Source organism: Neolamprologus brichardi, chromosome 20 (genome assembly GCF_056152115.1).
Source record: "Neolamprologus brichardi isolate AB-2024 chromosome 20, ASM5615211v1, whole genome shotgun sequence".
NCBI lineage: Eukaryota > Metazoa > Chordata > Actinopteri > Cichliformes > Cichlidae > Neolamprologus > Neolamprologus brichardi.
In genome coordinates this window covers 10,530,455-10,588,356 of record NC_142123.1, presented here as the reverse complement: position 1 = coordinate 10,588,356, position 57,902 = coordinate 10,530,455, and the positions used below count along the sequence as shown (strand labels likewise).

The 57,902-nt window shown below is 40.6% G+C and overlaps 4 protein-coding genes across 6 annotated transcripts; 3 read left to right on the top strand and 1 right to left on the bottom strand.

The window, feature by feature from the left end:
• The first annotated feature begins 4,155 nt into the window (after positions 1 to 4,155).
• chrna4b (cholinergic receptor, nicotinic, alpha 4b) lies at positions 4,156 to 17,087 on the top strand. Of its 2 annotated transcripts, XM_006785336.3 has the most exons (6): positions 4,156 to 4,505; positions 7,036 to 7,187; positions 8,474 to 8,518; positions 8,606 to 8,715; positions 10,645 to 12,076; positions 14,349 to 17,087. In XM_006785336.3, the coding sequence occupies exons 1-6, from the start codon at positions 4,454 to 4,456 to the stop codon at positions 14,472 to 14,474; spliced, it is 1,917 nt and encodes a 638-aa protein (XP_006785399.1). In that variant the 5' UTR covers positions 4,156 to 4,453; the 3' UTR covers positions 14,475 to 17,087. The 2 variants fall into 2 exon arrangements, with proteins under 2 accessions (XP_006785399.1, XP_035761544.1); XM_035905651.2 differs by having other exon boundaries at positions 8,474 to 8,715.
• Positions 17,088 to 19,325: 2,238 nt separating this feature from the next.
• Positions 19,326 to 25,940, bottom strand: zgpat (zinc finger, CCCH-type with G patch domain). The gene is made up of 7 exons (XM_006785337.3): positions 25,781 to 25,940; positions 24,745 to 25,403; positions 24,449 to 24,582; positions 24,191 to 24,358; positions 23,654 to 23,776; positions 22,062 to 22,473; positions 19,326 to 21,679 (listed from the first exon to the last, which is right to left on the bottom strand). Exons 2-7 carry the CDS (start codon positions 25,356 to 25,358, stop codon positions 21,541 to 21,543), a joined length of 1,590 nt encoding a protein of 529 aa, XP_006785400.2. The 5' UTR covers positions 25,359 to 25,403; positions 25,781 to 25,940; the 3' UTR covers positions 19,326 to 21,540.
• A 299-nt stretch (positions 25,941 to 26,239) lies between these two features.
• Positions 26,240 to 40,609, top strand: tti1 (TELO2 interacting protein 1). Of its 2 annotated transcripts, XM_087834124.1 has the most exons (14): positions 26,240 to 26,372; positions 26,896 to 27,653; positions 27,992 to 28,329; positions 28,426 to 28,690; positions 30,575 to 30,752; positions 30,944 to 31,236; positions 33,238 to 33,636; positions 33,784 to 33,943; positions 34,351 to 34,518; positions 34,683 to 34,831; positions 35,151 to 35,291; positions 35,814 to 36,018; positions 38,482 to 38,569; positions 40,126 to 40,609. In XM_087834124.1, exons 2-14 carry the CDS (start codon positions 26,928 to 26,930, stop codon positions 40,343 to 40,345), a joined length of 3,330 nt encoding a protein of 1,109 aa, XP_087690250.1. In that variant the 5' UTR covers positions 26,240 to 26,372; positions 26,896 to 26,927; the 3' UTR covers positions 40,346 to 40,609. The 2 variants fall into 2 exon arrangements, with proteins under 2 accessions (XP_087690250.1, XP_087690251.1); XM_087834125.1 differs by lacking the exon at positions 26,896 to 27,653 and having other exon boundaries at positions 26,242 to 26,372.
• Positions 40,610 to 54,380: 13,771 nt separating this feature from the next.
• LOC148096915 (uncharacterized) lies at positions 54,381 to 57,460 on the top strand. The gene has a single exon (XM_087833710.1). The coding sequence runs from the start codon at positions 54,483 to 54,485 to the stop codon at positions 57,051 to 57,053; it is 2,571 nt and encodes an 856-aa protein (XP_087689836.1). The 5' UTR covers positions 54,381 to 54,482; the 3' UTR covers positions 57,054 to 57,460.
• The last annotated feature ends 442 nt before the right edge of the window (positions 57,461 to 57,902 follow it).

Sequence of the window (57,902 nt, the reverse complement as noted above, 5' to 3'; positions counted from 1 at the left end):
AGAATTGAGTGGTTGCATTTGATGAAGGACTTAGCTTTTAGATTTAATCCTTTTGTTCAGTTTAAACAAGGTCTGCTGTATTTGCCAAGTTAGTCCAGTTCACTTTGGTGGAACTGAAAGCAATCAGTCAAATTGTGGTGAGGTCCAGTCAACTGCAAATGCAAAAAAATGCATTGCTATTTCAGATACAGTGAGGTAATGCCAGCATTACTACATATGTACAGTACTATGAAAAGGTACCTACCCCCTTCTTGATTTCTTTTTGCATATATGTCACTTAAACATTTCAAATCATCAAACAAATTTAAATATTAGACAAAGATAACCCCAAAAGCTTTCCAAACCTACCTGGCCCTATGTGTGGAAAAGAACCCAGAACAACATCTGAAGAACTGCAGGCGTCACTTGCCACAGTTAAAATAAGAGTTTAAGATTCAACAATAAGACAGAGACTGCACAGACGTGGCATCCAGAGAGAAAACTAGTCAAAGTCTGGACTTAAATCTGATTGGGATGCTTGGTTATGACTTTAAACAGGCGACCCATGCTGGAAAAACCTGAATTACAACAATTCTGCAAAGAAGAGTGAGCCAAAATCTTCCACCGTGTTGTGAAAAACTCATTGCTAATTAACACAGACGCTTGATTGCAGTTGCCAATGGTGGGACAAACAGTTATTAGTTTGGGGGGAAGTTACTTTCTCACATAGGTTTGGATCTTTTTTTAATAAGTAGGAACCTTTTTTCCCTTAGTAAATAAAATCATCAGTTCAAAACTTATTATAAATTTTGGAAACACAAAAGTGTTTTTGCATTCAGACAGATTGAGCCATATAAATGTAAAGTATTGTACTAATTTAATAAAAGAATGCTCTTCATGTGGAGTTTTTGTACAACAACCATGATCTGTGAATTGGTGTGCACATTTAATGCAACAGGCTCACTGAACATGGGAAAAGTGAGACATATTGTTGACACTGTGTTTAATATTCTTAAGAAAATTTCAGGATGCGCATCATCTATTTTGTAAATGCATGGCTCATTACATATGGAAATGCAATATTTTTTTAAAGAATGTACTTCTTTACAATTCAAGAAATGAGCAGTTTAGAGGGGTCTGTGTTTCATGTGGTTTATTATGGCTTTGTTTTAATGGTTCAGCCAACTTGAAATGAAATTAAGCTGTATGTGGCCCATGAACTAAAATGAGTCAGATACTCGTGGGGTAGAAGGAGATTTCCCAGACTGATGATTGATCAAAAGCTAAAAACAATTTGAAAACTGCAGGGTGCTACAATTGCAGTACTATTTGGTGAACTAAGATAAATCACTTAACAACTTCTGTGCCATCATGCAGAAATGTGCCCAGCACCCATTAAAATGTTTTGGCTCACTTGCATCTGGAGATTAGCATTGAGATCTTTTCTTTAACTGCATATTTTTCCCATCAGGTCTAATTTTTGAAAATCAAATAATACCTCATGTGTGCTGGTGATCCCTCAGCACCAACATAAGGATACCACTTATAAAAATGATGTTTCCTCAGTGAAGATTTTGGTAAAAGCAATGCAATTTGTTTATTGAACCAAATAATAATGTGTGCACAATTAAAATCAGCCACTATTGTCAACAGTGAATAAACTGCATGTTTGATGGCAGACGGTGCTTATTTACCACATATCAGTCAAGTTAGCAAACTTCAATTTAACACCATGAGTGATGCACTGTTTAGCTTGAATCAGCATCAGTAAAGCAACAGATCACATTTCAAGTCATGACATTTAAGCACCAAACTGTGATTTGAGCTTTAAATTATGCAAATTTCATTATGTTCTCTTCACCAAAGTGGCTGAATTATTTATTTTTCTTGGTAGCTCCAGAAAGCCTGGAACAGGATCCAAACAACCATGCTGGAAGGGTCTGTGAACCTCGGTGAGGTACAGTCAGCCTGTTAGTATGTGGCTATACAGTATCATACAGTCCATGCTTCTAATTCACCATGGTTGCATGCTAAATTAGCTCATTTGCATCTAACACAAAATACAGCTGAGTCTCCAGAGTGTTATTAGTTTTGCACATATCTGCTTGTAAATCATAGGATTGGACAAATTAAAATGTTGATCTGGTAATTGTGCTAGATGAAAAATCAAGGCGTCACAAAAACAATCACTCTTCATTATGAGAGGGAAAAGTATCGACTGCTCCAAATTGCATGGCACCCCATTTAATGGTTATCAAAACACATCACTTTAAAGCACAAATGTTAACCTTGTGGTACTGTCACCAGAGGAAAAGTCCAATGGACAAAGCTTAATATACAGGCTGGCAGACTGACACCGCAACACCCAGATTCCCAACCCTGACATGTGTTGCACATATACAAGCCAGCTAGGTTTTATCAAATGCCACATGGTTCAACTTTGGAAGTGACTATTGTTAAGGATAAACATTTGAAATACCTACTGTGCACTGCAGTTGAGATTGCAGCCACTCATCTTCCTAATTTAAAGGGACGCCACTAGGTCAGCACGTGTGTTTAGTTTGTGACCATCTGGAGCAGAGGTCAAAGTGTTTGTTTGGGGATCAGCAGAGGTGCTGCAATATCAGAACAAGATGAATTATTAAGGAGGTTGCAGGAAGAGGTGACCATACCGTATTCTCCTTTACCATTCGCAAAGCAAGAAGCACAGATGGTTCTTTTCATCTGATGAGATGGCCGCGGAGGGAGACTATATGTGTCTGTATGTGGGTGTGAGATAAACTAATATGCGACAGCCACCAGGCAATTGGCCTGTTTGTGCACCCTGCCCTTTTACTGTAAGTGAAATTTCCTCTTCCAGTGCTCCCTGCTGCTACATTGTCCCACTTACAAATTCCTGCCTGACTCCTGTCAGCAATCCAAATAAATAATCAGCTATCAAATCTCTCATGGCAAGAATGTGCATCTGTGCTCGTGGTGGCAAACTGGCGAGAGGAATCTCTTCATCTGTCACGTCACAGTTAGTCATCGCTGGATCAAGAGAACTTCGTCTTTGATTAGAAAAAATCAATGCGTGCTCTGCAGAGGCTCTTCTCTGTGGGCTCACAGAGAAGCATATCTGACAAAGACAACTAAAACAGCAAAATATATATTTGTTTGCACATCTTTTCTTTCACTCTGTCATATAACACTCAGGAAGAACTGTCAGAAAGTCAAAAATCAGCTTCTCCTTCACCCATCCTCATGTAATGATGACGCTTGCATTTTTTTTAAGGCTCTCCAGTTATTTTCTCATTCTCAGGTGACATTTTGACATTGCTGGAGAAAAATGAAAAAGATATTCAGCAACAGGAAATACACCTCAAGCAAATGTGACTGTCTCAATAGATGGCTAGCCTTGGCATTGAGCTCTGCTGACGTATAAAAGCTGAAAGGAGACTGGGGGGGGAAGTAAGATGCTATAGAGAAAGAGAAGTCTTCATCTGTGTGTGAGATGTCACATGAAAAATTGACAGCGTGTGAGGGTCAGGGGTGTTTAAAAGAAAAAGGAGAGGGGGAGAAAGGGTGGGTGGGGGGAGTACTCGTGGGAAACAGTGCAGAGGGGAGGTTGAAGAGTATCCAGAGGTCCTGTGACTCACTGGCACTTTTTAACACAGTGGACTTTGACAGGTAGCTGCATATACACTGTAACACAGCTCACATACAAATAACTGGTTAAGTAAACCACACAGCGCTGCTGCTGTATGTACCAGTAATCAAAAAGTCGACATCCACTACCCCATCCTCCTACCAATCCCACCCCACACTCCTTCTCACACTCTCCCTCACACACACACACACACACGCACGCACGCACGCACACACACACGCACACACACACAGAGAGAGAGAAAGAGACTGACAAAAAGTTCTGTTTTCAATGAAAAAAGTGAAGAAGAGAGAAAACTGGAACAGGGAGAAAAAGAAATATGTAAGTAGGAGGGAAAGATAGAATACAAAGAGAGAAATGAGGTGTGTGTGAGAGAGAGAGGGGGAGAGAAAGAGAGAGAGGGAGAGATGAGGTGAGGAGGCGGAGAGATGAGAGGCGAGGGAGGGAGTAATGTTGACAGGGAGGGTGGAGAAGAGAAGGATAAGCCAGCCACACTTGGATGAAGGATTCCAGTGGAAGGAGGAGGAGGGACTTTGAAGTGTTGGATAAGAAAAACTACACTATGTGTCTGTGGGTCCTTCATACTGCTATGACTGGACAAAAGAGAATGTGAAAAGATGGAGAGATGGAATCAGGAGGACTGCCGGACCCTGGGTTGACTCAGACTGACGTGACCTCTGCGTCTGGGTGTTTAACCTGATCTGAACCCCTTGACGACCTGCTGTCACGGGGCAGACTTTCCAGGTTTGATCACTTCTGCTATGACTGAAATCCAGCAGAAGTTGGAGGGAGTTCACTGATAGAGTTGGGTACTGCTGGATCACTATGGATTTCTACAAATGTTTGAGCTTACTTTTCTTCACTCTTCCTCCACAAGGTAAATAATTCCCCCGCGCTGTCATTAAAGCTGCATCATCTGTCATTTTATTTTTCAACATAGGGGATGCAAAGGATGTTAATGTGTTTTTCATTTTTGCTGAAGGCAGAAGTATATATTGAAAGAGGAGGGTTTTTTAGCTACTAATCATCTCAAATTAGATTTTTTTTCCACTCCTCTTTTTTCTGTTTAAAATATCACGCTGCTCAAGTTTATCAGCATCAACAAAGTTGGCTTACAAAGTAATTTACTGCATGACTCAAAAGAACTGCCTGTATTTGTGCCATTTCAATAGGTTTGCCCTAAATAGCAGGGCAATTCAGAGAATCAGATGGCCTTGCTTTTCTATTTAATATAAGCCTCTCTTCTTACCCCAGTCATCTATATTCAGTCCACCCCAGTCTCATTACTTATTAGACAGGCAATGATTTTTGCTGAGGGCTAATTTGGCACAATGAACAATACAACCATAAAAACACACGACCTTTGGGACAAAAAAAATTGTTTTCTGTAGTTTGCTACTGAAGGGTAGAAACTGCCTGTGTTGCTACGCGAGCTTTGTAGCCTGGTAACAAGCTTCATCTGCCTGGTTCAAGTGTAGTATTCACTTGAGTGAAAACTAATTTGCTTCTGATGCAATACTGTCCTATGAGACAGCATTGATCAGATGAGGACAGATTTGGACCCAGTAGCTCTGACACGTCCAAATAACTCATCAGGCTTTGCTGTAGCTTCAGAAAACTGTAAAATACAGCAATATAAGAAAAACTTCACGATGATGAGTGAAAGACACTGGCATCATCACAGTCTGCATCAGTCTTATTCATAGTGTATTGGAGAACACACCATGTAGAAGTAAACTCATCTAACAGTTGCCTACTTTTTCCTGCAAAGATTATTGCTCTAATCTGCATTTTTTTACCAAAGTCACAACACCCTGTGAGCTCTCCCATATAAACCCATTAGTCCCAAGGCTGATTTGAAATGTACTCGAGCCTCGGTTTAGTTTAATATTGGTCGCATTCAACAGATAATGCTCTAATTTGATGCGATAAAACAAACGCCACCTTTGACGGCCTCTCTCGTCTGAACGTGTAACAGCATTTCAAGGTTGTTGGGTGTCTGGAAATGTCAAACAGATCCAGGTGAAAACAGGAAGACAAGTCATGAAAGGAAAAAGAAACTATATCCATTTAATAAGATATCGATCCCAAGCTTTTAAAAGTAGTGGATGCCAGTTTTCAGTCAACTGAAAGACAGCCCATCAACTTTGATTGAGTGGGTAGGAGGACCCAAGAGGAAGGCCAGCAGCATGGCAACAACACCTGTATCGCTATTTTAAGGATACAAGTAAGGGGCGTTTGGAATAATATAGCCTTAGAAAAGTGGCAGTCACTAATGGAAGCCTATAGAAAGGTCCTCTCACGTCCTTTCTATAGGGGTCTGAGCCAAGCAAAAGTGTGTTTGGCGAATATATTAATGTTGTCCAGAAACCATAAGAATCTAGTTTGGAAGGGTCCTCTTTAGGATTATTTTTTTCATGTGATATTTGACAAAACAAATTAAAATGCATCACAATTCATATAGAGTAGGATATAATGTACAGTATAAGGTCCATAGAGAAAGAAAGACATTGAACTGTGTGGTACTGCGAGAGATGATAAAATATCAGTGAGGCCAGTTAAATCAATCACTGCCTCTGAAAGATTGCAAACACAATGAATTACCTGCACAGATGCAACAAGGTTTATAATGGAAAAGTGCCCAAGTGAATGTGAAAGGAAAGAACCAAAATGCAAAGGACGTCGTCCTGTCGAAGGCACAGGATGATCCCTTTGTCTTTAATTGTCCCCAGACCTCGCCGGGTCCTTCTCAGTGCCGAGGGATCTGATTGAGTTGCTTCATCAGGACGGCTGTTGAAAGGAAGAAAGGGAGAGGGAGAGAGTGGAGGGTGGGTGGAGGAGGGTGGTGAGGGAAACGTCTGGACAGATCGCTCCATCAGCACGTTTGTTCCTTCCTCTTATTCCTTTTATGCAAACCCCCCCCCCCCCCCCCCCCACCCCAAACCCTCCATCCTGATTTGTCCCGTCTCTCAGATCCCGTCTCATGTAACCATAGGCCAGCTGTATAATAGAGGTCACCCTACTTTTAGATTACACTTTGTATTCTTTGGTATCGTAGCATCAGCTCAATCCATTATTGATGAATGTATTGTGAATGGAAGCAAATATTTTCAACATTAATAGGATTCATATAAAGTTCTGCCCTGTATTTCATGAATATGTGAACAAAAATAGAAACAATTCAAAATTGTTATGAGAATATGCACGAGAGCCCTGCACAAAATCAACTGGTACAAATCACCATGGAGTTTAAAAAAAAAAAAAACATAGGAAAGAATATCCTATGCATTGCAGTTGCAGTTCTAAGTAAAGATCAATTGGTCTCGTTTAAATTACATAAACAGGACGGCACACGATTAATCTCAGCTTCTTGTTTTGTTGAATTTTTTTCTCATTTCTGGCCTCAGTGTGTTTCCAACTTGGACCCCGTGCCCACGCTGAAGAGAGGCTGCTCCAGAATCTGTTTGCAAATTACAATAAGCTCTCCCGACCTGTGAGGAACACTACAGATACAGTACTAGTCCACTTTGGACTATCTATCGCTCAGCTAATTGATGTGGTAAGTAATAGCTGACATCTTTGTTAAGTTTCCATCAACATCTACGACTGGACATTTAAATCTAGCTAACACTGTGCCCTTCAAAACTAACACAATCTGTGTGTTTCTTCTTTGAGGAGAAAAGAAACGACTGCGAGGCATTTCGATGTTATGGCTCCATAATGGGACTCTGATCTTTAAATAGCTTTTTTAAACTACCTGTAATTAAGTTACCATTTATATAAATATCTAAATACATATATCACTAAAGTTGTAAAGATTTAAAAAAAAAAAAAACCAAAAAAAAAAAACCTATCCTTGTAATTACAAACATCCTGGCTTGTTGAATGGGCATGAGGCATGTGTTTCATTATTATGAGTGTTATGTTGGGAGGAGATTCTGTCTTATGTGCTGTATATTGGTAATTACTAGCTGAAAGATACACCATGCAAGAGAGATAAATCAGCGGAAATGAAAGCACACCAACAGAAGACAATGCATTATTTTCCCAAATTAAATTCACTTGTCAAGTATGCTAACACAGACAGTAAATATTCAAATCTGTCTCCTGAGCAGCAATCCAGACACAGCTGCTCTAGACAAAAATAACGTCGTTATCCCCTCTCGTCATGTTGGTATCTTTGCATTCCAGACCTCCTGTGGTTTTAAGTGCAAGCTTTTAGTATGCATTTTACACAAATGTCACTGAGATTCTGTTGACTAAGGTAAAAATGGTTATATAATCACCCGACTGCCATGCAGAGCCATTTAAAAGTTACCCAATGCAAGACTGTGCTGCAGGGGATGACTTTCCAGGTTTATGACACACAATTAGTTGACAGTGCTTTTTCCACCTGCCTGCCGGTGAGAGTCAACTTTAGGTGAAGTTGTCTTCTCCTGCACAGTGCATTCACTGACTGCTGTGTCTTAGAAGTTCCCAGGGAAGAGCTGGAGAAAGCAGCTTGCCAGCAAAGAAGTGAAAGTGTTTTTTGTTTTGGTTGATTTGTTCTAGAAATGATTCATGAATGCGTGTGTGTGTGTGTGTGTGTGTGTGTGTGTGTGTGTGTGTAAGTGTGTGTGTACTTGTTTAGATGTCTTTGTGAGGACAGAAAACTGCCATACTACTATACTTGTGGAGACTAACACTCACTTATGGGGACAAAATGCCCATCCCCATGAGTTTGGGGGAGGACCATAAAAAAAGAGAGAAAGAAAAAACTCAATTCTATCTCAGTGGTAATAAAGCGCTGATGGATGTTGAATTCCTTGTAATCAGAGTAATCCTCTTTTCTGTTTTCCATAAAAGGATGAGAAGAACCAGATGATGACTACAAATGTCTGGGTTAAGCAAGTAAGAAAAGATGATAGAGAAAAGGCATGTGAAATACAATCCAATATAACGCTGCGGTGCATAAATATGATTAATGTTTTGCAACAGGAATGGAACGATTACAAACTCCGCTGGAACCCAGAGGATTATGAAAATGTCACCTCCATACGTATCCCCTCAGAGATTATCTGGAGACCCGACATTGTCCTCTACAACAAGTGAGGAAGGAAACACCTTTTTGTGCTATATGAAATTTAGATTCTTTTCAGGCCCACAGTGTGCTTCCTGTGCGTTTTAAATGTCAACATTTCAATGTAAAAATGATCACATGGCAAGTAATGCTCAGATTCTGATGGTTTAATTCCAACAGATGGCATGACTTGAGGGAAAACACGAAGAATCTGCTGTTGTGCCAAACATCTTGTCCTGTGCCAATGTCATAAAGTAATTTAGTTGAAATATATGTGAACAAGGTCACTCCTAATGGATGTGGTCACAAACAAAGCTCAGTATGACAGAAAGTAATATATTTGGCTGGGAATAAGAAGCTGAAATGTAGCTGGATGTATTTCAAAGATAAAATGCATCTAGTATGAGCACCTCAAGTAAACCTGGATTAATATTATTTCCAAAAGTTGGCTAATAGGAAAGAAAATTTCATGAAAGAATTTGCTAAATATCCAACTTTTAAGTTATTGAACAGTGATTGTTGTTTTCATGGTGAAATGACTGAACCTTTGTCACTTATGTCTTTTAATTAGTAAGGCAAAACATGGCGATCTCACTTGTGAAGTGCATTTGTGACACAATATCTCAAAGACTTTTGTAAACAGCATTGATTTAAACAGCAAAAGGTTACATTGTGAATAGCCTGCATGTCCATTCAGAGAAAATAAACATCAAAAGGGTTTTCTGATTACATAGGTTCAAGCTATTTCCTCTGTAGACTTGAGTGAATGGTTTGGAATGAGCTCTGCACCTTGACGTGTAGATTGCTGGTTCACACGATGAGGGTGGATGTAATAACTGGTATCAGGTGTGTAAAAGCAGGACTGTTGTGTACACAAAGGAGATTTCAGATCTGAGACAAAACTGTATCTTCAAGTTCTGTTTTCCTCTGGCACATGAAGACCTTATTCACGTCTCGAAAATTATATCATGTTAGCACTGAATTGTTCCATAAACGTCTCTAAACAGAAAATCATAAGCGGTGTGGAAAGTGGTAGCTGCTTGTGGACCCAAATGCATAAAGCAAGCATTAAGTGGAGGATTGATGAAAGGGAAACAGTCCAAAATAAGAACGGGAAAATGGAATAATGAGGAATAATTACACCAGGATAGGAAACACTAACAAATACTACAAGACTCAGAGAAACATTAGGGAACACACAGAAATATGGAGCCACTCAACAAAGGACAAGGGAAGACTGAGACAATAAATACAAAAGCTAATGAGGCTAGTGGGAAAAGATGGGGAACACAGCTGGAACAAATCAGGGATAATGAGACGAAGATGAAAAAAAAAGAAAAAGAAAAAGAAAATGACAAGGAACACCAAAATAAAACAGGAAGTAACTAAATGGAGACAGACTCAAACACAAGTAGGGCATAAAGAGATAACAAAAAGGCAACAACAGACTGTGAATGAACTGAATAATGAACAAACTGGACACCAGCAGAATGTTAAAGACATGACATCTTGCCCATTTAGAGATGTATACACATAAACATAAGTGTCATTGACATAGATGAAGACATTTTCACTTTTTATTTGATGACTCAGAATACTTAATCTTTTAAATACATTTTAAATTAGTCTCGACCCCTGAATTTCACAGGGTTAGAAACTGTAAAAACTGATAACACCACTTCTTCAACTTTCTCCTGTATCTATTAAGCAAAAAATCTTAGGTCAAATTCCACTTTTTGTTACTTGAGTTTTCCAATGAAAAAGACTTAGTTATCTCCATGGCAACTGAACATCTACTCTACCTGTGAGCTGCGACTGACCTTGAACATTTTAAAGTAGTGCTTGAAGAAATCACCCAGAATTAAACTTATAAAATTTATTTATTAAAGAGGGGCTAAAATGTGATGTAAGTCTGATATATGTGTTTCCACCTTTCTCCCCTGGTCTTCATCTGCAGTGCCGACGGTGACTTTGCAGTTACTCACTTCACAAAGGCGCATCTGTTCTACGATGGCCAGATAAAGTGGATGCCACCAGCCATTTATAAGTCTTCATGCAGCATAGATGTCACGTTTTTCCCTTTTGACCAGCAAAGCTGCAAGATGAAGTTCGGCTCTTGGACCTATGACCGTGCCAAGATCGATCTGATCAGCATGGCCGGCGATGTGGACCAGATGGATTACTGGGAGAGCGGGGAGTGGGTGATTGTCAATGCAGTGGGCAAGTACAATACAAAAAAGTATGAGTGCTGCACAGAGATCTATGCAGACATCACTTACTACTTCATCATCCGGAGGCTTCCATTGTTCTACACTATAAACCTTATTATTCCCTGTCTGCTTATCTCCTGCTTGACTGTGCTGGTGTTCTATTTGCCTTCCCAGTGTGGCGAGAAGATTACCTTGTGCATTTCAGTGCTACTGTCCTTAACAGTGTTCCTCCTGCTGATAACAGAGATAATACCATCTACATCTCTGGTCATACCCCTGATTGGTGAATACCTGCTGTTCACTATGGTCTTTGTCACGCTCTCCATCATAATTACCGTCTTTGTGTTGAATGTACACCACCGATCCCCACAAACACATGGCATGCCTCACTGGGTCCGCAGAGTATTCCTGGACTTGGTACCTCAGGTCCTCTTCATGAAGCGTCCGCCAGGCACCGCAAAGCAGCACTGCAAGAAGCTTATTGAGATGATGCACCGTCCAACAACGATATCTGCCACAGGCAACTCTCAGGCCTTCTGGACAGGCCTAGAGACTGGGTTGATACAAATGGCCCAGGCTGAAAATATACTCCCAAGGACACAGTCTGACAGCCCAAGCATCCTCGTCTGCTCACCATCTCCACCCTCTTCCCCTCTTGGGAAGCACAATAAAGAAGATCACCCACTGAAGGCCGACATTTTCAGCCGATCCACATCTGGTCAGTATTCAGTTCTCTCAGAGAAGCAACCCCTACGCAGACACAACTCAGCGGCCTCGTCTTCTTCCCAATTGTCATTGCCCCCAACTTTGCCACTGGGTCCACTTCGCAACCTGTCGAGGGAAGAACCAAGTAGACTGGCCCCAAATGGTCGCTCCCACAGCGTAGAGCAAATGTCTGACCAACAGAAGTCGCTTCCTCAGAAAGCCAGACATCTGTGTCGCTCCAGCAGCGTCCAGTACTGCTGTCTGCATGATGATGGGGTCTCTGGAATAATGGGGCAGTTGAAAAAAACTCCTCCTACAGATCAGCTAGCAGAAACCCTAACAGCAGAGTCCACAAAAGATGCAAGTACCCAACAGGATGCTGTGATTCCAACTATTTCTCCAGCTATGAAACGGGCCATAGAGGGAGTGCAGTACATCGCTGATCATCTCAGGGCAGAAGATGCAGACTTTTCAGTGAGTAGACAGAAACGATCAAGCCTTGGTAATAATGCTTTTAAATGTTAATTAAATGTTCTGTTTTAAACACAAGTGAAATCCTTTCAGAAATTAAATAAGGGCTTTTAGCACAATTCTTGATTTATCTATTGCCAAATCCCAACAGCAGTCACCTCAAGGTGCTTTATATTTTAATGTTAAGACCCTACAATAATTTGAAAAAAAAAACCCCAAAACAATCAAATGACCCCCTATGAGCAAGCGCTTGGCAACAGTGGGAAGGAGAAACTCCCTTTTAACAGGAAGAAGCCTCCGGCAGAACCGGGCTCACGGAGCTATCTGCCATGGCAGACAGGACAAAAATCACACTGTGTAATTTTGAGCTACCATTTAGAGACTGAAGTACATGGGAGAATAAAATCCAATACCTGATCTGTCACGATTTGTTCAAATTCAAAATTAGTCAGATCCCAGCAGGAGAAACATGGTACCTCAGTGGGGGACATTTCTAAAAGGTCAGTTTATTTGTAAAAAAACAAAAACAAAACTACCTCGCATCTTTTGCCTGCCAGTCATTTAAGGTGTCAGAGGAACATTAAATAAAAATAGCAGATTCTGACTGGATCTCACAGGGGTGAAATGTACTTCCATGCAAAAAGCCTACATGTATGTTCCCTGTGCTCACTCCCACCAAGCAGTGCTCCTCCCCTTCTTTCTTTTCTCGTGCAAAAGAGGTTGAAAGTAATCCGGAACAAACAAGTAACCCTGTTATTTTGCATGTCAGAGATCCAGCTAAGCTGAACTCAGCCACTGAGTGACAACAAATAAATCGTGTTACAGTTCTCAGATAAATGTGTGCTGCGTTGCAGAATAACTGGAAAAATAGTGTGTTTTAAGCAGTGTGGGCTGTCCTTTGTGTTGCTGTTATTTGCTTTTTATCATCTATGTATGCAGAGCTCCACTGCATGCAGCATTGTTCACATATACTTTTTCCTGTCTATGCTGTGTACTAGGAGGAGGCTTTAAAAATGTTATTGACTAGAAAAAGAACAGGGCCAAATCACCCCTGCCAACATGAATATATTTTTAAACTACTGATTCTGCTCACTGTAAATCATACAAAGTATAATAAGCCTTTCAATATCATATTTGTTTCTTTTCAAAACATTTGTTGTTGGCATTTACATACATGTAAGTGGGTACTTGTGGGTGGCTGTAGCTCAGGTGGTAGAGCAGGTCATCTACTGATCGGAAGGTTAGTGGTTCGATTCCTGGCTTCCCCTAGTCTGCATGCCAAATATCCTTGGGCAAGATACTAACCCCAAATTGCTCTCCGATGCATCCATCGGAGTATGAATGTGTGTGAATGTTATCTAGAAAGCACCTAGAGAAATGTGCTTGTGCGAATGGGTGTGAATGGGTGAATGCACAAGTTGTGTAAAGCGCTTTGAGTGCTCAGAAGAGTAGAAAAGCGCTATATAAGAACCAGTCCATTTACCATTTACATGTTTATATACTGCTCCCATGGCTTTTGCATATGTTGAGGATGCGCATACCTAAAAACTCAGAAGGGATGCAAGAAAGGAAGAGCACATAAACACATAATGACAATCAAGTATCAGACCCATAAATGACAAGTCAATCTACCATTACTCATTATTAAAAAGCAAGATAAAAGTGACATGACTGAGTCAGTAATAACAGTAATCAGGATTTTCTGATGATAAAAGAACACTGTCTTATTTAGAAGCTCTTACGGGCAACTCAGTGTGAACAGTCGCACATACAAATGCTTATGCAACTTAATTAAAATTGACTGTTAGACAAGTGACTTTTCTTTATTGCTTTCAAACATAACCCTGAAACTGTGCTTGGAACAAGTATTACGTGTCAAATGATTTAAAAAATGTAGCATATAGTGATAAAATGCTAATTATAAAGTTTCTGAGAGGGGAAAAATAAGTTTCTGGAGGATATATGTGAGCAAATGTAATAAAAACCTATTGTATTCACTGACATCAGTCACCGTCGACGCCACAATACGCTTTCGAGCTCTAAGCAGAATAGGCCTGTCTTTAAAACAATGGGACCTCCGCAATTTGACCTTGAATTTTTCATAAGAGACACAAGCAAGGATTGACTGACATTTAAGAGATAGCAGACTCATAATGAAAAAATCAGCCATTCGTGAGAAATCAATCAAGGGTGAAAACTGACAGCTGGTAGAAAAGAAAGGTGGTGTGGAGTGAAATTTGAAATGTCCCCCTGTGCTGTTTCCCCTCTCTGCTAGGTCAAGGAGGACTGGAAGTATGTGGCCATGGTCATTGACAGGATATTCCTCTGGATGTTTGTGCTGGTGTGTATACTGGGATCTGTGGGACTCTTTCTTCCTCCTTGGCTGGCTGGAATGATCTAGAATCTCTGCATCAAGGGAAAGAGAACACGGACAGACAGAAGGACGTGTTCCCCCATTCTCTTAACAAAAAAAAAGGTTTACCACATATCTTTTTATTTTCTGTTTTTCAAAGGGAATACTTGTCACATTTCTCACTCTTAGGCCGGGTCAACGGAAGGTTACTCGCTAAAAGACAAGATGAAATATCTATCATCGATTTCAGTGGACATATAAATTCTTTATGAGGGCAAAAGGCCAACAGCAAAAATATCCTTCCATGTCACTCCGTTCTGACATTGAGCTGTATGGCTCAATCAGATACTCTTGTAAAAACAGTGAAAATTTGACTCTAACCCATGAAGAACTATGGATGATGCCACAGACAGACAAAGACTGTGTAAAGTTGAATATATAGCTAACTTTTAACATTCCTTCAGTAATGTCAGTGTTCCAGTATGTGGACTGTGGAACAGATCAATGTACAGTGCTTTCGCCAAATACAAAAAAATACATATGTTCATAAAACAATTGTTTCTTTGAAACCTAATTGCCAGAATTCTTGGCTGGGTACATTCAGGTGTCCTGCTTTGTGCAAGAGTTACTCCACAGGTAAGCAAACATTCAACTTTGCAACTTTCTAACTCTAGCACATCTATTCAGCCATTCTCTTTGCTTTTACTGCAGATCGTTGTCATTCTTTCCATCTGTTTTGCATCTTTTGGTTTATAAAGTAGAGCAGAAACTGATATGGATGATGACAATAAATGTGGTGACGCTGGTAATATTATTATTCTACCTTAGTGTTGAAGATTTTGCGATGAATTTGTTACTCATTAGTTCCAACATTTAATTCCAGCGTCCTCTCCGCTTTCATTATGACCTGACTTTTGTCGCTTCCCATAATGGATCTTTTCAGTATCTACAACAGCTATATAAAAAAAAGATAATTAAAATTTATTAATGAGTACACCACTATTCTGTGAAAAACTATTTCATGCACAGAGCAAAGGTTAATTGTACTGCAGTGTTTAAAATAAGTTGGCAGAGGAGGGTTTCACACTTAACTGCATTTAGTTTTATTCATTCGCTGCTTCCACAGGAGGACACGCTTTTTGGATGTTTTTTTTAAAATACGTTACAGAAATTAATCTCACGTGTCCCTCTGTCCTCAAAGAATAGCTAAAGCAGATGCTATATTTAGGAGCACTTATAAAATTTGCAAGAAGTAAAGCAATCATTAAATAATTATGGGCCTTAACAGAACTGTACAGCTGACCGGACAGATTTTTTTGCATTAAATAATTATTTCATTGTTTATTTTAGTTCAAAAGCACATCTCTGTACATTTTGCACACACATTTCTAGTTTAGATGCTTCACTTTAGTTTCAGTTCAAGTCCATGTAGTTCTTTAACACCCTCACACTCTTTGTTGCGTTTATTTTTTGATTTCTTTGCCTTTGTGCCAAATTCACCCTCACCTTTGTCGTGAAATCCTCGTTTAAAATGTTTTGTGCGTGTGTGAGATGTTTTTGAAAGCCTTGTTTGATTTCTTTATGTCACATAAACAGTTATAGGCACATGTCTACTTATATTAATTTCATGTGAAATAAAATAAAGCTAAATGGAAAGCATCTAGATTAGGTATGTGAATCTATGAAAAGGCTTTTTTAATATTTCTATTTTAGAAATTTGAACTGTTGGCCTAAATAACTTAAAGAAGTGGAAATGAAACAAAAACAAAACAAAACTGATGAAACATGAGGAACAGAACAAACGTGTATCACTGAATTGTGTGTGAAAAGAAAAAGTATTCAATTACTCCACTTTAATCCTGTGTTCGTACATCAGCACCCTGCAGCTCCACGTGAATAAAACTCCACATCCGATTAGATTTAAAAGCATGTAATGTTACACCTGAATACCCAAAGTAATGACCTCAATTTTGACCTCAACAAACAAACTATTGCATTTCCACTTGCTCAGCAGACGACTAACCACTGATCATTATGTAAATTCACAGACAAGAGAAAACAGCAATTTAGCACAATATGGAAACACTGCACTTTGAACAAGGTGAAATAGCTGCCGTGCTCCCTGTTTATTCGTACGTTTCAGCACAAACTCTGGAGAAAAAAAGGTGGCGATAGCCTGAAATACAAATGAGTACTCTGGCTTTGTTGCAACATCAAAAATGTAGCATATGATAAACATGAGTTTAAATCTTTTGTCTGCATTCAAAGATTTATATATGAACGGATATTAATTTCCATTTATCCCACCAGTTTTCCAAGGATACACAATACCACAGCATATTGTTATTATAATTCTAAAATGAAATGAGCGTGGTCTTTATGAAACCACAAGCTAATTTTCATTAAATGATAAGCCATGCCTTTTCAGCACAGATCTCATGCATAATTTCAGCATCAAATACTTGTAGAAAAGCAAATGGCAAAACTCCATAAAGGTCCTTTGTGTTGGCTTCCTCAAGGAAGCAATGCCAAATGCCATGCAAGTACACAGTGTTATTAATTACAGCTAAATGTCATGTTATTGAATTTACCTTTATGAAAAATTGACCTTCAATGCTAATTTCAATTAAGTGATTGTCTTCTGAGATACATATGCCCCTGCTTGGATAATTAATGTAGACATTTTGATTTCAAAATGTTGGTTATTTCCTGCAAAGAAGATGAACTTAATGATAGCTGCTTCCTTATTAATACTATATATATAATGGGTATGGCATGGTGTGGGGACTGTCCTTAAAAAGTCTGTGAAAATTGGACAAGCAAAGGAAAAGAGAAGAACTGTGAGGCCTAAAAGCTATCGATGAAAGTCCTAGGTAAAATCCAGCAAAGACTAGACACAGGAACCGAAAGATGCATCTGGACGGTTGACTGTACGCTGAAGCCTCAGCAGAAATGGTCTCAGCGGAAGAGTGGCTGTCAAGAAGCCATTCTTAAGCAAGGGAAACAGGGAGAAAAGGCTGAGCTATGCCACATTGCACAAGAACTGAACTGAAAATCAATGACAGCACAAGGGAATGTAGTGGGGTAAATCCAAAATAGAATTTTTCTGCTTCAAATTGCTGTCAATATGCAGGATGTTAGGAGAGACGCATAACAGTGAGTATCTACAGTCATTTGCATTGCATGGTGGATGCTCTGTCATGGTCGGGGGCTGCATTTCAGCCAGTGGAGTTGGATTTTGTCAAAATTGAATTGGAATTTAGAATAAATAAAACTGCTGTCAAAAAAACATGCAAAAATCATGGATTACAATCATCCCAAACACACTAGTAGTGTATTAAAAGCATACCTGGACTGAAAAACATACAGTGGAATAATATCAGCAATAGATTTGGCCTCCCCAGAGATCACACCTTGACATTACTAAAGCAGTGTGGGATCATCTACACAGAGACATCCAAAGAAAAGCCTTGAATGTCCTTCAAGATGCCTGGAAGGCATTCAAGGCTCTTTTCCAGAAGACCGCTAAAAGACATTACAAAAAGTTTACCTAAGAATTCAGACTGCGTCGGACAGTAAAGGTGGTCATACCAAATATTGTCCTTCAAGCTTATTAAAATTGTACAAACTCTGTTTTTGCCTTGTATATTGTATTTCCATTTGTGTTTGCATGTTTTAGTATTTTGCTGTGTGCCATTTTTTCTAGCAAATATATGTAAAAATGAATAATGTCAGTCAGCTTTGCTTTTACCAGGAAATATATTTTCTGATCTGAAACCAAAATTGAACTCTCTCAGCAGAACTCCAGAAGTTTTATGTCTGGTAAACAGCAGGCTCCTTCAATCACCTCATTCAGCCCCACAGTGAAATACTATCCCTGCAGTGAACACAAAGGTGCTTCTCAGTGACAGGGACAAAGAGACGGGTCAGGACTGAAGGTGGTGTGAATGCATTAAAATCCAGAACAGTCCTAGAAGAACAGAGTCTCCAGAGTCCAGCAACCTGAAACTGGGATGAAGGTTCACCTTTCAACATGACACTGAAATGAAGTCCAAGTGTGGTTTCAGCACAATGCTGCCACTTGAGTGGCCCAACCAAAGACGAGACTTAACGTCAGTATGCCACCTGCAGATGGCAGCTCAAGGATGGTTCCCATCCAGACTGACAGAGTTTAAATGGATGTTTCAGGAGAATGGGACAGAGTCCTCACATCCCATCCAAAGCTAAAATTGATTTAGCAAGAAGACTCAGTTCTGAGACAATATTCCAAATACCTTCGTGTGAGTCATTGATGTGTTATTAAGTGTAAACTGATGGAAAAACATGTCAATTTCATGCATCATGCTAAATTGTAAAAAGAAAACTTGTTAACTGTTAATTGGTAATAAGTGTGCATACAAGGTAGATAGCAAGGCCTTCAATGTATAGAACAGAGTGCCGCATATGTGAAGAGTCATGTTTTCATGATTACAGTGTATTTGTGTCAGATGACAATATTTTGTATTTAAACAGTATGCATTAAGTGCTTTGGGAGTCACTCGTGCTTCTCTGGGAGCATTAAAAGCATCCTAGAGAGATTTTCACAAAGTCACTTTCATCTCAAGTAAAACTCACGATTCAAAAACTAGTATATTGAGCCAAAATCTTCACAAGGGAACAGCATCTGCATCCAAGATTCAATGCCAACTGGCTGCGCCTGTTAGGGAAGCAGTCAGAACATCACTGGCAAACTCAGCCATTAAAGCATTTCTATAATGACTGTAAACCCGAGCAGGAAGAACTCTACCTTTAAAGTAACCTGAATGAATACAATGCAGGTTTCATGGTCATGTTTAGACGTAAAACTTACAAAGATAAAGTCAGACAGATTACCATAAACACTGCGGTCAGACAGTGGCTTTTATATCGAAGCAGTTTTGACTATTTACTTAATACTGGAAGTCCTATTTCATTTCCTCCGTGTTAATGAAACAAATCAGCCTCAAGCTGGAGGGTCAGCTGGAGGTGAGACCACAGGTTGGAGCCCAGCTCTGGGGCTTTAAGATCAGCCAGAGCAGGTGCAGGGGTCTCTAGCCCTTGGCAGGATTTTACTTGCACCTTTTCAAAGCCTATTAGCTCAGGAACACCACTAAGTGTAAAAACTGGAACACTGAGACAGTTAGCATGACTTTAATAATCTATTCTGTGAGTTCAGACACGAAATAGTTTGCTAGATAACTGAATCAGTTCACAGTTTTCAGCAATATTCATCACAAAGAAAGTGAGACATTTGTATTCATGCGTGAGGTTCATTGTAAGAGACTGAACCAGATATCTGATAATAACCTTATACTTTTATAACGTTGGGCTGTTTTTTTTTTAATCTGTAAGATGTGTGCCAATAAACCTGTCTGTGCTAGAATGACATCCACCTGCACCATATGTCTTTATTTCCTACCCTGTATATGACTGTACATAAGAAAATATTTACAATATTTGTGACAGTGATTGTGAAACCTAATGAATAGGGCATAAAAACACACACTTTTCTCAGGAGTATTAAACAAAAACATTAGAAAGCTCAGCTGACCTACATGTTCAGAGTAACACTCTTTTAAAAAGTTAAAAGCAAGTAAAAATGAGCAGAGTAATGTGTTACCTATATAATACGAACACAAGTTACATACAGTAATAGAAGTAATTTCACCTCACATAATTGTGAGGCTCCGCGAAGTGCAGTTAAAAACTGCCCCAGCAAATTCTTATGGCACGAGTGTCTGTGGGAGTGTGTGGTGCACTCATACACCCAACCATGCAGACAGCACACCCACAGTAGGACACGCAGTGAATCTGCCTCTAGCTGGGCACTGACTGGACCCTCATAAATGGGGTAAAGCGTGAAGCACAGACCCTCAAGGGATCCTATTAAATCAACACACATAGTGCATTTAGCCCATGATCAGGGAATTCAGCGTCACCCCTGCAGTCATCAGCAGTCAAAGTGCTGTCACTCAACAGACCGAGGTGCAAGCGGGGGCTTCCCTCAGGGTACGGAGAGAAGAAGGTTTAGGAGTTCTGCCTCTGTGGCTTTCCCGCCTTCTCCAGTAGACCCCCGTGCACAGGCTTACACTGTATCTCACTGCAGCTGTTACTGCTTTAGCGTGGTTGTACAATCTGTCTTCCTTCAGGGACGATATGATTGCTCACCAGTTCATCTAGTTGTCTGTCATGGTCTCCGACTCACACTAAACCTCACTGGACTCATTTGAGATGTTAAATGGAGGTGTTTATAAATTGAAGTAATAGCGTTATTATGCCTCGCCACATCAGTTTTGAAGTCGCTTATAAAAGGACGAAGGCCTGATCTACAGTTGCCCAGCACCACGACTGCAACCTTTTACTTCACGTAGCCACCACCCAACCCCACAGACAATGTGTGTCAGACTTTATGAGCAGGCAGGCTGCTCTCCAAATTCATTATTTAACAGAAAGGTTACGATTGCAACTTCAAAGATGGTGTGTACGAGCCGTAAGCGTGGGCGTAACTTCAAAACTCTGCAAAGGTCTTCCAACTCCTGAGGATGTAATTTTAAAAGTATGAAAGTTCAAGTATACGGCACCAACCACTGGAGCGGTGCTCGGCCAGAGCGATCGAAACCTCTGCCAGAGAAGCCTAACAATGGGAGCACATTACAAATTCTGTTACACAGTCCATTCAGTTTACAGTGGAGCTCAGGTGTGCGCGGTTAAGAACAAAGGAAGGCACACAATAGGTTCTCCAAACAAGCTATATATTTTTCTTTTTTCAGTTCGGGTAAAGAAAAATACAGCTAGGAAAACAAAAGTTCATTAAAAATGAAAAATATTCTTGAACATTATTGAGACCTGTGCAGCTGAAAATCAAAAAAACATCAATGCTGAGCGGATAATGCGCCAGCGCTTAAAAATAAATGAAGAGCAGCGGATTCACTCTGCATCAAGAGACGGCGGTGAGAAACGACTGGAAAAAAACAAGAGTCTTCAAATACAGTGTAGCAAAAAAAAAAAAAAACCTGACATAAGGGCGGGAGCAAAAGTTCATTTCAGGCTCACGGTGCTTTCCTTTATCCTCCATGTCTTTGAGAGACAACTGAGCTCAGAACTCAGTCATCTTCTTGTGTGTGTCGGCCTTCTTGTGCTCTCTCTGGATGGACAGCTCCTGGGCTTTCTGCTGGACCAACTGCCGGCGGGCTGCTGACAGTTTCTCCTCCAACTGCTTCACTATGGATGGGTCCCTTTGCACACATAAAAATAAATAAATAAAAACCCAGACAGATTAGGAATTGAGACGAGATGATGAGTCAAACTGAATTTAGCTGCGTTGGCCACAGAACCATGTGTCTAACCTCGCAACTTCACACCTTATTTACATTTTCGCGCAACTCCCACAGTCCTTCTTTGTGAACTCACATTAATTGCCACTTTAACTGTCAGGAACATTATAGCAACTCAAGTTCCACATGCTTCATATCTCACAATAGACTGTTGTATTGTGTAAGCAGAGCAATATATGCAATGGTTTCTAATGTGACAGCAGCTGCTGAGGCTCTGTGGAGAAACAATTGGCTAAGGTTGCAGTACAGCTAATGAAGACTGTGCACTGACCCCAGTACTGACCTGCCTGCCTGTCTGCTGAGTGACTCGCTCAGCTTCTGGATCTCCCTCTCGGTCTGGGACACCCTCTCGGCAGCCTGGAACAGCCTCACGTTCAGACTCCTCTTGGTGCTTTTTCCTCCCCGGTAAGCCTCCACTCCGGTTGCCGCTGATGGCGCAACAGCACCCCCCTCGGGAGGATGAGCGGTCTTGCCTCCAAGCTTGTGGTTGAGAAAGTCAAAAACGGTCTGGCCCCCTCTGGTAGCGACCCGAGGCTTTCTTCGCCGCTTTGGGCGGCCTGTTTGTGTGCCGTCCTTGGCAGCCTTGCTCTGGGTGCGTCTCTGGGTCAACTCAGCACACTGATCCAGAGACTTTCCTTTGGGCAGTACCACCGCCGTTACTGGCTCCACTCTGCCCTCCTGGAGCTTTCCCAAGCCTGAAAACATAAAAGACAGTGAGTGAAGAAGAACACAGTGTAATGCGCTTCTTACATCTGTATACATAGATTTTTATTAGGATTCACTGTGCAGTGAAAATGCATTTGTATTCATTCTAAATATGTTAACTAAGACACCAGTTAGCCAGTATGTAACTTAATGTTAGTTTAGTAGTTTGACTGTAATTCTCAATGTCAGACCTAAAAATGATAGAGAGTGTGACAGTGAAAACCAGAAGATGGATGGATGGATGGATGGATGGATGGATGGATAGATGGATAGATGGATAGATAGATAGATACACACACTGCCATTATAAATAATTTTATTTATAATTTTATATAGGTTATTTCTCCTCCTTTCAACAACTGAATATTAGACTGGAAGAACCAAAAGATACTGGGAACATTTTTGTTTTTTGTCTTTCATTCCTTTAATAATAATTAATCAATGTTATTTAATTAGTTATCTCTATTTTTGGTACTTGCTCTCCCTCTTTTGTATGACAAAAGTAGGAAGAAAATCATGGAAGAGGCTGTTTGTAATGTCTAAGCTTTTCCCTAATAAACAACCCACCCCTCCCACACAAACCAAAAAACAAAGTAGGTCTGATTGGAAATCTTCAACTCAAACTTGAAGACCGATCTATGTCTTTTAAATGTGCTATACATCTGACTTGACTTGATTTTATTTTGGATAGACATTTGTTTGGTGTGAATATACCACAAACCACTTTAAGTTAATATGAAAACTTGTTTTGTTAACGTGACAAACATACAATCATGTACAGAGCAATGTGAAAATAAAACTGGACAAAGCACAAATTTAAGCATACACATTTGTGTGTCTATTGTTAGATGACACACTTTTGAGCTGTGATGCATTGTATATGATTTTAAAGTGCACCTTACTGCCCTCTCGCGTCTAACTGCTTCACCCAAACACCACCGTCTTACACTAATCACACACCATCACAACCTCTCCTAATCTTGGTGCTACTTTTTCTTGTTTCTGAAAGTGTCTTAAATGTATGTTTTGTCCTATTTTTAAAACTCAAGAATTAAAAATAAAACAAAATGACTGCAAAGAGTTAGGTTAGCTGATTTTTAAACAGCATGCCAGCAGTGGACATTGTGACTTCTGAGCCTCAGCGCTGTGTTGTGCACTGTTTGCACTCACCTTTTCCATATTCGTAGCCCATTTTGAGCATGAGTTTGGATCCAATGCCTCTGGTATGCGCCTCCCAGCCACCAAAATTAGCACTGCTTGATGTTTCAGTGGGTTCCACAGCAGAGTCTATAACTGTTGCAAAACAAGTAAAAATCAGAGTAGACACAGTCAGTTTTTTTTTCAAGTCAAGAAAACCCTTCTTCATATTAATAACTGGCCCAATGTGACAGATACATTTTTACTAACATCGTTCTCTATGATGTCCTGACATGAAACTTTTTTTTAACATAAGCTACTTTCAGCTGTTTGTTTGTCAGAAGGAGTTACCACAGTTTTACTGACAAAACCCCAAAGGTGAATCGAGCAGGTGATCGTTCACTTGCCAAGAGAAATCACGACACCATGCAGCCTCTTCATTTTCTTTTTTTTCTTTTTTTAAGTGATTGCCTCTGAACCCCATTGCCTTTTTTATTGGCAGGCAGACTTAAAGATTATATTTTCTGATGTTGTGGCTGATTTGTTTTTTCTTACAAAATGTAAACACACCTTTTGCATATCCCATAGCATCATCTCCATCACCGATGTCATCCGAGTCGGACTCTGATGAGAGCGGGTCATCTTCCCTTAAAGGTGGGATAACGCCGTCGGCCTCGACCACGGCATCTTTCAGCAGCAGCGAGTCAAACTTTACAGTGTAGAAACCGCTGTCAATTTCTAAAGTGAGAGGAAGGCTTTGAGTTATTTCTTTGTACTTCTTCATACTTTTTTTGTGCTTACATTACAACCACTCTGTGAACAGAATACCTTTTATTTTGCCTGGGTGCCAGATACCGTCCTCATGACGAGCCAAGCAAGATGAACCTTCTTCCAGATTACTGAGATCAGAGTCTAGGAACTCTCTGAGCTCCGACACATAGACCACCTCACCGTGAGAAAACCTTTGATAGTGAAAAAACACCAAATATAACTCTCTGTGTGTACAGATCTGAAATCCAAGTAGATGATACAATAATCTTGTAAGGGACTGAACTGACAGAAGCCCCAAATTTAAATCACGCTGTCGGTAATTTATGGTCACCTCAGTGAAAGTGATAATTTACCTGCAGTTATCCTGAAAGCGACATTTATCCTCCAAGTAGAACGGGCAGGGTTTCATAGACTTCTGGGTGGGGTAGATGTAGAGCACTCGCACTTGTGCCTCATCTCCATCTGGCGGTTCTGCCCCCACTACCATGGCATTGTGATACTCCAATGTTCCCCATGTTGTCCGATAGGGGGCTCTTACTTTGGTACCACTTAGTGCATCTTCTTCTTCCTTGTCCTCTTCTTCTTCTTCCTCTTCCTCTTCATAATCCACCTCCCCCCCTCCCCCCTCCTTAGTCCTCTCTTTGGAATCTGAGCTATTACCCGAAGACTCTCCAAGTTCAGAGTAGAAAGCAGCAAACTCAGCATCAAGTCCACCGTTTGCATCAGTAGCTGCTTCTGATGCATTCACTTGCAGTCCGCTACTTTCCTCTAGGCTTGCAAGCAGCTGACTTTTTCTGACAGACACCAGGCTGGCCTCAGTGAGCTCTATCAGCTGACAGAGATCTTCTTTCAGTTTGAGCAGGTCTGAGTGCTGGGTGGGGTCCAGGCCGGCAGACAGGGCTGTCTCCACCTGCTGCAACTGGGCACCATAGGCAGCGATGGCTGCCTCAAGGGATTCTTCATCCATGCTGACCCTAGGTACGAGCCAGGGCAGGAACCGGCAGCTTATCCCCTTGCGAAAAAAAACAAGATGCAAAAGATAAAAGGGGAATCTAGATATAAGAAGAAAGATCATTTCGAAAGTCACACTTTATAGGCCACCTATTTATAGCAAGAGAAGAAATTTCCAGATATTTGAGTGACAACAGGACAAAGAGGAAGCATAGCTTCGTGAATGTTGGTAAAGGTCTGAGGTAGACAACAGAACCACATCTAAAAGATGTAATTTCATTGTAATAAGAGCATCGACTGTGTGTTTTGGTGTGTTACAAGGTACCATAACATTTGTCAAAGGATTTAACGTAGCAAAATAATCATGACTGTAACATCATCACAGACAGTTTTAGCTGTTAGCCGTCTTTAAGCTAACTTTTACAACACTTGTATTACCTTTGTAATTAGGGTAGCTGTCTCATGTCCACCACAGCGACGGAAAATGACAGCCCCAACAAAATCTTCTGTATTCAAAATATGTTTAGTTCAAATAACTAAATACAGATACTAGAATTGTGCAGCACCGGCAAACATATGCCTATATGTATGAGTCTGACGTCCGATCGGTAGTCAAGCTCGCTTAAATGAACGGACTTCCTTTGGGAATACTCTACTTTCAAAATAAAGCTAACATTGTTAAGCGTCAAACCGTTTCGAGAGCTAAAAATTGTCAGAACAAGCTTAAAAATGGGAATTTCTCTGTAGCAAACGTCTTTCTCATAAAAAAATTCTATAAATTCCCCGATGTTTTTATTACACATTTTATAGGGTTTCTATCATAGGAAGAAAATTCTGTTTTATTTTGAAGACAAAGACCCAAAGTCGGAAGCCTTAGTTTACGTCAAACATGTGCGTCGTTGGCGCACTCATGATGCTGGTTATCGGTACAGCTTCATCTGTCTGTAAAAATCTAATTTTTCATTGTAAAGGCAAGCATTTCCAGTCGCTTTCACGGAAGGGGGCTCCACTTAAACCTAACAATGTGAAGGTAGGCTGTGTTGATACTGACGCTGGTACCGCAGTGGTGCTTTAGAAGCTGGATGCTGTCAGCATGCTGTAGTTCAGCTACATGGTAGACTCGTCTTCTTCGACATGCTCTTGTTAAGTTTGTATTCCGTATCCTAAGATCTACATGAAGCAAACAAGTCTTCCAAAAGTGTTATAGTTGTACTAACGGATGCAAGGGACCAACGCTAGTGTTTGGCAACACAAAACATAACTATCAGTGATGCTGGTGCATGCAAATTCGGATGGATTCTTTTATTGACAGTAAGATGTAAAGCATTGTAATGCCATTTATATACAAAGTCTGTACCTGTGATCATACTGTAGAAGTAGGTTTTTATGTAATTAACCTGTAAATATAGGCCTTCAAAGTTACCAGCTAATCAAATCATATTCAATCACAAAGACAAAGTAACAAAATAAATCAATAAAATTATATCTTCTTGAGCAGCACAGACAGCTTCCCGGCTGCTTACAGCACTTACTCTCGTGTTCTGCATTTCTAGCCATTCTCCGTCACCTAAGCGCCCCTGCAGTGATGCCTCCAGCCATGTCTCAAATAAGCGATCCAAAGATTGCTTTTGCCTACTTGCGCCCAGCCTGTGTCCTGCTTACCCGAGAGCCCACAGTGGTTAATGTGGAGACACTCAAAGGCCAGTTAAAAGAAGTCAACGATGCCACGTTGCAGCAGCTTCAGGAGTACGTCCTATTCCCTCTTCGATTTGTCCTTAAAGTCCCCGGGGCTAAGAAGGAGCAGCTGGTCCAGTCTGTGACCGAGGCAGTAAGCTATGTTTTGGAGAACACTTGCATCCACAGCTGGGAAACCCTCCGCGACCTCTTTTCCGAGCTTTGCCTGTGCCTGTCCTCTTCAGCTGATCCCGGGAAGCCTGCAGATACGTCAGAGGAGCTAAAATCAGCTGTTCTGAGGTGCCTGGATGCCCTGCTTCATGCTGCTTATGGTGATATAGTGTTCAAACTCTTTGAACCGATTATGCTGCCTGGGCTGGGTGCTGCCGTTTCACTGCTGCTGGCTTTGGGAGAGAAGGAGAAATCTCGAGATATACAGACAGCAGCCTTGAGGTGCCTCCAGGCTTTGACTCTGCAGTGTGACTGCACCCAGGAACACGTAGTCCCATCATCAGAGGAGCGATGCTCTGTAGGCAGCGCCATGGCATCATTTTTACCTGGAATCACCATGGCTACGGCCAGGATCATTACAGGAGATTTGAGGCAAGGCCACGCAGTCACAGTCCGGGCCATCAAGGTACCACATGTTTGTTAATCAGATTTACAACAACAGCACAATAATGGCTTAACACTTTATTAGACGATAGTCATCATATGTAATCGATGATCTCATGCAATTTCATAGTTCGCAAGTGAACATTTACCTTGTTAACTGACTTGAACATTTAATAAACCGTATATTAAAAAAATTATTATGTGATTGTTTGATTTGTTGAATGATTCAGTTGATCTAAACCTTTCATTTACAGAGCATAAAGAGGGCTTGTATAGTTTTTCCAGAACTAAAGGAAAATTTGACAATATTATAGTACAAATGCACTGCAGTGATCTGATTATGTGATCACCTGTTGTCAGGTTTGGTCCAGGACTGTGGAGCTTGTCATGGAGGATGTCCAGCTCCAGTCCACTGAGTCCTATAAGACTCCCTCTGCAGACCTGGGGAGGATCGGACAGCTCATAGTCCTTCGGACACCGGAGTGGGTGAAGAACACGGCAGGGAAGCTGTCTGTCCTGCTCAAGAAGATAATCTCATGCACTTCAGCGCACCAGCACTGGAGGGTTAGAGTGGCAATGGTGGAGTTGGCCGATCACCTGCTGGCCAAATGCAGTCGCTCACTGACTGATTGTGTAGGATCACTACTAGAAGCACTGGTGGGGGCAATCAATGATGTGGAACCTAGAGTCAGAGAGAGGTTTGATTTGATTGATATTTTTATAAAGAAAAGGAAGAAATGAATCATAATTAATGGATACAAGATGTTTACTGATGCTGCTATTTTCTCCTCTAGGTGTGAAGTTGCTCTCAGGGAGGTATCCCAGAGGAATCAGAGGTGCAGCGGCAGCAGTGGCACTCAGACCTTCACTGACAACTTATCTGAGAATCTCCACTCTTTGGCCACCTCTCTACCCAGACTGATGAGGACCTCTGATGACCAGAAGAAGCTCTTTGTTCTCAACGTGTTTTTGGGCTACTTAAAAATCTTAGGACCGCTTGTCTCTGTGGTGCTCAACTCGGCTGCACATCTGGAGAGGATTTCCAAAGCCTTAATGCAGGTAATGTAACAATAAGGTTACACTGCTTTTGATGTTATTATGCAACAACAGCCATGGATTTAAATAAAAAGTACACTTTTATCATATATATATATATATATATATATATATATATATAGATTTAGAGATCTGTACAGCAATTTGTGTCTCGTTGAGCATGCACCAACACACACACAAAAACAAAGAACACACATAAGCTTTTTTGCTCACTTTTGATGATGATGTGATAAGGTGTTATCTCATCTATACATAAAAGTACTTCAAACCCCACATGCACATGTAATGTGATCTGTGTGTGTCGGACAGCTCAGACATGTGTGTCTGACGATCTGTAAATGAGCATAGTAGACATAAAAAAGTAAAGTGAGAGAAATCGAGTTGCCACAAATATCTCTATATCTAAATAATCCACGCAATTTATATAGTCGAAAAAGAGTAGAAAGAAGTTTACACTTATTTGATCCCATCTCCCTTAATACTCTTTAATATTTAGACATTTCATTCGTCAAATTCTAACAAATGTGCTGTTGTAGCTACTCACAGTGAGTTTTTCTTTTACATTTTTCCCATCTACCAAAGAGCAATGATATCAGGGAGGTGTCTGCACAGCCCAGAAGACACTAAAAGGCAATTCCCATCTCAGCCAGTCTGTTCACCATGCTGCCATCTGTCAGTATACAGAAATATAAAACATTAAGCAGTTTCCTTCTTTCCTCATTTTCTCTACTTCCTCAGGCTGTCAGTTTACTGAATTGATCCTCAACACTTTACCACAAAGAACAACTATTTTTTTTCCTAGTTTTAAGTGATATAAAGTTTTGTTATACAACCATTTATTTAATAACAATAATAATAAGGATTATTCTTGACTCTTTAATACAATTTCAATTCAATATAAGAACGAAGACATGTGCAAATATAGTATAATTTAGATGTGTACAGTAACTATGTGAATGAGTGTGCAAATAAGGTCCAGTTTGTAGTGGATTTGTGGAAGTTTTTGTTGTTTTTGAGTCTTTTGGTGAGTATTGTAAGGTGTTTGTGTATGTCAGTTCTTTGGTTGTATTGAGTTGAGGGCTCTGACTGCTTGCAGTGTCTGGTGGTTACGGTTTTGCAGCGAAACCGTCTGCCAGATGGAATCAGGGAGAATAGAGCATATGAGGGGTGGAAAGTGTCCTTCACCATGCTGTTCGCACGTCGGATGATGTGTGTGTCGTAGAGTTGGGAGATGGGTGGGAGAGGGCCTCCAATGATCGTCTCTGCTGTCCTCACTATCCGCTGCAGAGACGTCTTTTCAGCAAAAGTGCAGTTCCCATACCAGATAGCGATGTAGCAGCAGAGGACACTTTCAGTGTTTCCCTGGTCGAATGATGTGAGGATGGGAGGAGGGGACTGGCCTTCTTCAGTTTGGTGTTCAGGTTCCAAGAGAGGTCATCATATGTGCACTCCCAGGAACTTTACACTGTTGACCATCTCAACAGCAGATCTGTTGATTTGCAGTGGGGTGTGGGTCGTTGAGCTCTTCCTGAAGTTAACAACCATCTCTTTAGTCTTCTGAAGGTTGTTACTCTGACACCAGTCCACCAGGTGTTGTACCTCCTCTCTGTATTCAGACTCATCGTTGTTGGTGACCTTGTTATTAATGCAAAAAATAATATTTTTAAATGTAGTCTCTTCAAGACTGCAGCCCAAAATATAGTATTTTACTTGTCAATGTTCACGTACAAAACCAAAATGATATATGTCTTATTTTGTGTAGAAATACAGGGCACCTTGGCATTAGTATTTTGTAGTCTGTAGTGCGGCTGCTTTAAGGTCCAATCTTGAATGTTTTTAGATTTCCTAACCCCGTTAAATTTCCTAAAGCTTCTGCATGCTTTACAGGTGCTGGAACTCGATGTGATGGATGTTCGCATTGTGGAGGAGAGGAGTTACGCTGCTGCCGTAGAGACGAGCACCGGCTCCCATGATTCCTACACCACTCACACACAGAGGAAGCATTTTCTCTACTTCACAGATGAGAAAATCTTCTCTGTGCTCATGGAGATCTGTCGCACATTAGGTATAATTGCTCTTTGACTTGGACTCAGTTAGCCACTCCTGTTTTTTATCATCATTGTGCCTTTTCCATTGTGATTTCAAATGAATTTGAAGCAGTTATCCTCTAATAACAACGACAGCTGGTATAAATACTCGTGGGTTGTAGCTGGCTCATTTCTTTAGCTCTCACAGATAACGTTTTTTTGTCTTTAGGTTATTATGGCAACATCTACCTGCTGACCGATCATCTGCTGGACTTGTACTGCCAGTCTTCAGTGTACAGAAAGCAGGCTGCCATGGTGTTAAATGAGACAGTTAGAGGTGCAGCAGGTATCGCTGTGGCAGACCAGAGTCAGGGTTTGGAGACTAAAGTTCGTGAAAGCCCTGCCACCCAGGAAGATATTAAAGCAGCAGCTGTTTCTATCATTGAGGAATACACCAGCCTGAACAACTGGCATTTGATTACAGTCAGCGAGGAGACGGATAGAGACCGACAGGATCAGCAGGTGAGGATATTTCAGTCCTGGGGCATCATTCATCAAGCATTTCCACACATAGTATATCATTTATTAACTTCATCTTGCCTCTAAGTGGAGTTCCTGACAAGTAGTATACTGACTCATCTCCTGTAGAGATGATTACAAAGAAATGTGCAAAATGCACATCCAGTCTAAACAGCAGAGCTGTTTGTACATAGATTCTACAAAATAAATCTAAGCAGTAAAACCTGGTTTAGACTAATTTAACTGAAGACTGAAAACATAAACAACACCCCTCATATCTTATATGAGGGGGTGCAAACATAGGCAAGGAATAGAGGGCACATTTTTGGGTGTTACAAGGGCTTTATTGTACAGAGTGAGGAGCGATCAGCGGATATATATTTGGCCAGTTCTGGTTCCAGCAGCCTGTTACCATGTTTTGCTGTTCTACATGCACAAAAACACTTTACAACTCCAAAGACACAAAGAAGTGAAATAATGTCTTTGTGATGGTTTGGCTTCACACGTCTGGGAGTGTCAGGGACTCTTCGTTTACTTCTGCACAAACTTTTTTTAAAATCACGTGGGCTCTGGGCTTTACCAGCTCACGTATCCACGCCTCTTTTCACACTGATTTCTCAGCAGACTGAGCAGAAGTCAAAGCTGCTGCGAGATTTGAAGTAGCTAATCTGAAGTATCAAGGCTGGATTTTTGGAGCACGAGAAAATATCTGCAAGCCTCCACCGAACAGAGGCCATACACCTCTGGCAGCTTTCTGTTCGTTAGCAGATAAACTTGCAGTTTCACTCTGTCAGCATACATGTTTGTCAGGAGGAATTTTTGACCCCTATAGAGGCGCTTTCTGTTTCTGCACTCAAGTCAAACTGGGTCATAAATGGAGTGCAGTATGAACCTAGCTTTCTTACTAAAACACATGGTAAGATGTTGAATGCTTTTTCATCCTTATAAAAAATCTTTTACACAAAGAAACAGAATGACTCTGTTTGAGACAAACAAGCTGCCTGCATAGACGGGCTCAGTAAAAGATGTCGATAGTTCGATTGGAGAGATCATGCATGCTACTTCCTCTATAGCTGAGAATTCACAGGACATTTATAAACAACAGTGATTCCCAAAGTGTGGGCTGGGGCCCCCTGGTGGGCTACAAAGGTACTGCAGCTGGGCTGTAATAATTCTATTAGAGCTCAAAGCTATATACTTAACTTATATTTATTTATTATCTATTAATTGATGTATTTATATAAAATGTGAATCAAAACTGGTACTAGGAAATTATTAGTTTATGATTTTACTCATTACTCTGACTTAAATAGAAAAAGAGAACACATTAGACTGGTTTTATTCTCTTTACTCTGGCTTCCATTACGTTTTAGGATTGATTTCATTTCACTGACTGTTAACGCTGTGAGTCGTGACGCTCCTGCCTACATGTCTGATCTTTTTGAACCCCCCGCTCCCTCTTGCAGCCTGAGATCATCTAATCAAAGGCTGTTGGTGGTCCCACAAACACGTTTTAAGCCTGGAGGAGAGTGCTGCATAAATAAAGTCATTGTAATGATAATAATTATCATTATTATTATTAAGTTTACTGCTCTTTTATTCAAGATTGTCTCTTAGTGGCAGGTGGGCCACACATTGATTTTAACACTTTACATATGAGTGCGTAGGATGAGCATTTTATAACAGCCTGTGTGGTTTTTGCTTATGTAAGGAAATACATCAGTTTCCCTTGTATTTTGATTTGAGTGAAGATCCTAAATTGGCCCCACTCTTGACTTTGAGCAAGGCTAATCTGTGCTATCCCCACATGAGCACAGTCAGATATAATACAGGCTTTTACTCGGGAGCAGGAAGGCTAAAGGCTGTTTAACGTCTGATCTAACTGTGTCAGACATTTGCGTTCTCACGTGCATGGATAATATCTAGAAAACCTCAGGTCTGCAGTGCATGTGTAAAAGTGGTTAGAAAGCAGTGCATTAACATGTGTTTTGTCTCCTTGCGTAGCTGCTCAGTCCATCCAGACTCCTCTCCATATCCAACAGTGATGCCGGCAACTCAAATACAAGCTCTCTCCAAGTGATTCCTTCATCATCAACATCTGCATCCACGATCCACCAGCTCAACAGCAACATCTGGCAGCTGTGCATCCAACTCGAGGGCATCGCCTGCTGTGCTCAGGCGCTGGGCCGCGATTTTCGTCCCTTGTTGATGACCTCGCTGTATCCTGTGCTGGAGAAAGCTGGTGAGGAGACGCTGCTGGTCAGCCAGGCGGCACTGAGCTCCATGTGGGACATCAGTAAGGCCTGTGGATACGCTTCCCTCAAGGAACTGATCAATGAGAACTCTGACTACCTGCTTAATGACATTTCACTCAACCTTCAGAGGCTCAGCCAGCATCCACAGGTAGTTATGACGTGTTTTTGTTTTTAGCCCAAAATGGACACAGAAATGACTGCTGGAGGGTTTACCTGATTTCCTCCTTCGTCTGCTTAAGCCTGTGCTGCCCAGAGCTTGTACTGTATTTCATTATAATCCTGTCTTGTTGGCCAGGCTCCACGGGTGTTGACAGTTATGTTAACTCACTCTGACTGCAGCCTGCTGCCGCTGGTCGGGGACATCGTTCAGGATGTGCTGACGGCTCTGGATCTCAGCTACGAGCGCACAGCCGCTCTTTTCTGCTCCGTGCTGCACGCGCTCATGAAGGCACTGGGTAAGATTTCAACAGTGATGTCAGCTTGAGTCTCACGTATGCTGGGAGTCAAAGAGGACAAGGAAGAAAATGTAACTCATGTTTTCTGCAGAGCCTTTCAAAGTTTCTATCAATGAGTACACTTCAGGATAAATAACTTTGCTTGTTATCAAATTATCAGTATCTTTGAAAACATTTAATACATCGTGATGGTTTAAATGCTGAGTCGTTTTCTGCTACATAGTCATAATAATATTTATACAGCGGCACTATAGGTTACAAGCCCTCACAGTAAAAATGTGTAAATTAAATGTCACTAATGGCTCTTTCCAAAAAACATCAGTGTTTGTGTCACACTGATTTGATCAGCTGACTTATTTTATTGTAACCAAACCTATGTTCATATTGTTGTCTTGTTTTCCCTTTAGCGAGGTGGTTTCCTTCCACTTGTAGCAGGACCAGTACATCTGCCAGCTACAGGCAAAGCTCCAGTGACCAGGAAGACCACAGCATTCGCCAATTCCTGCTGAATTACCGCAAACAGAAAGAACTGGCAGAGGGCATTGGAATAGAGGATGATGACACTGAAGACCGAGGTAATAGGTCTGTCTAAGGGCCAGTGGAATATAAGCTATAGGTTGTAGTGGTGGTGATATTAGATTCAGAGTGTAGAGGAGATGGATCATTGTAATTAAGAGTCATAGAAATCTGAAGCTCACTGCTAAACTGGCGGTCTAACTGTACATGTGCTCCATTGCAGAAGTCCCTCCCACTGAGTGTGAGGATGTTGAAGATACTGGTAGTCCTGATGTGAAAGCAGAGCTTCCCTCCCACCTCAGCATCACTAAGGATGTTATGGAGCGCTGCATTCATCTGCTGTCTGATCCCAGCCTCAGGCTCCGACTCAAGGTACTGTATCAGTAGTTTTATGTAGAGTCAACTGTTGGACTAATAACAAAAATAATCATTCTTGTGAAGGTAGGACCGCCAGCGTTGGTACAATTCATCCTGTCAGAACTGTGTGGAGGACTGTTCACTGGTGTAATGCTCATCAAGGAAAAACATTCAGTCTGGTCCAGGAGTGAAACAGAAATAAGTCTGTGCTGAAGTCGTGCCTGCTCAGGAGTTTGGGCTCTCAATGAAGACCTCAGTAATTAGTTTCAGCTCACATATAATCAGGATCAAAACAGAGATAATTGTTAGGTGTGTTGTGCGTCTTTGTCTTTAGGTACTGGACGTGCTGGAGTTGTGCGTTCAGGTGCTGAGTGAGAGGGAAAATGAACTGCTGCCTATGGCTCATCGCTGCTGGCCAGCACTCCTGCAGAGACTCACAACTGATGACCCATTAGCAGTCCTCAGAGCCTTCAGGGTAAGTAAAACAAACCTCTCTTTTCATTACGTGAGTCAAAATTATTCAAGTCGTCTTTAGTTTTTTAAACTCTTAATAGTGAAAGAATGAAAGATGCTGCCCAACAACAGGCTTATTTCATTCAGAAATCGTTCTATTATTTACTTTTTTGGGTTGTAATGTGAAGACTCTTTAAACTAACATTTCTTCTATCAGCACAGAAAAATTACCGTGTGGATGCCTTCTTAGAGGCTGCTTGTCGGTGTAAATCGGGGTACTCGTCAGCTCCTGTCATCAGCTGGACTATTTTTGAATTTGTTATTCATATTTTCATTGATGAACTGACAAATTCAAACACGTTAAGTCTGTAAACAGTCATTTATTCACTCAGAGCTGCTGCTGGGAAATTGTTTCATCAGCTTTTGGATATATACGAGTTTTGTAAATACTACAATTCATCCAGGAGTACACAACGGGAAGATTTTATTGAATTTTGACAGCTTGCTGCTTTTGTACATTACATTTTTGTACATTTCATGCCAGGTGCTGTGCGTGCTGGGTGAAACATGTGGGGACTTTCTGAGGAGGAGGGTTTCCAAAGAGGTTCTGCCCAAGCTGAGCGCCTCTCTGGCACAGCAGGCTCCGATCAGCGCCAAGGCTGGGCCTGTCTACACACACACCCTGGCCTACAAACTGCAGCTGGCTGTATTGCAGGGGCTGGGCTCACTATGCCAGAGACTGGATCTGGGTAAGAGAATAGAGACACAGTGCTCACAAACAGCACAGTTTCACCAAGACACAACATAGTGCATCATCCTGTAGAACTGTACCTGGGATCTGGCAATGATCAAAGCAGCCACAACACGGACAAATCAGAGCAAGACAACTATTCTTAGTATGATGCCTCACTTTATGGAGATTGGTGCAACATGAAGCCTATTTATGTAAAAATACATTGAAGATAGATGACCTCTTATCTTATCTTATCTTTATCTAACCTCTTTTCAGCTGTAATATTTAACTGAACACAATGAGAGCAAAGAGCTACCAGGATTTGTTTGGCCTACTGTTAAATGCCCCCTGTTCAATACTTTACTTTTTCTTTTTACTTTTTCTCTGTGCTGTTTTGATCCCATATTTATTTTGGGTAAATACATGTTATCTATCTTATTGAAGCCTATTTGATCACAGGGCTGTAACTTTCTTGTAGGAAACAACTTTATGATTTATAAATAAATGAGTTATAGTCAGCTTTCTTCCTGTGAGTGAGACAACAGCAATACAAGTTTGTGTCTGTACTTTAGTACAGAGATGAAGATGTCTCTATACTAAGGTGAACAAATTAGGTTGTTAGCCTAATTTGACATTAAAGCTGTGTGTGGGGAGATGAGTCGTCAGAAAAAGCCAAAGAATTTATTGAAGCTCCTTCACCACCAGGTGGCAGTCTGGTCAATCAACCATTGGTGTCCCAGCATAAATCAGGGCTTCTCTGTTTTATTATACAAACCTTAAACAGTGAAACAGTTTGACATCCTAAACGCATGACAGTGATGTTGTTCCTAAAAATGCCTCTTCACTGTGGCAGCTCTGTCATTTAACATATTTTAAACATGACTTTGATGATACGGACCACAGCCAGCTGTGCCAGCAGGATGCTGCTCAGGTCCAAACTGCACACACAGCTCTTCTTATACCCAACTGAGAAACGTGATTGTTCAATCAGCGAATGCGAAGCCCTTTAATTGATAAGCTCAGAGAAGTTGTTGTTATTTTGTTTACTTTGTGCTCAACATACTTCCATTAGCATGTTGAAAATATTCAAGGCCTGCAGGCTTCTGCCATTACATTACCAATTATGCAATTATGAGCTGCTTGTGTAATTTTTGGTCACCTGCGCAGTGTGGAGGTGAACTGTGTGAGAGAGTGAGCATCACGAATGTCACACCAGAGCTGTCTGCAGCCTTTCCAGAGACAGCGTTACATCTAACAGTGACAAGGATTGCAGTGTAAAGACAGTTGTTTCATTTTCTAAGAAATCAGGTTGTTTGTGAAACTGTTCCTTTAAAATTGCTTGCGGCACTTTCTGTACTGCAAACTCTCTCATACAGTATAGTGTGCAGATAAACAGGCACGATACACGGTGTGTGTTTGAGATGCTCTTTGTGATTATTCTGTGAAGTCGGTTTCAGTGTGGTCTGTGGCTTCAGTTCACAGTGGGTTTGATTTGATTTGATTTTTTTTATTGATTAGCATTCAAATATCTCAATTAATACAGAACAAAGATCTACCACAAAGCAAGAAAGCATGAGACAAGGCTAATTAAAAGGTATTGGCTGAAGCATTTGCTTATCACGCCAACCCTTTTAACAAAATATATTTTTGCATACAACTCCTGTACACAGGGCTCGAAGCAAAGAACAAAACAAAGCAAAGCAAAAACAAACAAACAAACAAACAAACAGGAGATTAACCAGCAGTGGTGAGGGAGAGGTGGTATGTAGTGGCAGTGGGCAGTTTCAAGAATAAATGCTCACCTGGACAGGCAGAATTATTGTTGGTAAGCTTTAACGTTCTGACCTCTCAAAACTGCTGTGAAATCCTCCCTGAACCACCTCAGCAGTTTTACTGAACTCATTGGGAGTTAGCAGAGGTAAAGTCCAGGCTTGGTCTACTTTTTATACTCTTTCATATTTTTTCCTAGTTCCTCTTCTTTCCCTCCTCCCTTCTTATCTTTATCCCATATTTTTGGAACCAGGATCATATTTTTAAAGGATTTGTTCTTTTGGATATAGAAATGTCATCATGTGCATGCACTGGACATAATCAGAAAAGAAGCACTCACAACAGTAACCATGTATGTAGTGAAGCCTGGAGCTGCACATGTAACGTGCCCCACTTTCCTCACATCCTGCTGCACCACTGCCTGCTGTTTCAGCCCATCCACCCCCCCAGCATCCCCCTGTGTGCTCCTGGAGTTTCATGAGTAACATATTTGCAGGGAGCAATCCACCCAAAGACCAGACACCGAGCTCAAACTGTATTCTGCTGCTGTGATTAATCCGTGAAATTAACTTGGCTTTGTTCCATTTTTTTCTTTTTTATTTTCTTTTACAAGTTGATTTGTGTTGTAATTTCTGGATAAAAGATAAAAGTATTACAATTGTTATATGAATAAAATATAGTAAAAATGTCCTGTGTTTGGTTTTCTCAGCTGAAGCAGACCTAGATGTGGTTTGTGAAGCCTGTCTACCCTACCTGAGCTCCAGACAACCCATCAGACTGCAAGAAGCCTGTTTAAGGTAAGTCTTTATTAAGGACCGCTGTAGTCTTGGAAAGTAACTACATCCTTCATTTAGTTACTAATGTGTTTGAGTGTTACACACAGACAGAATGCCATAAATGAAAACTGTACCATCCAGTTGACATTGTATTGCCATGTTGGTCATTAACAGCCACGTGACATGATTTATCAGTAAAATCTGAATTTAAATTGAATGCTCAACATCATATTTGGAGAGGTGCTGGGTGTTACACAACAAAATATGACTTCAGGAGTCATTCATTGTCTCTGAACACTGAATATGAAACAAAGCACTGTGGCTATAGCTTTTGTTCCCTGAAGGAGAGGAACATGGGACCTGAGAATGGAATACCTCAGGAATAATCAGGTTCCTGCATGTTCTGGGTAAAGACACCAGTATTTGTGACTTTAAAATATATTACCTGTAATATAAGACTTTTAACCCTTTACTGCAAACTTTAGTAAATCAGTTTGTGGGCCTGATTTAAATTTCACCCTCACTCATTTTGTCCCTTGAGAAAGGAACTTCCAGAAATACGCAGATGGAGTTCAGCAGTTGTGGCTAAAACCAACAGGAGCAGTTTTGGAAGCCCTGAGGATGGGTGTCTCCTCCACCAAGGAGCCACTAAGAAAATACATGAAAATTGTATAAATATGGTTACAGCTGTTGATTGGGATTTACAGGAGTACAGTACGGGAGCCGGCATTGCCACATAAAAGATTTCATTTTTGCTGCTTGATGCAATGATGATGATGCAGTGTACATAAAGTTAAAAGATTAAAGCTAATAAATCAAATTTCATTTCATTCAATTTTATATGTGTGCATGAGCTAACTTGTAAAGCCCTTTGGTTTAGCTAACTTCAGGTTGGCACACAACAGAGCTAACTTACAATAGCTAGCAATCCCAACTTGGCAAAAGTGTTCCTAGCCAGGTAAAGAGCATAAACAGTGAGGAATGACTGTGATGACGAGTTTATATGTGGCATATCATCACAGGTCAGTTGCCTTACAGGCGTGAATAGAAGTATCTTCAGGACATGTAGGGCCGTGATCTCCCAATGCTGTGTGTACGAATCTGAAAGGGAACTCAATTCACCTTTACACTGGCAGCTGATGCAAAATGTGTGCACTGTGAGACCTACAGTAATGTAAAGGACAGATGGAAGTTGTGAATAAAAAAAGTAAATAAATAAAAACAAATAGCTCAGAATGCAGTATGCAAGGAGCCTTTAATAACTCACATCATTCTGAATTATTGATCTAAGTGTTTGGGTAGCAACATAGCAGCCACAAGTAAAACACATGGTTTAATATACTTAAGTATTTTCCTGCTTGGAGGTGATTTAAAAGACAAACCTGCAGAGAAAGGCAGTTTTGAGTTAATGAGCTTATAGTTAAACTGTTGGTTTGCATGTTAAAGCCAGCAAAACTCTTTCAGTCTGTCACTTTGGATTATAGGAAGGTGTTTTCCATACAATAGATATTACGTACAAAGCAACACACAGCTCAGAACTAATCCCGTTCCCATGTTTCTTTCCCTTTCCTGCACAGTGTGTTCCGACACTTAATCCAGGTGGATCCGGACACCTTCTGGTTTACTCTAAATGAGCTGCACTGCCCGTCCTCTTACATCCCACACCACCCCGACCTCCTGCCGGTGCAGCTGAACGGCACGGGCAGGCCGAGAGACGAGTTCTCGGACAACGTGTTCAAACTGCTCAAGGAGGAGTTTGGCTCCGTTACTGAGACATTTAACCAGCCAGTCAGCTAATGAGCTGCTGCTTGATGAAATTGACTTCTCTCACAAACGGACAACTTATTGAACCACGACTCCAACAGGTCAATTAGCTGAAAGAAAGTCTGTCAGCTGTGCCAAATAGCTGATCACCTAGCTCTGTGGAATTAAGAGCTACTCTGTAATTTACAAAATGTTACTTAGTCATCACCTTGATTCTGCTAGCCCACAATTAGTACTTACTGTACATTAACATTAGGTGAAAATGGAGCGCTACTGAGTTATGTTTGATTAAAAAGAGAAAACAAAAACTAAAGTATCTGATATTTTTGTCTCTTTCCTTATTTTCCCGAGGAGGGAATCTCAGCAGATGAATTCACACACATTTTTACATCATATGATTTGATTTGATATACCTTTATTAGTCCCACAAGGGGAAATTTCATAAGGCTGAGGACCTATTGCACGCAATGGCGGTGCCATCTTACCCTCCGACCATACATACATTACACAAAACATCACATGGGGAAGACGGGTCAGAGAGGTATAACAATGGAAAATGCACCACATGAGGAAAGATAAGGAGAAAAAAATAACTCCCCCCAGGCTGAGCTCCAACAGGGAGATCAGTTTGAGACCAGAAAAAAAACACCTTTGCACATAGCACTTGAAAAAACTCTTAATACACCAAATAAACACATGACAAACAACAGGGGTGGGTAAAGGGTGAGAGACAGCCGATTTAGACAGTACATCTGGGCCTGCAGCCTGTGCGCTGGTCTCCTTGATCCACCGTCAGCATCGGAAGGGAATAAGCGTCGAAGGCGTTTGGAAAGGGAGGGGGGTGTGTGCATATCAGTGTATATGTATGTGTGTGCGTGTCCAGAGTTCAGCTGAGACAGTGTCCTTCGCCCTGCTAGGCTAAGTAAACAGTCTTCCAGCCAACCCAGGTGGCCTTGCATGGAATGGGAAGGAACAGTCTAAACACAGTCGTTATCAGGGTGTTTTTGTTCGGCTCCAGCCTTGCGACCGCAGCTGGCGCCGAGAGGGTATCCGCATGAAGTGATGGTGCTTTTTACTTTAGTGCGAACAGCTCATATGAATTTCAAAGCAGTTCTACAGTCCAACACTGGTCTCTCAATCTCCCGTTGGAGAGCCGCGAGCTTCGCCATACTTGTGTTCTGTGATGTTGTCATTCTTGTGCTCAAGGAGCCGATTCTGAGAACTCACGACAGTGTGCCTCCCCGAGATGTCATCCAATTTGCGCTCAGAGATGTTATTCCGAACTAGCCCTTCCGAGATGTAATCCAGTCTGCACTCAGAGATCTTATTCTGAGTATTCACAGCAGCCGTAGCCTTTCCAAGATCTTATCCGTGCTGCACTCAGTGAGCCCATTTTGAGAAACTCACGCCTCTTCCCATCATTTCAATCCCAGCGGGCAGGTATTATAGGAAAAACCATAAAACCTTTGAATGAAAACAAACGTCGTTGTGACAGTGATGTACACTGTCTTGTTGGTACATATGTATCAATCTAAAAAACTTAAACCTACACCATCCTCCCTATTCTGGTATTCTAAACAGTATTTAGCTGAAACCCAAAGACTGCTTGGTTGAGTTAACTTCCTGAACTATCTACAACATATGGTGGAAACCTGAAATTAAGACAGAGAAGAATAGAGTTGAGACATGACCATTACTGAATATTAAAAAAAATAAATGACAGATTTAATGATATTTTCATAAACTATTTATTTACCACATCAATAATAAGCATGGCAGGGCAAAATATTTTTTCTAACATGGCAACCTTTTGAAAGTGAAAGGAGACAGAAAGACAGGTGAGAAAGAATAAAACTTAACTGACTTTTTGATGGCATTTTACACAAAGTACTAGTACAGTATCTAGAAAATGTGGGAAAATACTGGCATCATGTACAGTACTTTCTTCTGAAGAAATTATGTTGGGACCCTGAAAAAAAATTACTATGTACAATAATGGATTTCTATAAATTTGACATCAGATGAAAACTTTGGTTGTAAGATTCGGATAATTATTTGTTAAAAGCTAGAACTTTTAAATGAGAATAAGAAAGAAAAGTATTTCTTTGTGCCCCCCTTTCCCTGTTAATGCTCTACCTGGCCCCCTGGCAAAACTTTGCTAGACACCCCCTGCACAGTTACCAGCTGTCAGCTACATAGAAAAGGATCCTGGTGTAAGTTGTCTCTCAGAAACAGTTCATAGCTTTCCTTCAACCCATTCATGTCACCTAAAAGGTAAACCTGTTTCTCCATCACCCGTTCAGTAAGGACATCTCCTGGTTTCATCACCATCATCACCAGATAACCAAACCGATATCATGACCAGCAGCTTTTACGGTCATGGCTCCAAAAAACATCAGCTGATACTAGAAAGTAATATTAAATAAATTCTAACAACAACTGATCAAGTTTAAAGGCGCTTCTGCTGTTTAACGCCATCTCCGCTAGTTTCCTCTTTCTGGCACAAAGCGGGAGATAAACAAGCAAGAGAGACGGGACTTGCGGCAGAAACGCTGATCAGCTGATCATTGATCAGTTTCATGATTGAAGTAGCAGCAGGAGAGGGAGCGGGGAGAATGAGAGAAGAAGAGGCAGCTGACAGCTGACACAGAATAACTCCAGCTTTTTGTCTTTTTTTTTTATTGTAGCTGAAGTATGGGACAAATCGCGTTTATTTTCAGCTCAATACTTAACGCATAATATTAACTCTGAATACCAGAGGATTCCGTTTTTTACAGGACGGTAGGCAACTCTACTAACTAACCATATGAATAAAAGTTCACCAGTAACATCATAGCACCCTCCCAACTGTATAGAAACTCTGTCATGCTAGCTAGTACACAGTACGAGTTATTGTAACTGACTGTAAAGTTAGCACAACGAAAATAAACTACACCTAAACTTGGTTTATATCTGACCCAGATAGACTGCAGGTCATAACTTCTTACCTGAAGCTCATTTCACCTGACAGTTGGACCGGTGGCCGCCTTGGGTCTCTCCACCTCTGCCTCCCCTTTCCCCCATCCACCTGCTGGCCTCCACCACTTGCTAATTTTACTGAACCTGTGAAAGCTCCACCATAGCCACTACCAAACAATTGAGTTATTTTTACACGTCTGCCAGCATTTGTCCAATCCGCCACCTTTCACTGTTTACATGGTTATGGAAAAAAAGATAACAACAACAAAACATCGGCCCATTTAAAACGAAAAATTACCATTGGCCCACCGTTTGCCCGGTATGCCCGATGGCCAGTCCAGCTATGCCCCACAGACAGACTGAGGCCCCGCTGCTATTTTTTGGTAAGTAAAATGTGTTTGTGTCCACTGTCCTTAGCTAGGTCCTGAAATCTAGGCAGCTAAGATGAGAAGTGGGCTCTTCGGGGAAACTTGTTTTGTAAAGTTGGTTTAGCTAATCCGTAGAGGCGAATGAATTGAGCGTGACTAAAGAAATGATGAGAAAAGCACTGGGTTGCTCTTTTGTTCAGTCATTGATGCTGGCTAAGAGGATGTAATAAAGGCAAGGTAACAGAGATCAAAAAGGAGTGGTTGTTGAGAAATAAGTGGAGAAAGAGGTGTGCAGGCAAAAAAAACAGGTGTGAGTGTGTAAAATTTGGTGAGTATTTGAGTGCAAAAATGTGTGGTCTCCAGCTAATGGAAAAGGCTGGTCGCGCGATGTGCACGTTGCGCTCTTTAAATATAAGAATTTTCCCCCTTCGGTATGCCTGTCATGTGGCGACATGTGGCGGGCTAGCAGGTTAGTAACATACAGGCCTGGGTTCGAGCCCTCGGCTCATTTGGCTCTGTGTGTTCATCTGCTAGGGGGAGGTCCCGGCAGGTGATCTTGGAGTGAAAATTTCAAGGGATGAACCTTGTTCAGCCTGGGCTTCCCCTGACTTTTTGTTTTTTCTTTTACCTGCCAGCAACAAACAGACCTCCTTGTTGTCATGGCTACCAAGGACCACTCTTCTTGTGCCAACAAGTCATTGCCTGACAAAACATTATTTCCTATGTTTCCCTGTGTTTTTTTTTTTATATCTCCAATATCTTTACATCTCTTGCATCTAGCAACAGGGTTTACAAACGCCTTATCCTCTTTGTCCACTTAAAATATCTTTACACAACTATTCTTATATTTCTTGCAACATCTGCTGTCCTCTTGCCCACATTACTCTTCAAAAACACTTTTGTAATGTCAACCACATTTTTGGAACTAGATAAATAAAGCATATATAAAAGTCACTACCAAAAACTCATTGCGGCTTCTACCTTGTTATAGGAATGTTGTTTGTGACTCAACATGACTTGATTTCCAACCCTGTTGGAGTCCTGGTTCAATAAGCCGTCCGTTTGTGAGATAAGTCAATTGTTCCTTTCTTCCTAGTACAAACATATTGTTGTACTAGGAAGCAAAAACTTTTCTGTGATTAATCTGGCAGATTTGAGGTTTTTGTTTTAGTGATAGATTGATTCTGATAGGTAGGTTTGGGTTGTTTCCTTTCTAAGAGAGAAAGAGTTTTTCTATACGTGGACATGTCTGGAATTGGGCCTAATATTTGTGTAACTGTGCACTTAGAGAAAACCTGTCAGGTGTCAGCCCTCTGGTGATGGTGTTTTGTGTGTTGATGATTTAATAGTCAGCTCTCTTTTAAGCAGGCCTGCAAGATGGGAATTAAAAGCACCATAAAATCTGTCATTGAGAGCAAATATACTGCGAGCTTCTCCAGATTACAATGGGCTTCAGAGGAAATTCACCTGCCTAGGATGCTGACCATATTAGATGGTAAGTGTCTAAAAGGATTGTAGCGATTGAGTCTATTCCTAAATCATAGTGAACTGTTTTTATTTTTGTAATGACGTCATATTGCTGTGGGTGGATACTCAAATTAGTGCACGGTTTTCCACTCTCAGCAATAACTGGTATGAATGTGTGTGACTGGACTGTGACTGGACTGATGATGTGGACTAAGTGTGACTGACTTGAAATTGAGATTAAGGACAGTAACCATTTTAAGATTAGTCACTTCTAATGCCTAATCCACCCCAAACAGTAAAAAAAAAACCTGTAGGTTCACATGAGTGTGTGTGGGCCCTGCAGACTTAACCCTTTAACTGCCACTTTTCTGTGATTTTTGTGTGAAGGAAACTGTTTCACTGGCTGCTTGTTGGTTATAGTATCACACTGTATTGTTGGAAAATGTTACAGTGGGAAAAATGTGTGTGCAATGTGAAATACATACTGTGTTAAAATCCGTATCACTCCTTTCTTAGCAGCATCTCTGGAATCTGTTAGTCCAGGCCTGACCTCCAGGACGCTCCGCTGCTAATGTTTTGTTTCTCTCTAAGAGTGCTTGTGGAGGATTTGGCACAGACACAGACAGACATGAGTGCAAGATGTGCAGTGATTACAGAACATTTTAGTGTTGGGCTCATTATCATTACTATTCTCATGTTCTACTGCGTGACTGATTTGACAGATTTTTGAGTGCCGTGTATTACATAAAATCGGTTCGAGGTCAGTAAGCACAACAAGAATTCATACATAAGGCGCACCAGATTATAAAACGCATTGTCGATTTTTGAGAAAATTAAAGGATTTTAAGTGCCTCTTATAAAGACTCGATCCTGCGTCGTTCATCTCTGGAATTCATCCGCTGGCCTCTTAACGCTGTGCACCACACAGCCACCAGAAGAACACAGGCAGTTCTGTTCTAGTTAAAGTGCATCCCCGCCACCTGCCATTGTCACAAGCTGCTCACAAGGCGTTACCCAGTCAGCCGTGCCAACCACAACCCTGGCAATGTGTGTCTGCTTCAAACAGTGTTACCAATTCCTCAGTAAGGAAAATCGCTACTGACTTTCCTAAAAGTCATTACAAGTGGCTAAATGACATCATCGACTAATTTGCATAATTCATCATGTTTATGTAAACTGTAGGAGAGAGAAATAACATCGTGGAAGTGACATAAAGTGGGTAAACACCCTTATATGATTATATTTAGTTGCGGGGTGTGCAACAAACCCTTTTGCTTGCGCCGAGCAGGATTTCTGGGACGTCTTTGTTGTCATGGCTACCGAGGACCGCTTGGATCAAGCTGGCCATGAATGGTTATGAATGGGTTCAATTTATCCTTTCTCCATTGTCCAGTGCAATTTCTATAGCAGGTTTAAAGGTAACACAGTTGACCAAAGGGCTTTACAAGTCAATTCATGCACACATATAAAATTGAATGAAATGAAATTTGTTATATTAGCTTTAATCTTTTAACTTTATGCACATTGCATCATCATCATCATTGCATCAAGCAAAAATGAAATCTTTTATGTGGCAATGCCGGCTTCTGTACTTTAGAAAAAAAATCAACAGCTGTAACCATATTTATACAATTTTCATGTAGTTTCTTAGTGGCTCCTTGGTGGAGGAGACACCCACCCTCAGGGCTTCCAAAGCTAGTATACTCTTACTGCTGGTCCCAAGCCTGGATAAATGAGAGGATTACATCAAGAAGGTCATTTGATGTAAAAATGTGTTTGGATCCGTCTGCTGTGATTCCCTTCTCGGGAAAATAAGGGAAGAGCCAAAAATATCCGATTCTGTAGTTTTGTTTTCTCTTTTTAATCAAACATAACTCAGTAGCGCTCCATTTTCACCTAATGTTAATGTACAGTAAGTACTAATTGTGGGCTAGCAGAATCAAGGTGATGACTAAGTAACATTTTGTAAATTACAGAGTAGCTCTTAATTCCACAGAGCTAGGTGATCAGCTATTTGGCACAGCTGACAGATTTCTTTCAGCTAATTGACCTGTTGGAGTCGTGGTTCAATAAGTCGTCCGTTTGTGAGAAGAGTCAATTTCATCAAGCAGCAGCTCATTAGCTGACTGGCTGGTTAACTGTTTCAGTAACGGAGCCAAACTCCTCCTTGAGCAGTTTGAACACGTTGTCCGAGAACTCGTCTCTCGGCCTGCCCGTGCCGTTCAGCTGCACCGGCAGGAGGTCGGGGTGGTGTGGGATGTAAGAGGACGGGCAGTGCAGCTCATTTAGAGTAAACCAGAAGGTGTCCGGATCCACCTGGATTAAGTGTCGGAACACACTGTGCAGGAAAGGGAAAGAAACATGGGAACGGGATTAGTTCTGAGCTGTGTGTTGCTTTGTACGTAATATCTATTGTATAGAAAACACCTTCCTATAATCCAAAGTGACAGACTGAACCAGTTTTGCTGGCTTTAACATGCAAACCAACAGTTTAACTATAAGCTCATTAACTCAACACTGCCTTTCTCTGCAGGTTTGTTTTTTTAAATCACCTCCAAGCAGGAAAATACTTAAGTATATTAAACCATGTGTTTTACTTGTGGCTGCTATGTTGCTACCCAAACACTTAGATCAATAATTCAGAATGATGTGAGTTATTAAAGGCTCCTTGCATACTGCATTCTGAGCTATTTGTTTTTATTTATTTACTTTTTTTATTCACAACTTCCATCTGTCCTTTACATTACTGTAGGTCTCACAGTGCACACATTTTGCATCAGCTGCCAGTGTAAAGGTGAATTGAGTTCCCTTTCAGATTCATACACACAGTATTGGGAGATCACGGCCCTACATGTCCTGAAGACACTTCTATTCACGCCTGTAAGGCAACTGACCTGTGATGATATGCCACATATAAACTCGTCATCACAGTCATTCCTCACTGTTTATGCTCTTTACCTGGCTAGGAACACTTTTGCCAAGTTGGGATTGCTAGCTATTGTAAGTTAGCTCTGTTGTGTGCCAACCTGAAGTTAGCTTAACTGCTCCTGTTGGTTTTAGCCACAACTGCTGAACTCCATCTGCGTATTTCTGGAAGTTCCTTTCTCAAGGGACAAAATGAGTGAGGGTGATTTTTAAATCAGGTCCACAAACTGGTTTACTAAAGTTTGGGCTAAAAGTCTTGCATTACATTATTATAAAGACTTACCTTAAACAGGCTTCTTGCAGTCTGATGGGTTGTCTGAAGCTCAGGTAGGGTAGACAGGTTTCACAAACCACATCTAGGTCTGCTTCAGCTGAGAAAACCAAACACAGGACATTTTTACTCATATAAAAATTGTAATATTTTTACCTTTTATCTAGAAATTACAACAGAAATCAACTTGTAAAAGAAAAATAAAAAGAATAAAATGGAACAAAGTGAATTTCACTGATTAATCACAGCAGCAGAATACAGTTTGAGCTCGGTGCCTGGTCTTCGGGTGGATTGCTCCCTGCAAATATGTTACTCATGAAACTCCAGGAGCACACAGGTGGATGCTGGGGTGGTGGATGGGCTGAAACAGCAGGCAGCGGTGCAGCAGGATGTGAGGAAAGTGGGGCACGTTACATGTGCAGCTCCAGGCTTCACTACATACATGGGTCCTGTTGAGAGTGCTTCTTTTCTGATTATGTCCAGTGCATGCACATGATGACACTTCTATATCCAAAAGAACAAATCCTTTAAAAATATGATCCTGGTTCCAAAAATATGGGGTAAAGATAAGAAGGGAGGAGGGAAAGAAGAGGAACTAGGAAAAAGATGAAAGAGTATAAAAAGTAGACCAAGCCTGGACTTTACCTCTGATAACTCCTCAGTAAAACTGCTGAGGTGGTTCAGGGAGGATTTCACAGCAGGCTGTTTGCATATCCCTGGATTTCAGACATCCACTCTTCCACTATTTATGGGCCTGACTATGTGCAGCGCTTCAGCTGTTGAACTGCGCAGTTTGATTGCAATTCTCTGTGAGGTTGTGTGACGAGAAAGAGCCCGTTCTTCTTAAATATTCCACGTGGCCAGTTTTTAATCGTAAATGAGGATCATGTGCTGTGGCTTTAACAGCTTCACATGTGGAATTTTAAAGGCAATCTGAGAAAATATCTGTAGATCATGTTGTTGTGTTACAAGTCAATATAGAATCAAAGCAATGTTTTAACTTCTTTTGCTGAAATAATCTACCAGTGTTAAAAAGTGACGTGCCAGTTGCTCTGATGTCCGCTGATCAAACAGATCAAACAGTGTATAAAAAGTATAAAAAGTAGACGTGTGTTTCGAGAGGTTAGAACGTTAAAGCTTACCAACACTAATTGTGCCTGTCCAGTAAATAATAGAACTATTTCTGAATGAAATAAGCCTGTTGTTGGGCAGCATCTTTCATTCTTTTACTATTAAGAGTTTAAAAAACTAAAGACGACTTGAATAATTTTGACTCACGTAATGAAAAGAAAGGTTTGTTTTACTTACCCTGAAGGCTCTGAGGACTGCTAATGGGTCATCAGTTGTGAGTCTCTGCAGGAGTGCTGGCCAGCAGCGATGAGCCATAGGCAGCAGTTCATTTTCCCTCTCACTCAGCACCTGAACGCACAACTCCAGCACGTCCAGTACCTAAAGACAAAGACGCACAACACACCTAACAATTATCTCTGTTTTGATCCTGATTATATGTGAGCTGAAACTAATTACTGAGGTCTTCTGAGCAGGCACGACTTCAGCACAGACTTATTTCTGTTTCACTCCTGGACCAGACTGAATGTTTTTCCTTGATGAGCATTACACCAGTGAACAGTCCTCCACACAGTTCTGACAGGATGAATTGTACCAACGCTGGCGGTCCTACCTTCACAAGAATGATTATTTTTGTTGTTAGTCCAACAGTTGACTCTACATAAAACTACTGATACAGTACCTTGAGTCAGAGCCTGAGGCTGGGATCAGACAGCAGATGAATGCAGCGCTCCATAACATCCTTAGCGATGCTGAGGTGGGAGGGAAGCTCTGCTTTCACATCAGGACTACCAGTATCTTCAACATCCTCACACTCAGTGGGAGGGACTTCTGCAATGGAGCACATGTACAGTTAGACCGCCAGTTTAGCAGTGAGGTTCAGATTTCTATGACTCTTAATTACAATGATCCATCTCCTCTACACTCTGAATCTAATATCACCACTACAACCTATAGCTTATATTCCACTGGCCCTTAGACAGACCTATTACCTCGGTCTTCAGTGTTATAATCATCCTCTATTCCAATGCCCTCTGTCAGTTCTTTCTGTTTGCGGTAATTCAGCAGGAATTGGCGAATGCTGAGGTCTTCCTGGTCACTGGAGCTCTACCTGGACCTGGCAGACGTACTGGTCCTGCTACAATTGGAAGTAAACCACCTCGCTAAAGGAAAAACAAGACAACAATATCAAAATAGGTTTGATTACAATAAAATAAGTCAGTTAATCAAAATCAGTGTGACACAGACGCTGATGTTTTTTGAGAAGAGCCCATTAGTGATATTTAATTCCATATTTTTACCGTGAGGGCTTGTAAAACTGCAAAAACTGCAAACACCTATAGTGCCGCTGTCTAAAGATTATTATGAATATGAATTCTACAACAGAAAACGATTCAGCATTTAAACCATCACGATGTATTAAATGTTTCCAAAGATACTGATAATTTGATAACAAGCAAAGTTATTTCTCCTCAAAATGCGAAAGACTAAAAGTGGGATCAACCAGTACATATAATATTCATCCTGCTACAAGTGGAAACAACAGTAAACATGAGTAACTCCACTGTGTGTCCATCCGGTCTTTAAGTGATGACGTGATGAATCCTACTTCTGGGCCCAAACTACTCTGCGTTTAATAAGGCTGTTGTGTTTTTAACATGTTTTAATGCTTTGTAACTTGTTCTATTTAATCTCAACAAGCCCCTTACAAAAAGTAAGTGATCACTGTCGGCCTCTCTCAGTTTTTATTACAACAATTCATTTTAAAGCTCAGTTTTTAAAACCTTAGTAAGGTAAGTTACCATGTAACTACAGCCCAGGCAATGCAGCAGCACATTAATGACTAACCTGTATGTAGATGGATTATCTCAGTTGTTCTCTTGACTGAAGTTTGGTCCGTTTACAGCATCCTGCCATGCCACTGCATTTGTCCCTAACCATCGGGAACCCTCACCTTAATTCTTATCCAGTGGAAAAAACGTTCCCCTTCATCACTGTGTTAATGTTATGCTAACATAGCTGTTTCGCTAGTCACATAGCACATCACTATATACCAGCTAGCCAAACTTCAGTAACCCTACAAACATCACTGCTTCTTACTTTCCTGTCTTCATGTATGTCAGAAGTGATAGCAGAGCTGTATGGGGCGCCGTTTGTAAAGTGAAACATGCTGAAATTAACGGCAACATTTTTCCACATTTAGCTCAAAACAAGACCTTTTTTTACAACATTTAGTAAAATATTTGTAACTTTTCATATTTAAAACAGAATTTTAAATGTTAAATCTAAATGTTAAATATTCAATCTAAATGTTAAATCTAAATATTATATTTAAATCTAAATGTTAAATATTCAATCTAAATGTTAAATCTAAATATTATATTTAAATCTAAATGTTAAATCTAAATATTATATTTAAATCTAAATGTTAAATCTAAATATTATATTTAAATCTAAATGTTAAATCTAAATATTATATTTAAATCTAAATGTTAAATGTTAAATCTAAATATTATATTTAAATCTAAATCTAAATGTTAAATCTAAATGCTAAATGTTAAATCTAAATATTATATTTAAATCTAAATCTAAATGTTAAATCTAAATATTATATTTAAATCTAAATCTAAATATTATATTTAAATCTAAATCTAAATGTTAAATCTAAATGCTAAATGTTAAATCTAAATGCTAAATGTTAAATCTAAATGTTTAGGCTAACATGCAAATTTATTGCACGGATCAGCGGAAATACCAAAATAAAAGCTTTCCGAAAACCACTGGCGCAAAAGTGTGCCGGTAGTGGTTGTAATGATAACAGCAAATCCTTATTTGCCTAGTATCATGTTTTATGTTGTTAATACTTCTAGACTGTAGGGGGAGCTAGAGAGCCAGAGGAAGTTACCTCGGAGTAGACTGTGATGGCGAAGCTTTGTTTACATGTGAACCACAGTTCGATAAAATACCTTCTCTTCAAGTAATGGTGTCATTCTTAAGAACCCACAACAACATAAAGAAACAAGACAGTGGTCAGACACGTTCTCACTCCCTAAGCGTAATAATTTTAATTTTAATTTAATAATTGTCAACATTTTATGCTTTCGGGTACCCAACACGTTCCTAAATGACGGCATCGGAAAAAGGAGCGCACATGAGAACCGTTTGGACTCAATCTACACATGTTCGTTCATTTTCTAAAAATCGCCTTGGAAAACACTATTTTACGTCATTTAACTGCTAGTAAAAGTTAGGAATAAGGTTAGGGATAAGGTTAGGTTTAGGGCTGGAACACATGGCTGGAACGTCTATTATGGCGGGACCGTCATTCCACTGGAATTCAGCCATAACCCGGCACCGACCATGGGAAAGCACGTCCGGCGATTTAGCTGAAAACATCGGAAGATCCGTTTTTTCGGCTATCCAAAGGTTCAGCAGTAGTGCACTCTTAGCAGCTGCAGTCTCCACTTCACAATCGCTGCAGCACATGTCCAGCGCTCGTAGGCAAGAAGTGAAGCAGCACATGGCGGGAAGAAGTGAGGGGGAGAGCAGACACAATTTTGCACCGGAGGTTTTCGGGAAGCTTTTATTTTGGTATTTCCGTTGATGCGTACAATAAATTTGCATGTTAGCCTAAATATTTAGTTTTCTGTAACATTTAGATTTAACATTTAACATTTAGATTTAACATTTAGATTTAATATTTAACATTTGATGAAAAGTTACAAATATTTTACTAAATGTTGTAAAAAAAATTACTCGAAAAAACATGTTTTAGGTAAGGTTTTGAGCTAAATGTGGAAAAATGTTGCCGTTAATTTCAGCATGTTTCACTTTACAAACGGTGCCCCATATTTGTAGACCTGTTGACAGGGAAAGAACTGCGAGTGCGACTGCCTTTAGAAGAATTGGACATACTGCTGGAAAACTTAGCACACTCTTAATTCAAGTGTGTGTTCAAATTGTCAGATTTGATGGGAAGAAAAGGATAAGCACAAAGGCAAACTCGACACATATACAGCTGCAGTAATTTGAGCAAAGAGCTGGGTTTTGGTTTTTTGGGGGGGGGTTTTATAAAGTGACACAAAATGCTTTAATTGCCACAACAAACCACTAAAACTGTATTCCTTTTTACTTGATATTGTCAATAAATACAAGATTGATCTTTGTGACATGCCTTTAAAAAACGAGTAAAATTGACAGTGTTTATACCGGAAGTTGTTACATTCCAACTTATTAAGAAAAACTCTGTGGAATTGAGAAAGGAAAACGCTGCCACTCGGCATATTACCATGTTGCCACCTCTTAAAGAGTTTTTAATATTTTTTTAAATCATAATAAATCAAGTAAGGATTGTATTTTCTTTTCTTTGTTAACAAAACATCTACTGGACTGCGGAGTAAATGGGGACAAACTTGCAGGATAAAAAAAAGACGAACTCTGCTGTGTTTCCGAGTAACCGTATTATGGAGAGAAAAAGAGCAACAAAATTCAAAGTGCGGCCGACATGACCGCAGCCGAACACGTGAGAGCTCACTGGAGCAGTTTCTCATTGATTCACAAGTCCAAATATTTAGGAAGACATCCCTCTTTTTATGTATTCTCCTTTGAACTTGTACAGTATCTTAACTCAATTAAGAACTCCACTAACCCAAAAGCTATAAAAACTATTGGTGTTTGTGAAAAAAATTAAGATCTTTCAATCACTTTATTCTTTGGCTTGATCAGTTACTTTCCCCCTAGCATATTTATATTGTTGTTTCTGAATACTGTTCTTGTATTTGTTTATCTATGCATACAATTCTTTTGTAAGTACAACACCATTATTGTGGTACTGTTTAATTCCATTTTGTATTGTACTGATGTTTAAATAAAGGTTTAAGGAAAAAAAACAGTTTTCTTCTGCCATGCGCACCCGAGTTACGAGCTTAACGCGGGCGTTTGCGCATGCGCGAATTCTCGTGCATTCGAACGACTTACCTCATAGAAGGTTTTGATGTGTTACGTCAAAGAAGTCCTTTAATGTGGTTTTCCTTTGATCCGGGAAAGTCCTTAAATAGAAGCCAAGCTAAGTCAAAAAGTTATCACTACCAGAGACCCCCTCGACAGTAGTTACATGTCAAACTTACCACGCTCTTTCAATTCAGAAAGTTTAGCATTTCAGGAAGATTTTAACAGAGAGAATCCGTGTGAAATAACAATGTCTGCAACACAGGATTATAATACTCAAACCCCACTGGTCGTATCACCAGATGAGCTGTCACCGATTATCGATAACGCCTTCAACAAGCTCGATGATGTACAGTGGACTTTAATAGAAAATGGAGCTTGGGATTCTGATATTCAAGCAGTTTTGGCTGATATGATTTCTGAAATCATACAGATCACCTCAGCCAACATTTTGAGACGTGCTCTTCCCATCATTCAGAGCGATGCATCTGCAGAAATAGAAACAAATCCATCATTTGGTGACTCCATCTCAATCACTATTGCAAACCTGCTCAACATCCCAAAGCAGATATGTCACAGTGCTAAAAAGCTGACAAAGATGGTTGAGGAGGAGATTTCAAATAAGGTCAAATATATAGTCGCCCTGGTCAGAGAGCACTTCAATTTACCATCAGACCCCGCTGTTTACGTCAGTGGGGCAATTCGTAATATTAGAAAACTGCGTGTCATGGTTTCTCATGCTCTCTCATGCTTGAAAAGATATGCAAGTAAACTGAAATGCCCGTGCATGGGAAAGGAAAGCGATTCAAGTAAGTCTGAGTCCAGCAAAGATAGCATTGAGTCCAGCATCTCAGTCAAATCAGCCACCCAGGAGGTTAGTGAGATTCTGACCAAATGGTGTCAAGATTCAGATTTTACAGATGATGAATTATCGGATGATGACAGCGATATGGAAATTGAGCCACCCGCTGAAATAGAGCAACTTTCAGAAAAGAAAGAAAGTTCAGAAAGTGGGGAATGTGCAGAAGCTGAAAGGCAGGCAGAAAGTATTCCACCTGAGACCCCAGTAGAAAAAATTGCAGCTGACATTGTCAATATTATACTTGACAATCTCCAGTGCACTGACACTGATTATTCGTGTCACAGTGAGAAATGTACCTCACCCAAATCTGGATTCAACGGGGGAATCATCTTTGATAAAGTGAGAGAGTTTTTTACCTCACGTGCTCGTTCCGCACCGCAAAAATCACGCAAACTGCATTTTTCCAAGATTGCAGGAAAACATTTTGAAAAGATGAAAGGGGAGCTGAAAACAACAGTGAAGAAGAGCAAAGACTATTTTATTAGTCTGTCAAAGGTAACCCACTCCCCTGAAACTGAGAGAATGGGTTCCCACGACAGTATGAGTGTCAGCCTCCCAGGTTCAGCATGCGAAACTCCTCGTTCAAATTCTAGCATGTCTGTCCGTGCCCCTTCTAGAAGCTCATCTACTCTGGGAAACATGATAAAATCTGCTACTCCAACTAGCTTTAATGTCATCAAATCTGAAATTAGTGACATATACAGCGAGTTCACAAAAGAGAAAGAACATGACATTATCCAAGAAAGGCTCGAAAACATTAAAATAAGCGAGAAAGTGAAGAATTTCTCGAGAGAATTGACAGAGAAACTGTACGACCATTTAATGATAAGTCGTATATACCAAATTCCCACAACTGTTATGGGTAGAAGTCTATCAGACTCCGTCATCTCCAAGACACCACAGCAAGTAGCTGAATCGAGAGTTTTCTTTTCTCCTGAAGTCCTCTATGTAATCATAGAAGACGCAGTTGGAAAGTTTTTGCAAAAGATTCTGCTTTTGGTTGATGGTGAAACAATAGATGAAATTGTTCAGAGCGAAAAAGTGTCTGATGCTGTTGAAGAGATCCAAAAGGTCATGGCAAAGGGACAGAAACGGGCAAGAGACACAGAATCAGACTATTCTCAGAAAAGTGTCAGAGAATCTAAAAAACCCTGTCCTTCTAGACCAGCGTCTCTGGAAAAGCAGGTCAAGTCACCAGAGAAACGCTCAACATCCTCTTGTTCAAGTTCAACACCAGTTCTCGAGAGGATGGAGGAGGAAATGTCTGGAAAGTCAGAGGACAGATTCTCAGAGGATATACCCTCGGAAAAGTCTGAGGAGAAATTCTTGGAAAAGTCTGAGGAGCAAACCTCAGAAAAGTTAGAGGAAAAACTGTCTGAAATGTCTAAAGAGAAACCCTCAGAAAAGTTGGAGAAAAAGCTCTCAGAAGTGTCAGTGTCATCTCAGGCAGCATCCGAGAACCTTGCCATGTGTCTTATAGCTAGACTCGTGGCTCAGTACAAAAAGAGCCTAAAAAAGCCTCTGCTTTCATTACCTAACAAAACTTTAGGAGACATCATTGAACATCTCAACAACTTGGTGCAACCTGAAATCAGCATTGAGGAGTCTATAACAAATCTGGACAAGAATGTGAGTCAATTAACCAAAAAAATGTTTAAAGGACTCGTCAAGGAGTTTGGCTCCACAGAACAGGTCATGAATGCTGCTTTTGCAAGTGATAGTTCATTTGATGAGGCTATTTTGAAGCATTTGAAAATCAATTTGGGTGTCCTCACAAGTCCTCCACAAAAGTCCAGAGTTGCCAGGTTCTTTGCAGCAGTGGGAAGAGCTATTATGTATCCCTTCAGATGCTGTTTTAAGGGCAGCGATGACTAAAGACCTTGACTTTTCCACTGCCTTGCTTCAAATCAAAATTCCTAAAAGTCTTTACAGTTTTCCTAAAAAACTAGTATATCTTCACTGTGTCTCCTTTGTGTTTTCCATCGTACCCAGCCAGCCGCAGCAGATGGCTGCCCCTACATGAGTCTGGTTCTGCTGGAGGTTTCTGCTTTTTAGAGCAGTTTTTCCTCCCCACTGTCGCCAAGTGCTTGCTCATAGGGGATCATTTGATTGCTGGAATTTTCTAAAGATGGTGTTTTGAACTGTAAGGTGGAGGTCCTACAGGCCCTCCACCTTACAGTTCAAAACACCTTCGGGAGACTTCTTAGTTAATTGGCACTAAAATTAAATAAAAAAAACAAAACAAATTAAAAACAAGTGTACTTTTGTTGTCTTTTCTTGATGTCAACCACAAATTAAAAAAGTGTAGCATATGTGTACTCTGGTCATCAGTACTTGTATTTTAATGCAGTATAATTTGATATAGTGATCATTCTGTGACAAAACCAAACCTTCTGCTCAACTGTTCACAATAGAAAAGTTTAACGTTTACAATGATTGCTGTAAATTTTAGCTTCATATATCAGATACTTTCCTGTTTTCAAATATTGGTTTAATGTTAAGAGATATATTCTAAAACACTTCTTCAGCTGAGAATCAGAGAGGAGAAACACACAGTTTTACTTGTTGCTTAGCAAGGGCAGCTCTGAGCTCTCGCATGAGAGTGAGGGCTCAGGGACTCGCAGCTCTGAGACTGCCCTGGTCTTTATTTTATACAGTGGGTGTTTGTTCCTTACATTGGAATGTGGATGTGTGTGTGTGTGTGTGTGAGAGAGAGAGAGAGAG

Bases quoted from the DNA above. Each gene is read 5' to 3' on its own strand.
- chrna4b (XM_035905651.2), top strand. From the start codon at position 4,454: ATGGATTTCTACAAATGTTTGAGCTTACTTTTCTTCACTCTTCCTCCA. The intron at 7,188-8,473 runs GTAAGTAATAGC...TTTCCATAAAAG, and splicing joins TCGCTCAGCTAATTGATGTG to GATGAGAAGAACCAGATGAT. The intron at 8,716-10,644 runs GTGAGGAAGGAA...CTTCATCTGCAG, and splicing joins GACATTGTCCTCTACAACAA to TGCCGACGGTGACTTTGCAG.
- zgpat (XM_006785337.3), bottom strand. From the start codon at position 25,358: ATGGATGAAGAATCCCTTGAGGCAGCCATCGCTGCCTATGGTGCCCAG. The intron at 22,474-23,653 runs GTGAGTGCAAAC...TTATGTTTTCAG, and splicing joins GGGCTACGAATATGGAAAAG to GCTTGGGAAAGCTCCAGGAG. The intron at 21,680-22,061 runs GTCAGTACTGGG...ATGTGTGCAAAG, and splicing joins CTCAGCAGACAGGCAGGCAG to GGACCCATCCATAGTGAAGC.
- tti1 (XM_087834124.1), top strand. From the start codon at position 26,928: ATGCCTCCAGCCATGTCTCAAATAAGCGATCCAAAGATTGCTTTTGCC. The intron at 34,832-35,150 runs GTACTGTATCAG...CTTTGTCTTTAG, and splicing joins GCCTCAGGCTCCGACTCAAG to GTACTGGACGTGCTGGAGTT. The intron at 36,019-38,481 runs GTAAGAGAATAG...TGGTTTTCTCAG, and splicing joins ATGCCAGAGACTGGATCTGG to CTGAAGCAGACCTAGATGTG.
- LOC148096915 (XM_087833710.1), top strand. From the start codon at position 54,483: ATGTCAAACTTACCACGCTCTTTCAATTCAGAAAGTTTAGCATTTCAG.